Source organism: Dermacentor silvarum, chromosome 4, assembly GCF_013339745.2.
Source record: "Dermacentor silvarum isolate Dsil-2018 chromosome 4, BIME_Dsil_1.4, whole genome shotgun sequence".
Classification (NCBI taxonomy): Eukaryota; Metazoa; Arthropoda; class Arachnida; order Ixodida; family Ixodidae; genus Dermacentor; species Dermacentor silvarum.
In genome coordinates, this window is record NC_051157.2 from 101,307,739 (window position 1) to 101,370,649 (window position 62,911).

Sequence of the window (62,911 nt, forward strand, 5' to 3'; positions counted from 1 at the left end):
GGCCACACCAAAAAAATGTTCCAGAAATGTTCCGTATTTGTCGTTCGGGCTTCACAGCTTAAGTGCTTTCGCTAAATGATGCTCTAAGCCAGTTGCACGAAGACGACACCTATACTCGCAGTTATTGTAAACAGCTTGATGTGAGCTTAGATACTCCTACTCGAATCCGTAGTTCCTTGACCACTTAGTACTCAGTACTGGAACAAAGATATGTTTAATCCTAGCTAGCTTTTTGTGCCACTAGGGAATGAACGTGTGAAATCACACGCATTTTAAAGCATTTGGTGAATGCAGAAGACGTTGTATCCTTCCTACACTTAAACGTAAGGCTGTTGATAACAGCTGTCGGTGTCTGACAGTTTCCCGCTGGAAGCACTTTTGCGTCGCGAAAAATCCACGGTTAACCTTTGCAGAAAAGTGCTTTCTCAGCTTCCGTAGTTCCTGAATGTGTTCCTGGCAGCTCCACAAAATACGCCTCCCAACCGCCTAAGCAGCAAATTCTTGCGAAAAGCGACAGGAAAGCGATCGCCCGCAGAAACTAGACAGATAGGTCACGCAGGAGTTGCTGCGTAACCTAACGGCGACAAAATGTCACTTGCGTTCAGTTCTTCGCTTTTACACTGTTTGCGTGAACCCGGAATAATTTAATGGTACTTACAACACCAGGCGTCGGAGTGGTAACTCTAGGACCACAATGATTTCGTATTCATGTCTCCGACCATGATTGCAAAGAGGCGAAACATCACTGTGTTGGCGCAAGGTTGAGCTCTGCAGAGATGATCGTCACTATAAAAGAACAGCATTCATACTCACTCAACTTATACAGGGTTCTTGTCCGAACGAACGTAAGTGCTGAGGCTGCTTCGCCTATACTTAAAGTAGTGTATTCTGTTGCTCGAGTTCTAGGATAACATGAGGAAGAATCTCCGTGCAGTACCTCACTTCGATGGCAATCAATGCTAGCGCGTGGAAGAGAGCTCGTTTTTCTGACGAAACAGACCGTTACAAGTGCCTGTAGAGAGACTATACGTTATAGATAAAAGTTAGAGTTTAAAACATACGTAACGTGCACAAACATTGGTTATCGGAAGCGCTCAAGTCATCAAAAACAATGCGACGAAAACTTCAACAGTTTGTAGTCAGTGGTTAATGTCACAAGCAGAGAAACGACGGCAGGTTGCCGTTCTACCCCCTTTAGCCATGCTAGAATGCCCCTGTCTTGTTCAGTGCCAGGTCGCTACAAAACTTTTCACATCAGTGTTTTTCTTATCGGCGGCAATCAGCCAGACATGCATGGCAAAAAAAAAGTCTTTTTGCTACTACAACTGACAAACACGGCCACAAGCAGTGTGTCCTCACTACTGCCTGATTACCACATCTACCAGGTCATGCTTTTTTGTTAGCTTATTGCCCTATCTTTGCATGTGCTAGATAACATATGTATTGTGCTAGAAAGCTAGGGAGCATAAGAAATGTGTTCAAATGCATAGCCTGACGGTCTAATACATGCGGATGTCGAGTTTTAGTGAGGACGCCCTTCTTGCTGTCAATTCCCCTGGTCGACTGTACTGGTGAAAAAGGTTTAGGACACGTCAGACATCGTGTCTTAGTCCCTATGTTGGGACGCAGTTAATGTGAGACGTGCCTCAAAGCATAAAAAAAAGAAAGATGCATCATGGAATGCAGCGTAGCAACCGGATATACTACTGCCCCGCCACAAGCGAGTTTCGCTTTGGCACCTCTGCATTTGCTAAAACAACATTTGGTAAATAACATTCGCTAAATAACTGACTGCAAACTTTAGAGGTTTCTGCACACATATTTTTTGTTAATTTCGAAGCTTTCTGAAGGCCAATTCTTGTACACTTTACGTACATTCTTTTCCAGCGTTTTAGCTATAACGTATAGAACACCCACAGACACTTCTAGACGCTTGGTTCGTTGGAAAAGCTGGTCGTTAGCTGCGCCGGCGCTGACTGCCATCGAAGTCAATTACAACACGTTTATTCTCTAAAACACTTGCATAGAATCGCACCTAGCATACGTGATGAAGGCAAGGTATGTGTGTGTGATGGACAGGTCTGCACCTACTCTAACCACTGTACTTTGAAGGCAGTTTGAAGCGGTGCAGGAAGCCGTGTTGCTGAAAAGTTTCTCATTAGGGATTTGCCCTATCTTAACACTTGCTGCTAAATAACTGCTTGAGTAGACGCAAGCTTCCTCTTCCTGCAGCTAAGTCTTAGAGCTGAACGACAAAAAGCATAACGTCCAGCAAGTGCGAAACCCAGATTTTGCGTTGATTGTTTTCGTCCAAGTACAGACACGAGCAAAATAAAGCAAAATGATTCACCACCCCGGACGGCTGCGTCCATTAGCATATTGGCATGCTAACGAAAGTCACACACGCAATCGCAGCATGCAAACAACGCACAGAATGCACGCAAAGCCTACATTAGAGCCGGGCAACCGCGTCTGCGGTGCACTTCTCCACGGGAAGGAACTTAGAATTGGAGCAATATTGCAAACAATATCAGCGCGGTTTAAATCTTGAGCACTAGTGCATTCACACTGCATCGACCTCCGAACTTAAGGAGGTCCTAGGCAATACGGAGTTCTTAAACTACTGAATCAAATTGAATAAAATGAGTTTAATAAAACAGTTTATGCTTTCTTCGTATATTTCTGCAAACTTCAGCGCAGCTGAAATCGTGTATTCTTAAGTGCACATGTGACGATAAGGCTTAGAAGCAGTTACACGGCAGCATTCCGCGCCTGAAAGGATGGGATGCGATTCCTTATGCATAGGTTACGCACTCACCTCTGTATGATTAAGCAAATATTATATGTACAATCGTGCTTGTCGGTATGCATACATAAATTGTTGTTTGAAAGAAACGCGGACATGAACAGGTCATTGTAAAACTAAGATATTTACTCTCCATTGTCGTGTGAGCGTCCCTGGAAGGCAACATGAAAATTTATTTAATTTGGGTTCTCTCCTGAAATCAACTTATGCAAGCACTTAGGGCTATTATATTTTCATGCATAGGAGTGAAACATGCATAAACGAATGCATACCTCGAAGCCTTCATCTCGAAAACAAGTAAAGACTGGAATCGCCTACCCACCTCCATCGTCACTATCACAGATCATGATGTGTTCACGTCGGCTATCTGTGATCATGTGCTGAATCTTGAACCATTTTTTTCTTTTTCTATTGCCACTCCTCTCTGTAATGCCTGTACGGCCTTGAGAGTAAATAAATGAAAATGAAATGAATGAAATGAAATGAAAGCGAGAACCTCTCTCGAACAGAAGTGTATTTCTTGATTTATTGCTGTTTGCAGCTTCATAAATCGGAACGAATAACGTAACGAACTGCCATTGCTATTCACATGTCACCACACAAGGACAATCAAGCAGACTACATGGTTGAAATGAAATAATAGGCCACCAAGCTCGGTAATTGGAAACCGGTCGTACAGTGTTACACAGCAGCGTCTAAGCGGATGTTTTAACTTTGTTATTAGCACGAAGTGACGAGCTTATCAAACTCCGTACTACTGTGTTTGATGCGACATAAAACTTTTATTGAAGGATCAGGAACAATAAACTCGCAATAAATCGACAGGACACGTGAAAAAAGGGAACGCTCGTAAATGAACCGAAGGCAAGATCTTGGCACCAGAACATGCAACAGAGGGACACAGAACGTAGAAAAGAAGACAGCAAGAAAATACTCTTCCCACCCCCCCCCCCCCCCCCCCCTTTCAAAAAAGAAAACAACAGGGTATCGCACGGCGCCATTTCCGCAACCCATTTTCGTAGCACGTGATCGTAATTTCTTCCGGAAGTCACCTGATTACTTTGCCGATTCCGGAAGCGCAGGATAAATCAACAAAAAAGCAAGAAAATGAACGAGTGGTGGAATTTGGCTTGCACGAAATACGAGGTTGATGAGCCGAGAGAGAAGGCCTACGGAAAGGAGGACTCCGGAGGCGACTTCGGTGGACAGTACTACGAATGCCGCAATGCGGCTGCACTGATTATTCCTTCCTCTACCAAAAACAGGGTTTGGTACCTGAAATGTTTTTATTGCTACCTAGTTTTATTGCTACCTACAGGCAAGAAATACTGATAAAACTTCACAAAGACTTCGTGGCTACTTTTGTGACTATTAGCTACGTAAATGGTGCTTCGGTCTGGTCGTTAAGGATCACGGGTGAAATCATTTTGTTTTGATATTAGCAATGACTATGGTGATAGTTGTGCAATCCGCTTTTCGTGAAACACGGCAATTTTTCATACCATTACGCGTGGTTAAATGTCATATTATTTCTGCGTTTTCGAAATAAGCTTTCTCTTTTAAAAGGCAGTTCTAATAGGTAGTTTCAGAATAGCGTTCCGCGCCTTTAGTGCGCTGAGCGCCAGCACATTGTGGAACCGCACGATCAGGTTCCGCATTAAGTCCACGCGCGATAACACCGTCGCTGCGCGCAGTGTGCTGCATGTGCGAGTGAAAGCGTGCCAGGGTGAGCCGGCGTTCGCGGCTCAATCTCACGCACGCAAGGAAGGAAAGTGGGGAGTATGCGCCGTCTTCCGTCATGCGCAAGGCTCCGGGGGGAGGGTGGGGCGGGACCTTTCTACTCCGCGCGTCCACGCACGTCCTCTCTGTCCGCTGTATCTTGAAAGCCATCTGTGACGGGGGCTCATTGCACCGTGCGCTGTGTTTTCACGGCTTATTTCGCGCTGACGCGAGCGGCAGCATGAAGGTCAATTCGCTCGCTGTTGCCGCCGCGCTTCCTCAGCCCAGCGTTTTGACAACGAGTTTCCGCGGTCATCCAGTGAGATGTGTTCATGTTTGCTTGTGTACGCGTGACACCATGCTTGTTAATATTATTAGGATGCCTGTGTTTACGAACTGATAGGCTGATAAAACTACTATCCTTTCTTCATATTGCTGTCAACTAATTTGATATCGCAGTCGATGCTTCGCCTTTAGGGTGAAACTGCGATGGTTTTAACTAGCGAAGTTTTTCATAGTCCAGCCTTCGCTGTCTGTCCGGCGTCGCGCAAGTCACGTGACCAGGAGATGATGAGAGCCGCGCCGGTGGGATGGCAGTTTACGTGACCAGCAGAGGAGAGAGGCGCGCTGGGGCAAGATGCGACCAATGAGACGCGGCGCGCAGAAGGATGAGGCGACCAATGAGAAGCCGCTCTGGGTGTGAGGAGGAGATGCGATAAGAGAAGGTGTTTCTGCGCGGCGCGCCCTTTCGGATAACGCGCGAACCGTAGAGCTGCTGCCGACGCCGTCCGTGTTTCCCCGCGTTCGCGCCGAACGCGCATGGTGTCCGTGACTGCAGCTGATGCCTCTGGCGGCGGCTAGGCAGGTTCTAGCTAGGTTCCCGGTATAGCTATGTGCCCATCAGCTCCGCTGTCCTTTTAGCATGGCGCCTCCAGTGCAAGCTACGCTAATTCTTTTTTTCTTTTCATTTTTTACACACTCTACATTGCATTTCAGAAAACTCTTCCATACGGTAATATTCATAATGGTCACCGGAAATATGATCTGGTGAAAGTTTTATAGATTTATGCCTTAAAGAAATTGTTAATTTTTTGCAATGCATTTGTTTTTGTATTTTATACTCTTTTTTCTCTTAGTGTCTTTAATTGTCCAATTTCATTACTCTCCACACCCCATCACACGGCAATGGGAGGCAGCGCTGTCCAGCTCCGACTCGACGGACCAGCTCAACCTGGTCAACCGAGCGAGAAGGGCGGCTACGGTCGCTGGACTCCTGGACTGAGGGGACCACCCACTGCAGAGCCGAGGAACTACGTACGCTCGTGTGCCCTTTTGCATAAAGTTTATTCTCTCTCTCTCTCTCTCTCATTACTCTCCATCATATCCTAAAGGGGGCCGTTCAGATAATGAAAATCGTTACGGCACAATGTAGCACATAATTTGTTAATGCACACACGTAAAACACGAATAAAACTAAATTGCGGCTTTTTTTTAGTAACGTTATTATTCGGGGTTTAGGTTTGCTTTAAGTATTTAAATGATAATTTGTTTCTTTGTTCCATAAACATTGCGACACATTGAACCTACTTTCGTTCTTTATTTGTCGCATTATTTTCTGAAGGCACCAACGCAAAAAAAAAAAAAACACAGAAAAAAAGCAGGTGTCTTCGCTAGTGCTAAGGTGGTTGCTGCCGAGAGGAGAAGCTAAAAAAATCACTTAGAGTAAGATGAGTTGCTGAAAATGAATAAAATGACCTTTTGAAAATACCTATATAAATAATAAAATGAGAAACGAAAATAAATTAAGAAAAAGTATCAATCCTGATGAGACCATTATTTTTAGGTCGACAATCCGTTTTAATAACGGCACACTTAACACGACAGGTTTTCCGTGCCATCGAACAGGCTTGACGTTCCCCATATTATCGCGCACACGGTATTCCTGTCGAAAATGTCAACAGTTTGGCGCCTTGTCTTTTTCATGGCGGCTTACAGTAGTTTGTGCATTTTACTTCATATTTTATTTGCTTAGCACCTTGCTTTTAGATTAAACGTGTCCACGTAACTGATCGTATTACCATTCCACCGGATACGTCTTAGTTTTTCTTATATAATACCCATATTTATGCGCCAGAGTAGACGTCTTATTTAAGTTGCTCTTCCTATAAAAGGGCCACCGATGTCCTTTCGTAATTAGTTTTGTGTCAACCCGGCGTTCACCTTGTCACATTACTGTTTAACAGTATGTGGCCTTTTCTCTGTATCGCCATTAATTTTGTTTTTTATGTTGTAGCACATGATTTACTTTAATGCTTCCAAGTATCTAGAGTATTACCTAGGATGCTTCACAGAATTACACACGAGCAAATAGGTGCTGTTCCAATACCTATATTGTTTTTAATAATAATAGATTGCTTCAAGCAAACAGCATACTGATGATGTGTCTAAACATTGCACTTCATTATGGAACTGTGGCATTTACACGTGCACTCTGTGGGTGACCCTGCATTGTCACCTTGTGATAAAGAAGTGCAATATTTAAACACAATGATCAGCATGTCGTTTCTTGGAAGCAAAGTTTCTAACACGTGTCACGTACCTCTACCTTCTGTTGTGCCATAGCGTGGTATTTAGGCCTGGTTTATGTGCGCAATATTAATTGTTCGAAGTCAGCGCTCTTTCCTGTCATTCCTCTTAGTGTAGATCGTCGCGCTGCTAACCAGAGATTTTTCCGTCAGGTATTCTATAGTCAGTGTAAATGCTCTTACCGAAATGACCGGAACGCTATCGTGAAATATTGTCAGTTGCCCTACTCGGTAAAGGTTTGAAATATTCAGCATGATCAAGGGAAGCCGTAGTAATACCGTATTTGACGCTGTGACTTGATACTGGTAAATGAAATTGAAGCTGAAACTGTTTTAATACTGGCACAAAGGGTGTATGTATGTATGTATGTATGTATGTATGTATGTATGTATGTATGTATGTATGTATGTATGTATGTATGTATGTATGTATGTATGTATGTATGTATGTATGTGTGTATGTATGTATGTATGTATGTATGCATGCATGTATGTATGTATGTATGTATGTATATTAGTAGCTATGTGAACGTTGCTGCAAAAATTACCTTATATTTTCTGTACAAGATCAAGTTTAGTGCTTTAGAAAATAGCATAGTGCATATTTCAGCAACAAATAAAATAAAGGCTGTCTGAAAGCAAGATGCGAAATGCTAATTGCATAAAATTATCATTAGCTCTCATGGTTGGGACAGTGAGAAAAATGGCGTGGGAAAGGCAAGGAGGTTAAGCGGGAGAGATTCTGGTTTGCTACCCTGCAGTGGGGGGAAAAGTAAGAGGAAATTAAAGACGGAAAGAATAGCCAAGATATAAAGCAAAGGCACGAAAGAAATACATAGAGGAGGTAGGGAGCATCCGTGAAAACCGTCTCTCTAATATTCTCATCCAATAGTTGATGTAGATAAGTCTATTAGCGACATGCCTTCTCGTTGACTTCCCTTTGCATGACGCACTAAGGCCGAGTAGTTAGCAGGAGGATGAAATCTTCTCAGACGCCTTGATTATTGTGTTCGGTCAGAGAAGTTAATTAGACTACTGCAGCCACATTATGCTGAAGCGTTGCAAGAAGCTAAAACAACTTGAGCAAGAATATAACGTTTCTTTTTTCCTTTGAATATCGTGTTGACTATGTAAAAGCGAATCCTTAGAAAATTTGTTTCCTTTGTGTAAAAGTTTCTCGGCTACTGTGATTTCTCGAGTTATATATTTCAGCTACTTTTGTTTCATGTAGTTATGCGCTAGAAATAACAGCTGGCATAATTAGTTTTTTTTTGATGAGAACAATTTGCAGTGACCTTCTGAAAAATTTGTTGGGCCCTACTTGTACTACATATGATGAATAAAATTTCGAACTTTCCGTCTTTCAAGATAAAATAACAGACGCAATTATTGCTAGTGAATAAACCGCTTAGTTTAAGCTAAATCACTCACGTGTCACTTAAGCCTCCCAGAAACCTAGTTGTCTAATGAGTGGTATACTCAATGAACCATACTATCACTTTTACAGCAATGCTGTTCATAGGGATAATGCATAAGAGGACAAAAACTGCTCTAGCGTTATGCATGTTGCACTGCTGAAAAGCGGCCAATTTTTGGCAGTGAAAATTTTCATACTACTTTGAGCGTACCAAGCATCATCTCTCCAAACATGCAATTATACTATTTCTAATAATACCACAATTTCTACATTGCGCACAGGCATGTGTCATGCGGCTTTTTGCAGGTGGATGTAGACGCCTGACGTACGCGCTGAAATCTGCAAAAAAATACATTTTCACACCATCTCTATCAAACGTGAAGGGGTTTTCATACTACGCAAAGAAAGCCTCTGAGTGCAGTTTTTCTGTTTGGTCCATGAAATCGAATATGGTAACATAAGCATTACGTTACGCCGCTGTTCTTCAAATACAATAACCTTGTTCTTACCTCCGTCAATAAATATGTAGTTGCAGTTTCAACTCAAGCTGTCGTTCAGCAGTATGCGGTTTCCAGAACGCCCTGCACCCCTTCACTTTTCTCACTCTTTTTTCAGTACCTTACAGCATCCAATTCCACGTGCGGGTCATTACCACACCGGCATGCAGTACTCATGCAAAGTTTGTTTCGCAAACTATACTCATGCAGCGCGCTGTTAGCCTGCCTCATGAACCCCCTCCCCCCTCCCTCCCCTCCACACACACACACACACAAAACACATGCGCCCGCGTACTCAACCACAAAGCAGGCGCAACAATGGCTCCGTTCTATCAATAGTGGTGAAAAGAGATACGTGAGAAAGACTGCGTCCCGCAACAACCAAAAGAACTACCGTGAAACAGTCAAATTGCTTCCTATGCAACTTTATGAGCACACGTGTTTAAGTCCAGGTAGGTAGATCCACATGAAAAAAAAAAATAGATGTCGCAAGATGACCCAGTTCACCGCGACTATTTTCGAAGATTATACTGGCACTAATGTTCTAGTGCCTACACATGCATGAAAGCCCATCCTATGTATGCACTGTTGCTTGCGTGTGCAGAATATGAGCCCCTGAGTGACAGTCGTCGAACTTTATGGTTTCTTTTTCATTGATTCAAAGAATGAGCCCTCGCCTCCGCCTATTTACGATTTCACAAACGCTCCTGGGCCGTCGTTATCGGCGCCGTGTGCGAGACACTACCTCAAACGTTGGCGCTCACCTGAGCGCTACTGAATAAAGAAACGAGGTATGGTTGCAAGCTATCGCGAGATCAGTAACGTCTCTCTGCTTGTTGAGCAGACAGGTAGCGCATTTGAATTGGCTATCCACTTTCGCCGGATATTTGAAAAGTATATCACAGCAACCGAATTCATCGAACTATGCAAAGAGTACAATTTTTCATCGGAAGCAGATGAAGATATTGAGTCCAATTCTATTAATTGAGTCGAATTCTATTGATTCTATTGAACCAGATTTATATATAATATAAATGTGGTTCTATATAGATAGCATGGTCATATTGGCCAGTACATGGAGTTGTGTGATGTTTGTCTTTACTAAACAACTGGCATTAACAGAGAATTGTGAGCTAATTTTGTTTGAGCTGGAGGCTCTTGTTCGATCGATTTGCTATCCTGAATTGAATGCATAAATTATAAAACTTTATAATTGGATCAATTTCAGCGTCTGCATTTGCTTCCAATTTTTTCATGACTGCTTCAGTACGACTGCGAGTGAGTGAATATCCACATGATGGATCGAGGGGTAATCAGTGAAAACGCCACGTACGCCGGCCGCAAAATCGTACTTGCACGCCCTGACCTATGAGGGAAAATTATGAAATAGCACGCAAATTCAGCGCAATGTTAGAGTGAAAATTACGTGAAGCGAAATTGTTTGAGTTAGCGCGGTAACAGCAGTAGCGGATAACATGAGCACCGTCTTGTAGGCTGTACCCCTGGTACGGCTGTCTGCGTCATTTGGAAGAAGGCGATGCACGACGTCAATTGAGCTATAGTCCCGTTGTCTTCTTCATGTGGTCTCTCGTGTGTCTCCGCTAGTTTGTTATCCGTTTTGCATGATGCTCGTCTAGGGAAGGAGGCTTACGAGAGTTCTATGGCACAGGGAAGTAACGACACCTATCTGGATATATTACAGACTTCATGCCACTTGTCTAAATGTGGCACATCGATTCTAGGGGATTCACCAAGAATGCACACATACCCAGTTTCCCGAGTAGTGTACATATATAAAGATATATATAACTGACAACGAACGCCAAATACTGGGGAATAAGCAAAAATAGCTACGCTAAAATAATAAAAAAAATCTACCTCCTGTATGCCGTAGACATGACGGGGCGGATGCGTCGTTCTTTAACGAGAAACTGGCTTTGTAATGGTTCCTTTCGTTTTTCTTCGGCTTGCGCAGGGTTTGCCACTCACAGGCGTACCTGATTAGCATGTCTATAATTTTCTCGTTTGCCCTAATTAAAAAAATAATTGTTTACCAATTTCACGCACTCTCGAAGCCCATATGCACAAACTACCTAATAAATAGCTATTAATACAGAGAAAATATACAAAAGCTAATGATCATATAGAATAATGATTTGCAGCTCTTAAAGACACTCAACGATGTTTTATTGTCTGCTTAGTCAGAAACAATTTATTTAATCCATGATAATATCATTATACCAACAGTCGCGTGTACCCATAAGAACTTGGCGCCCTCTAACGTAGAACTATTCAAATCTCTTGACGTCCAAGTTACGTAACCGCCAACGAAATGATCGGATGGTGACTCGCCGCATTGTTTGAACCGGCCAATTAAACGCTCTCCTCATTTACAAGAGGTCCCATTTGTTTGCTTTCAAAGTAAATAGCATTGCCTAGCTTGACAAGTATCTCTAATCTAATTGGCTGACGAGAGGCGAGGAGCACGTGGAAGTGGAAAAGGTTTGATTGGGGCAAAGCTAACGCACTGAAAGTACATAACTGGATGAAGAGTGTGGAACAGGTGCATGCTGTTGGTCCGCTTATTTAGATTGCGGGGTTTGGGTGGGAATCACGGAAGGTTAATAGTGCCGATAAATGGTATCCTTATCGAACAAGACTTGGAAGAGCGATGTCGTATGCTTGGCGAAGGGGGTCAACAATGTTCTATTGCCAAACAACAAATTTTATTATACGCAAATAAATTCATACTCCCGGTGGCTCCGAGTGGCCAGTGCCGTAAGGATCGGTGCGTAGACATGCTCTATCACTTTCGCAACAAGCAGTGTTGCCTATTCCGAAAAAAAGTTCAGTTTTGTTCGACATATTAATGCTTCTCCAATGCGTACACGTCACTTTAACGTGGTGAGCTTTCGCGGTTATGAGACGTCGCATAACAGACAGGCGAAACATTTTGACCAATGGCGGAAGGCTTATGGTAAGAAAGGACTAGAATCGGAGAGAAATGTATTTCTTTTGCTGGGTCTAATAATGCATAATCAATGTGTACACGTGATATCAGATGGGAGCTTATGCGGTTTTCGTGATGTGGCGTGATAGACAGACGAAGTGGGCCAGGTGACCAGGAAACATCTTGACCAGTTGTGGAGGGCTGATTGTAGAAACGGAATAGAAACAGTTTGGTGTAGCTTTAGTTTCTGAAATCAGGCCTCTCCTGCTTTCCAGACGTCATTATCATGCGCCATTCAATGCTTGGCACACAATACGCCATCATTGGCGTCAGTGGTTAACACTAAATCCTTTGCATGATGTCTCTAGAGCTTCTAAACTGCAGAAATGTAAGTATTTTTGTGGCTTAGATATAAACTCTCGTATATTTATTTTGGGTGACAACGCGAACGCATCAAGGCAAAGCCAACGCCATTAAATATACTGACAGACTTTTGCAGCATTGCTAATTCCTCCTCTCACCTTGGTTGAAAAGTTTTCAGCCGATGAACCGGCCGGAATTTCCCTATACAATCAGAATGTATGCGGTCTAAAAAGTTGCGGTCACTGTCCTAATCAGGCCATCGACAGTATAGATTCAATACTAGTAGCGCAATGGCTATTGAATTTAAATGAACAAAATGGTGCTCACTGCTCTGAAGTGAATCGCGAGACTGACGTTGCAGAACACGAACAAGGACATCATGGACCACCGTTGTGAAACCAGGTGCGTTCTATAGCTTTGTTTATATTCCTCGATTTGATTCAATTACTGACAGCAATACGTTCTAAGCACATCAAAGTAAAGTTGCGTGTCAAGCTGACGGAGGTACTTTGTCATATTGCAGTGACAGGAATAGCAAAAGTGGGAGCTCGGTCAATTTACATGCATACATGCAACGTACTCGGTTATTTGGTACATGCGATGTACTCGATTAATGTGCATGTTATGGACGGAGATAAGAGAAACACGCAGCCCTCTTTGCACATTCCCGAGTAGTGCCAGGCCAAATTCGGCTGTAGGAGCGGTCAGGCGATGGGTAGTCAAATACACTGAATTCTTGGCAGGCAATATGCCGTGTCATGCTTAGCTCGTCAGCCCAGCTCAGGTCACCGAAAATAAGCAACATTGTGCTTGAACTTGACCGCTTGGTTCCATTCTGCAACGGAAGGTTTCAGGTGGCTGCTTTGAGCGAGCGAGACACTTACCATGTCTGCAGAAGTGGGTACATCTCCCACTTTTTCTCCAAGCTTCTTCATGCTCAGTAGCATGTCAAGACCAGCTTGAGAATATAACCCTAAATGGGAAGACATGAGCCGAAGAGTCTGGGTACGTTGTCAGCACTGACTGTATATTTAAAGCGAGTGCAACACTTGGCTCATTGTACGACCCCGCCGTTATCAGCCGTGGCAGAAAAGCCGTGGTATAAAAATGGCAAAAAAATTAGGTCATCTTCATCTAACTTTAAAAAAAGTGGCCACGGTCATGATTCAATCCTCTGCCCCACCGCCACTGCCACCGATCCATATCCGAGTGCTAACCCCTGCGCTACTGCTGCATTGCGCCACCGTTAAAATAGGTGACAGTGATGAATACCTTCGAGCCTGCGCAAGTGTTTTGGCTCTGCCTGGCCGGCAGTTCACTAAATGGCAGAGCGAGTGGTTTCAGAGCGAGCAGAGTGAGCTGCAAACGCTCGATGTGCCTTTCGCGTTGTTGGAGACCCGCAGAAGCCGTCGTCTGAGTCCATGGTCGACGATGAATAAGATACAATACCCTTCAGGTACCCGTCGGGCGACGACTACGACGTACCCCTAGAGTATGAGGTGAAGTTCTCCCACGAGACCAATGAAGAAATGTAGCGTCAACACCATGGTGGCCTCTCGGAAAAGTATTGCCATAGCTTGGCAACACGGTATCATCGTGCTGCAAAGTGGTGTCATCGAGAAAGAGCACTCAACGCGATGTGCGTGAAACACTATTTTAATGAGAACTCCGCAAATAAAACTGAGCTGAGAGATCGCAATATGACGGGTTTGTCGTCTTGCCTTGTTGCGAGCTCATGAGCAGTGAAAATACACTCGGAAACATAGCGCAGCCCCACTAATCTCAGCTACACAACTCAACGAGAAACTCAGCGACAAGTAATCCTCTCGCATTTACACATCATATTAATTGCTTAGGTGCCCCCATAGTCCTTTCCTTCCTATATTTTTATCATAAAAGAAAAGAGAACTATATACCTAGAAATACGCGTATCTCACACTAGCTTTCTAAGTTGTTTTCAGGTATTGGGCTCAATATAAACTTATGATTTCAAAGGCGGCGTACACATGCTATCAAGGTATAAGGACATTCACAAAGCTGGACAGACTCATTTACGAATAACATCATTATCCTTAATGACCACGAGAATGTCGAAAAAAGAGTGGACCATTAAATATTATGCTGTCTATTACTTATTGTTATTTACAAGCAGTGCAGTGGAAATCGAACATTCGGTTAGTCTTTTGTATAGTCTAAGTGGGAAACAAATTAATCGAAGGTGATCATCAAAACTGATATATCGTTACATACAAAATTATTAGCATGCCAGAAACAAAGTCAGCAAATACGTTCGCTGTTAGCATGTCTGTTTTCGCCATATATAAACCTATGATCATAACTTTTATATTTTCTTTTCGCTAGCGATATTCTCTGTTACGTGTGAAAGCGCAAAGAAAGTGATTTAAAACCGCAAAACATAATAATGTCAGTTACATGGCTTCGACGCTTTCTAAAAATAAAAAAAATAACTTTGAGCACTAAACCATCAGCTAGAATATTATAATCAGAAGAAACGAATACAAAACATAAATACCAAAACACAAGTCAATTGAAGATTAATAAATAGACTTTTAATCCCCCGAGCATTTACCCAGACTTACTATGCGCCTGAACTCGCTGGTCTTCGTTATGTGCTATAGACTACGTTGCATAGGTTCCTCTTTGTAGCCAACTAGCGAACGAAATACTTTTTCTTTTACTTTCATCCCTATGCTCAGCTGTCTGAGTAAAGAGATGTCGCGATCCACTTTGCGTAGGAGCACTCTCCTGGATGGCAGGCAGTGTCTTCTATGTTGACATTTCTTATTGGCTGTCTGATCACTGTCAACGTACACTAATGGACTCGTGGCTCCTCCAAAGGCAGTCCGCTAGACATAAAAGCCGAGCCGATAGCTGGGTATTATTAATTGGCTACGATATATAGTTCGGGACGCGGACCATGATCGCAAACGATGAAAGAAATTGGGCTTACGAAACCAACCTGTGAAAATGCGGAATCATATTGTTACGCGCTATTGTTATGTACCAATCACGCAGTTAAATCACGCAATTAAAGTTACATTACATATTATCCTTCGGGCAATACTTTCGTGATTTTGCGTGTTAAACGCTCGCCCCTTGTAGGTGACAATTTGTATGCCTAAACAAAGTACCTCGTTCTAATCTTCTCACACATAATGTGAGCCAAACGCAGTAACACTGTAATTAAAAATTGGTCACAGCAAATTCTTGTGAAATTTCTTGCGTTTCAAGCAAAAAGTGAAAGTCGAGTTTCGGTTAGAATAAAATGCTTTTAACAACTTTTATGATAACTTATGACAAACATATGACTTCATGATATTTCATGCGATTACGATTCCGCCCTTCCGTCCGTCCGTCCGTCCGTCCGTCCGTCCGTCCGTCCGTCCGTCCGTCCGTCCGTCCGTCCGTCCATCCATCCATCCATCCATCCATCCATCCATCCATCCATCCATCCATCCATCCATCCATCCATCCATCCATCCATCCATCCATCCATCCGTCCGTCCGTCCGTCCGTCCGTCCGTCCGTCCATCCAACCATCCGTCCATCCATCCATCCATCCATCTGGCTTGCTTGCTTGTTTATTACTCAGGACCCACTCACCCAAGTTGTCTACTATAGCTTGGGCCACTAGATATGGGCTCGAGGTTGCGATACCGTCGTGGTCATTTCATCATCGTCATTTTAGCTTCGTTATCACACTGTCATCAGGCCGTCATCATCATTGTCATCCCGCTGTCCTCATGCCATCATTGGCGACCTGTCGTCGTTATACAATTGTCCTCCTATCAGAATTTCCACGTCAGAAATGCATGACTTTAGTCATGCCGTCGCCATCGCACCACCTTCGTCGCTCTATAGACGTTATTTTCTATTTGTCATCGTACCGTTGTCACTATGTCGTACTTTTAAAGTACTGATCATTCCACCATGGCCATAGCCGAGCCCTGGCGAATGAGTGTCGTAGCATTGTCAGATTATCCCTGATGCATTTTTAGCGCTTCGGACCAACCAGGAAATATTCAGAGTAAGAAAAAATCAAAACAGCGCTGATGCTAGTCGTCAACCAGCGTCCTCCCAGAATTGAAGACCAGCTTCATCTCTGTTGTGTTCTCTTTTACTGTATGAATATTTTCTGTTTCTTCTGAAGCGCTGGAAATGCGGCAGTTATCAAAAATTTGTCGGCCTTTCCACTCCGTGATGGTGGTAAATCAGCGAAGCTGAAACGTGCGGCCCCGGTGTTTATCACTGGGTTAATCCCGACGGTTCATTAAAGTAGTTCTCAATTATGAGGTTACACACACGTTCGGCTGCGACGGAGAGAACGACGTCAGTGACGGTATGCCCACAGTCCGCCGTTGTATCGAGTTTGCTAGGCGGTGTGGTTAGAAGCATTCGCCCGCTATTGCCGCTTGCGATTCTTCGAAATTGAATTACTTCAAAATTAAATCTCTCCGTTGCGTAAGACAATGAATGGCTCACTCCCCCTTAAGCAATGACTCATACCCCCGTAAACGTGGCCTCCCCATTACGATGCCAGAAGAGAAGTGAAATTCGATGCTGGAAAGATTATCTCCCTCCCTGGGTACGAGCCATGATAGAGGTTATTCATCATCATCATCATTAGCGGCAATGCAGCCAGCTGTGGAAGCAAACAACGACGACAAATGCGGGAGCAGTGGCACGAGCGCGTGCCGAGCATGAACTGCGGGCGCCGCGTCTACTCCGTCGGGCATATAAAACCCCGCTTTAAAAGCCGCGTATGACGAAGTGACATGGGCTGAATTGATTAGCCTGGTGTTATGGCAACACGAGGGCAGTGGTTTGAATCTGCAACCCGACGAGTAATTTTTATTTTCGCACCGCTCGCGTTTTTTACAGCGTAAGCTGTTATATGCTTATTACAATAGCCGTTTCAGGTCGCGATGATGCCGCCGCCGCCCCGTAGCCGCTATCGCGTGTGAAAAAAAGTACCCGCTCTCTGCCGGGATCGAGCCCAGGCCCGCTGCGTGGGAGGCGGATACTCTACCACTGAGCCACGCAAGCGCTTGCTACCCGAGAGCGGAAAAATGTACTATAGACGTGCCCTATGAAGGCGCGCAGGCGCAGACGACTAGATGCGATTCAGACGCGGAACGCAAACAACGCGGCCCCAAGCCTCTGCCGGTATGGTGGCTCCATCTAGTTAAAGCGCCGGCAAACGCAACCTTTCAGACACTGTAAACTTTGCTGCCGCCTTAACTAGATGGCGCGAAAATACCGACGGACACTTGGGATCACGTTGGTTGTGGTAGATTGCGTGCGTTGCAATGGGAGCGAATTTGACAGCCGTAGTTGCATTGTCGGCTACTCGACTGGGCCGAGCGGCGCTAGACATCGGCGATGGAACGCGTCGGCTTATACGCGTGACGGCGTCCCAAGCAGGCCGCGTCGGGCGCTTTGGAATGGGAGCGAATGTTACAGCCGTAGTTGCATTGTCGGCCGCTTGGCTGGGCCGAGTGCGGCTCTCATCCCCTCCTAGTCACGTGACCGGCGTTACTGCGTGCTGAGCTAGTGAAGCTGGTTCTCTTTTAGCTATGCGCTATATGGAGCTACGTTGTGTACTCTTTGAAGACATCTTTTGATATTTTCGATAAGCAATCACTACTATGCCCTATACCCCTGTAAAGGGTGCACCGCCGTAGATAGATGTATGTTGAGGCAAAGCAAGCGTATGGCAAACTTTTGGGGATTTCATCGAGTTCGCTTGTACTAAGCAAGGCTCAAGCGAGAGGGCGTCTGGAAAGCAGGCTCAACGGTGCCCACGTTAAACGAGAATTAGTCACATAGTGGGTAGAATTAGCACCAATATGTAACCACATTGCACCACAGACTGCATGATCTCCAAAAAGGGGCACCTGCCATTATGGTCACTAACACCACGGCAAATAAATTGTTTACACGCCCGATAATATTTATGCTAATTATCAATACAAACCTGCCCTTAGACCTGCCGTTAGACCTAGTTTGAAATATAGAAACCTAACGTTTACAAATTCATAAGAAAATGATAAAATTGCGTCAACTTGAACCATTAATGAGTCGAAGCTAAAACGGAAGCCACGTCATGGTTTGATGTTTGAGAAAGCGACTTTTCTTAAACTTGTACAAAAATTCAAATCAATTTGCCCATTTAGACGCTTGAGTATTGCTTTACGGAAATACAGTATTTATTTGCTTCAGGAATGCTCAGTGGCAAACTACATAATAACATGCGTCTTATTTTTAAACGATATAGTGGGGTTCACAGGCAGATAAGGCCTCCACCAATAAAACGTTCTCAAAAAAGGGATGCCAAAGCTCGAAGCTAGCGTATTAGACCATAAGACACCTAGCATACAATAGAGAGGCACTTGGTAGACAACATTGTCAACCGTGTTCGACTGACAGGAAACATTGGCTCCACAGGCACTCCCTGTTCGACCAATGTTTACGATTTCACACTTTCACCATTTTAGCCAGCTGGCGCCATCTCGCGACTGGTTTTGAGCTTTACAGTAAGAACGCCGGATGCATAAACGAGAGAAAACAGGATTATGGTGTCATGTATTCAAACCAAAATAACCTGTGGGCGACTCACTATTTCTCACTTGTACAACAGCGCTAAATATAAGGATCGTTTGTAAATTGTGCGAGTGGTAGAACTACAATTAATTCAAAATGTTGGGATCATTTTTAGTTCTACTCCAAAGGATTGCTCCAAAGGAAAAAAAGTTTACCGACGATTACGATACTTCCTAATGCGAAGTTTCAGCGCTGCTCTAAATACATGTTTGCATTTCGCGATATATTTGCCGGCGCGGACAATCTGTCTCGTACGGCACGTTGCAAATGGAGCGAAGCGTGGCCCGACTGCCTCGCTAATCTAGGGATCCGGAGGGGCAGCGCGTGGGTGACGCGTGGACGCCGCAGACAGACCTCCCAGACGACGCGCACTACTCTGGAGCCATCTCGTAACCATCGTCGCCGGACTACGCTTTCCTTCTCCTCCTTTCGCCATACCATCCTTCTCCGCTTTCCTTCTTGGATATTTCATCCCTTGCCGCGCTGCGCTTTCGCTTTAAGCTTTCGCTGTGCTCGTTTGCTCGGTTACGCTGACTCTCGCCGCGGGAACGGGCGCCTAAGGGCTGTTCTCTAAAAAGCGAAGCATAGGCCTAATACGGTGTCTTACAAAATATGTTCTAAACTTGGGCATCAGAGCCGTTAACCAGCACATCTGTAGTTGTGCTGGCGCTCCTACAACCGCCACAAAGAGAGAAGGTGGCGGGAGAATTGGAGTGCTGTCCTTCGCGGACACCTCCATGAGCAGAGAAATTGCAGGATGACTCTACAGTTGTGCTTTTGTTACGCTTTACTTCGAATACTCTATGCCATAGTGGAAGGAGTGCAATGATATTGGAGGGCGGGGTTTCGCAAGGCACTAAATTTGTTTTGCGGGTCGCCAGTTGCACTGTCCGTCAACTGTAAACAGTATCATTTATTTGCAAGGCCATTCTGACATGTTCGTATAATCGCATTATGTTTGGCAAAATCGCATTTTTCTTTACACAGCTTTTTATTGGGCAGCTCTGGCCAAGCACATATGTAGATTTGCCAATTTTTCTGGTGTTTCCGCATTCACTTGATTCTGATAAATAAGCGAACAAAAGCGAGGGGGGCAGTAACATTGAGTTTGTGGTTATAAAGAATGTGGTGAGTTTTCCTCGGTATTCGGAATAGATTTAATTGTTCGGCCTGTTACACATTGATGGTAGTCCTACAATTCTGCGTGTATACAGTGGCGCCATTTCTTGCTACTGCCACAGCAGTTAAGAGCTTGAAACTAAGCGAAATGCGTCGGTTAGTTGTTTGCATTACGCTGATGGTGGTGGCGGCCATAGTCTCCATCGTGAAGTCATCGTCAGGCCAGCTGGTCATACTCAGCTTCACCATCACCCTAAGGCAAAGAAAAACAAAGCTGACCTCTAGCCGACGCTGCATCTTCCGCTTTGCAGTCAATCTAAGCCTCCATAAACCGGCTTGTAAAGCAATTTATGAACCACAAAGTTTTTTTGATCCACAAATTCTCATTTCAGCTGACGGAATCAAAGAGAGTCCCGGGCAGCTTACAGGTTTGTGGGAGGTGCAGTGAAGGGGGAGGCCGGGAATACATGGTCTCTACTCAAAAATATAGAATCTTGCCCCCACTAGAAGTTTCCTCCACGTTTGTTACAGAGAGGGGAGAAAAACAAACGAACAAGTCGAGGGATTTCTTGACCCTGTCATTGAAGTAGTCATTCCAAATCCCCCATTGCCCCAGCCGGAAATCTGTGCGAGCTGACGCGGTGTCAAATTTCCGTGAGGCATTCCTGAAACGTCCGTTTGCCCACTCTTTTGTTCTATAGCTTCGTTTGTATAAGACTGAAACCTAACGACCTACCTGATTTCAAACCCCTATATATATTTTTTTCGTCTTCTGGACCTGATAAGTCCCGCTAAGTAGCCAGAACGGGGTATGCCTGCTTATGTGTGCGTCGTAACCTTGTGTATTCCTCTCTAGAAGTTGTTTCCTTTTTATCTTCCTTCCGGCCTCTTTCGGTCTTCTCCTCACCCCAACAAATTCAGACTCTATGTTGTTCAACTTGTCTTTTCTCTACTCCTGAAGCTGCTGCACGCGAACTTCCATTCTTACGCTACAGTATTCCCCCTCTCTCCCCCTTCCCTTCGTTGCAACGGTCGCAGTAACAATCACAGTAACTTCATTTTCATAAACTGAGGAGGTTGGTGAAACAAGCGCACCAAGCTATACGTGAACAAAGTGAAGAACGTACAGTCCTTTAAGTCTGGGCTTGTCTTCGTTTAGTTCTTGATGTTCCTGGTGCCAGTGAGGCATTGACATGCAAAGCGATGTATTATCATTTGTCACTTGGATCTCTCTTTTTCTTTTTTTTTTCCAGCCTATTACTCTAAGCGTATTCTCATCTACACTTTAAGCAGTTTTCTTGCGAACCTGCGCACATGAATCCGATCTCAACGCAAAAACCAGCTAACAGCAGCTTCTCGGGACGACGTCTATAGATCACGCTATTGCTTGCATTACTTTCTCTGAAGAACCTTAAAAACTAGAACAGTATGCCCCGCATCGTAATGATTGCCCAACTAGGCGTTCGATAATAGAACATGGTCATTCAGCCAGTGTAGCAGTAATGCTCAAGTTGAGGAAAAATTTTACGAACAATAATTTCTTTGATAGAGCATGTTATAACGGCGCGTGTCAGGATGGGACACAGAAAGAATGCACAAAGGACAATCGCCGAACTTCAACTGGAAGTTCCGTAGAAGTTCGGCGATTGTCATTTGTACATTCTTTCTGTGTCCCGTCGTCACACGTGCCGTTATAACATGTTCCATCAAGCCAGCAACTAATTAGCCCCTCTTATTCTCGCAATAAATTTCTACTTTTTTCTACAGTAACCAGAACCTACAACAAACTCACGTGACATCTTGGAAAACCAGCGACGTGACCGCCAAAAATTTAGAAATCCGCACCCAGACCTTACCGGAGGAACAGGCTCGTGACTGGCGCCGACTACAAACGAACACGTACACAAATCTATACCGACAACACCATATAAGCCCCACACAATACGCGAACATCTGTCCATGGTGTGGAGAGCGGCCCACTCTTGCCCACATTACGTGGGAGTGCAATTCATGGCCCCTAAATATCAATTCCCCGAAATTAGAGCGAATACCCAGAAACAGGCAGTGGGAGACCTGGCTTGCTAGCATGGAACGGGAGAGCCAACTGGCTCTTCTCGACCAAGCCCGGCGAGCCGCTAAGGCCAGTGGAGCCCTGGACTGAGGCCCCCCCCCCACTCGCCCTTCAATCCTCTTCATGGAATAAACGTTTACTACTACAGACGTCTGCCCAATTTATTCGGGGAAATAATAGAAACTGCGTTAAAGTGGGAAGCTTCCAGAAATATATTCCGTTAGGAAGTCTGTATGCGTCCTACTTCGGTGAATGATGCGAATCACTTTGTATCAGGGACCTCATATGTCAACATGCAATGGCACCGAAAGTGGCCTATGCTGTACATTTTATTTCAAGCACAAGCAACGCCGCAGAATGAAGTACTCCACTCAAACACAAAGCTCAAAAACACATGATGCACCGAAATGTTACGTAAGTTATGTGGGCGTGGATCAAGAGTGAGTTCTGGAGCCGCACTGAAATTATAAGAATCAGCAAGAAAATATCCACAATATCACAATGTGTTTTAATCTCCTGTCGGCGCTTTTATTGAAATTGAAATTAACGCTAGAATACTTTTCGCATTCTTACATCTCTGTTTTTTTTTTCTCTTTACACTTTTCCAAAGTCTCCGAATTTATTCCCGCCATTTTGCGTTCACTCCTCCGGCTTTTCAGGGCTCAGATGAATACATACTTGCATTCAGTGACCTAAAATATCAGGCATCAATTTATCAGTCGCTCAATGAATGAAGGTGCCTTGCATTTTCATTAAAAGTGGCGTCCCCTGACTGATGATAAAGTAAGAAGCAGGCGATAGCTGTCGCCAGCTTGGCGCAATAAGGGTTTTCACTGGCTTCGGTAATTTCAAAAATATGTTCTAGTGATATAAGAAGGAGTACTTCTTCTGAATCAACACGTACCACGTAAGCGGTTATCAAAAACCAAACGCTTTCTACGGCGTGGTCGCTTATGATATCTGGTTGGTAGCAGCCACCAAAGGAAACACTCATCGAATACAACGGCCAGTAATGAGAGCTAGGATGGGCAGGGAGGCCATTTGAAGAAAGCACTGGGCACGTTGAAAGAAAAAAAGACCGCATCACTGGTTTAGGCAGTGCTATCCCTAATAAGACGCACTGCTTTGTGAGAAATCGGCTAATGGCACGGTCGTTAAGTGTGCCGCTGGCCGCCGCGCACTTTTCTGCTCGCCTCCGTAATGTTCCTGCTCTCGCCCTTTACCGTTCTCTCAATTTGCCCTTCACGTGTTGCCTCCATTTGGCACAAAGAATCGAGACACGCTGGTTGCACAAACAGAGATGCGTTAGCGATAGCGTTGAAGCTGCAAGGCTTTGACGATTAGGCCTAGATGATCGCTTCGTATACACAATGCCGCGAGTGTCACGCGTCCTCACACGTCTGAACCACGTCCACAGAGACAGATCTCATTTGAACTGCCGCTTGTTTGGTCGCTTGGCGAGCCCAACGACTGCTATACGAAAAGGATTGGCACAAACTTTTGCACACAATGGCGTTCAAGATGAAAGCGAAATTATAATAAAGGGGCTCGTTCCCGAATAATAGAGCTCGATCTGTTAGCGTCAGCTTAGTGCAGACGCATAAATCGTTTGCCCAGCATTCTTTGAGCGAGTGCAAGTGACTCCACATCTTTCGATGCGCTCCCTTGCTTAATCATGCTGAAAACGCTGGGTAGCTTCCTGTATTTCATTCGCTTCTGCGCTATGTCCCTCATTTGTCCGTTATAGGGAAAATCAAGAAGTGTAAAAATGCTTTCCTCTCTTGCGCACCGATCTGGTTGCCGGAGTTTTGGCCACAGGCGAGCTTCGCGTTTTATAGGCAGGCTGCTTACTCTGCAATGCGCCTCCGAGGGAATTGATGAGCGCGAAAGCTGCGTGCGCTATATGGGAGAGGAGAATTGCTCAAAGCGATTTTTGATCGCTCCTCATATGTCAGTACGGCTGTCACTAAAAGCTTCCACGCAGCCAGCATTCACACATGACCTGGAAGCCTACGGATCTAATATTCACCCTGTTATGTGAGAACAACAAGCAGAGAAAAGCGCCGTAGCCCTTTTATTAATCTCATCTGGACACCTTATAAAAGCTACGCCAGTGTTGAGGTGAGGCAGCCATATTCGCGGTCTTGACATGACGTGACAGGACACTAGCTCTTTGTGGCGCCTAAACTGTCAGCCCATTTGAGAGAATGTATGACTACTCATTGTCAAACAGTTTCCTACATATACAATTTTAATGGTACCCGCATGGCTTGCGTAACAAAGATCTACGTCACTACAAGTTGGTATACAAATATGCCCCAACGTAATGTTTACATGACATACGGTGTAAGCAGTCGTGAGCAAGAAGAAATGCCGAGGCACGTTCACTTCCTATTGAAATACGATGTGTCAGCGAACAAATTTAAAAATAAGTTCGAAGTCAATAGTTGAATCGAAATCCAATAAATGTTGCTCGAACACTACTGAAGAGCATACGAGGACATAGAGGGATGAAAGTACTTTGGAAAAAAAATCGACAGAGACCTTAAAGAGGTCTCCTCCATGTAAGGTTTGGTTTACCCGTAAACTTGCACACATCTGTATTGCTCATTTCACCTGCAAATTGTTTCTTCTCATTTTCAACATGATTCAAGTACAGTAGCTGGCAAAAATAACATTAATTAGTTCCACAACAGAAAGCTTCATCCTAATGCCACTAGCCGTTTGCATTTCTGTCAGGATACTTGAAGCCAGCCTCTTCAGATTTTCATTTATTATTAAAGTTTTCTGACTGTCTACTTATTACATCATTGTAGTTGCGTAACAGTACGCATTATGCGTGCATTAGGGAAGTGCTTGAAATGCAAGGGTTTGAAATTTTCACCAGTTCTTTATCTAATTAATTGTTATTGTTGCTTTAACGGAAGAGAGTCGGCCAACGCCACCGCTAAGTGAAGTCTGAAACAGAAAGAATCCTAACTTCTTCTTGCTACTTGTTTCAACTGCGCGCAAATGGTCAAGATCGAAAGTTTGCAAGCGGATAAGAAACGTCTTCAAACGCCCGCTTGCAAGTTATCAATGCAGACCACAGGTAATGCCTCTCAATAGTTCTTCTGAACAGCAGCCTGACTGCAAATTCACAATACACTGTGAAGAAATAGAAAAAAAATATAAAGACTACCAATGGCTAATCTCCCGATAAGTATATCGGTGATTATAAAATTCACGAATAGCCGCAGAGGTCGCGGAGGAAAAAAATTATATGTATGCAAGATTGTCTGATTTCGCAACCAGAAACTAGGCACCTGCTTATGGTATTATTCAGCTCACGTATGAAAATGACACTTATTGCTTCGGTTCTGTGACCCAGAATACAATTTTTAAAATAGCTTAAACGGCAAAGAATGCTAAGTAAAATCCGCTACAAAGAAAGCCCAAAAGGGGCCACAAGCGTCTGGGTCGGTTTCATCGAGGCAATGGATGCAAATCACTGCAAATAAAAAAATAAAAACTGAATTGTGAGTCTACAGGAGCCTTACATGTAATATCAACAACGCACTGTTCTTTTGATGCAGGGTCCAGTCGACATTCCTCGGGAAAATTACCTTTACCGTTACAAACGTGCAACACAACTACCACCGTGACATTCATCTTGCTGAGCTGTCTCCCTAGCAGGCGTCAAGCGTGTACACACCGGCAGCATCAATAACATGAATTTCACATTAGTGGTAACATATATCTATCGATCTGGTTTGGCTAATAGCATCACAACTATAGTTCCACTGCAGCTGTTAACAGTTCCTTTGTATACCCTGGCTTGCTGAAGGCTTTGCATCAGTGGATAACCTAGTAACTGTCTCCCACGACGGTGACGTAGTTTATGGGGCACTCAAAAGGAAAGGAAATATATGCATTAATTGCATGTCATGCAGGCAAGGACGTCCGAACGCTTAAACTTGTGGTAATGCCTGGGATTTGATCAGTGTTCCTGGTCTGGTAACAGGTCAATCAGTTGGGCTTTTTAAGCCCTGTCAGTGCTGGGTTATTGATGCATAAGCTCGAGTGCCCAATAAGTGCATGCATGGTCGGACAACCGCCACCATAGCCTAATAAGTGCAGTGCTACAAGCGTCATTAGCTGGCTCCCACTTGTCACGTTAGGTTTCGCTATGCTGTATCTAATGTTGAATAATGTGTATGTCATGAAATCTAGCTCGTAAATTGTGTCGGAAGTGAAACGCACGTATCTGCATACAGCGGCGTTGAAAGCGTCGTTACGCTTCTCTGGTACACATGGACTGAATGAAACACTGGCAGTTGCGCGCGCTATGCAACGCGCTGGTGTGCAGATTTTAAAGCGAAGATTTCTGCGAGCCATCCAGGATCTTCGTGACACGCAGGAAAGCACTACCATCTTTACTGCCATTATGAATATCCTGGCTTATGGCCTTGTTTTCTACGGAATTACGAAGTTCTAAAACAAATGATACCGAAATAGCCTCATCGCAACATAAGAGCAGAATTCGTTCATTAAAAGTTTCCTTTCTATCCCTGCTTTCCTAAGATTTCTTGTTTGGCGCATTCACTTGGTCACGATTTTGCCGAGTAAAGTGCAGTTTGCTATTGCCTATCTTGAATATCGGTCCGCGGCTGGCAGTACGCAAACCCCGGATGGCAAAGGGGGCGAATCCCAGAGACAGATAATGTGTGGTCACGTGCGTAACGTAGTGGGGGGCCTCTACGTCTTGCCGTCTTCACTGGCAGGCAGGTGATCGCTATGGTGAAAAATGCTGTCCAGATTATAACTGTCGTACACCATGATAACGAAGTGCTTGGGGCTTCCGAAATCATTTGTTTTAGATGTCACTTCGTTGTAGAGACATTCACTGTAGAAACGCTCGATTGTAATCAGTTGCATGGTATTTGTTCAACCGCTCAAGAAAGATTCGCTTTACAGATTCTACCTTGTCGGTTGGATCTGCATAATTTTTAATCTTTTTGGTTTTATTTAACTTGTGCACCCTGCTATTAGTTTAAATTTAGTTTAGTTACTTCATACAGCCCTGGGTAACCAGCCGGTCAACGCGATGACTAATCTCCCTGTCTTTCCCTCTCTTCTTCTTGGGTACACCAGTATCTTGTTCTCAAACATCAAGTGCCACGCACTCTATTGAATTTCCTTTGACATCTCATATATGCGAAGAACCGTCGCATCCAAGTATACACCTTCATAGTAGTTGTAATGGTGGTTGTGACAAGCATCATTAACGGATGTCGCAAACCACGCAAACACGTGCTATAGGACGTACTAGACTAAATGTTTGGTGTCATACGGAACTCGACGTGAATAAATGACGCTCAGCGTGGCCATACCGTCGCTTCACACCCCACATGTTTTGCTGTCAAGCTTTAAATTACATACGGAGAACGGTGCATACGCAGGTAATATACATTCATTGCACTTAGTCTGTAGACGTAGGCTCCGCCACATTGACAGACATAAAGGTTTACAACTTACTTTTCTTTTCGTTGAAGTTTCGCAGTTTATTTGGCTGATCACTAAGGGAGCCTTAAGTTTCAAGTTCCAGCATTTAGCAGCGTAATGCCCATAAAAAATTGTCAGCGTACTTCCCTGAACTTATATGGGAGGTTTCGTAGTAAAAAATTAGACGCATAACTTCTTGCTTCGCTGCAAATGACGCCGAAAGACGATAGTTTTCTGCCGCCCCTGATACGTAACACCCTCTCTTTCCCCCCTCCCACACCTCACGCTCTTCCCCTCCCCTCTCACTCCTCCCATGATGGATGCAATGGAGGTTTTGCTGAATTCAATTCAAATTTCCCATGTTCGCCCTGCTCTCGCGCCATCTGTTGGGACCTTTTATTACTTGTGGCTTAAACGTGGCTACAGAGCCACTGCTAAGTCGGATTGTTTCTAATGCGTAGCGTCTCTTCGACACCATTTCTAACGTGTTGATTTTTCATTTACTAACGTATAAACGAGACCAATTGCGCCTGCGAATTTCCTAACCTCATCATCCCACCTATTTTTCTGGCGTCCTCTACTGCGTTCATCCCTTCTCTTGGTATCCATTCTGTAACCCTAATGGTCCACCGATTATCCATCCTACGCATTACATGGCCTGCCCAGCTCCATTTCTTCCGCTTAATGTCAACTAGAATATCGTCTACCCCCGTTTGTTCTCTGATCCACACCGCTCTCTTCCTGTCTCTTAACGTTACTCCTAAGATTTTTCGTTCCATTGCTCTTTGTGCGGTCCTTAACTTGTTCTCGAGCTTCTTTGTTAACCTCCAAGTTTCTGCCCAATATGTTAGCACCGGTAGAATGCAATGATTGTACACTTTTCTTTTCAATGACAGTGGTAAGCTCCCAGTCAGGATTTGGCAATGCCTGCCGTATGCACTCCAACCTAATTTTATTATTCTGTAAATTTCTTTCTCATGATCAGGGTCCCCTGTGAGTAATTGACCTAGATAAACATATTCCTTACCATGTGTATTCTTAATTATATGAACGCTGCGGATCCTGGTTATACATGTACATATATTTTGGCCCAAATAGGCCTGAGGTTGCCTTTGCGCTGTATAATGTTGACGTGTATGACCCCATGCCACCAGTGCTAGTAGCTTGGTTGGTTTTGACCGGGCGGTTCTATAGTGACAAAGTTTTTCGCGTTTAGGTAGTCCAAGAAAGACTATCGTCTTTAAAAAAAGGTGGTGTCATGAACTAAAGCCGAGAGGAGAACCAACACTAGCGGCTGCCATTATTAACGTCTGGAAACCCTTATGAGGCTGTGCAGACCGCTAGACCTGTAGTTAAGTAGAGCGAATCATGATTAAAGCCATGTAGATAAAGAAAGAAAAAACAAAAAGAGAAAGACGAAGAAGATTGCGGACGCACGCCACGTGTTTCGACGTCTAAAGTTAAAACAATGTCAACAGAAACGCATAAAATGAACTATTCAAAGTATGGCGTGTTCCATTCGGTCGAGAATTCAGGCATTCCGTCACCTTGGTGCCTTTCACCAATGAGGGGCAGTAGTGTGCGTTACCTTCATGTGCTTGCAATAAAACGAAGGTTGTTTGTCAGGAGTGCAGCAATTGAATTTCCTAGGCTTTACGCCAGATGCGGGTGAAAAAGATAACGTAAAATTCGGAGGAGGCACACCGGCTTTAAAAATTTTATGCTTATACTTCAGTTTCCTTTCACGCCTCGCGTTTCCTAATATTTTTTTTCGCTAGGCGTTTCTATATCTTACAGCATACCCAAAGGAAAGGCGGAGAGTGACAGGCCTTATGACGTTTACCTAAAGTAGAACTTTACTGAGTATATAAATGCATTTGAAGGCATAAAAGTACGTTTATATATGACAGCAGCTTTATGACAGCAGAATATTATGTCCCGTTGCTACTGACTTATAAGCAAATGAACTCATACTTAATCTATTAGCAATGAGAACCGGCACTATAATAGTAACATTATTATTTCAGTCTTCATATTTAACACTCATCACTCGGTGAGTCTATATCCTGGCGAAAAAAAGTCGAACGCTAGGCCGAATAGCAACTAATATTTAATTGTTTCAGACGAGTTAATATATGTGCCCACATGAAGTACGTGATGAAGCAGACAGAGAAACAAAGTTTATGTTACGTTACAAAATCCATGGTCTGTACGTACACAAAGCCATTTCGCCATAATTGTTCCCGAGAACACATTCCAGCCTATCCTAATGCACGACATGTCATTTGGAAAAGTGTCTGGCCAATGGCCGAGATCTCTAACGACATAAAAACTTTTTGAATTCGATCACACAAATATATCCCTTCACGAAGAAAATCTGTTTTGCGTACACTGCTATAGTCGCATAAAAAATTCATTCGTCTGCGCCATTACTTACATTACGCACCTCATGTATTATCCGCGTTCTGCTGTAGTTGTGAAAGCAAAGCATCGCGGTGTCAAGGTGTTTTACTGGGAGTTGTAGTTGAGAGCAATTTGTCAAGGTTTCGTCCAAATATGGTGCTGGTAGTGAGTGGATGGGAATTTTTACAGCGAAGCTGTCTATGGCTAAGGTTCCATGCATTTTTCGAGTTCCGTCAACAGACCAGCGTGTACAAAAACTCAGCTTCCGAATTTGATGCAAAATTGCTTCATTCTGTGCGAAACCTTGTACGTCTAATCACTTGGATATGCATTTTCATTACATTAGTTATCAATACGCATCATTTGCAGAATAAGTACACTCTCAGGTAGATAATAAGGGTTTCTCAAATATTTGCTGCTGTGAGACCCGCGTTGGCCAAGTGTACGCTCGCATCGCCCTTTCTTTGTCGTGGTTCCAAACGCTTGCGTGGCTTGCGTGCCTAGTTTCCTTCCGCTCTTCCGAGGTGGCGGTCCCGTCGCGCGTGCATAGTTTCCTCCGGCTCCCCGAGGTGGCGGTAATCTTCCACGCGAATGTGTGTAAAACCGGAAAGGTTGCCGTTCTCCATTTTGATTTTCACTTCTGTTCTGTCGTCGTAATACCGAGGCCGCGTATAGTCCGGACTCCCGAGGAGCAACGCGTCTATGAAGACTGACGACAGAAACAAGACGAAAATGCAATGATTGCCGGCGGGTGGCAGAGCATACGAAAGAGAGGCCAGGTACAGTCCAGACTAGCGAAGAGCAACGCGCCTACGAAGAGCAACACGGGAACGGCAACGAGAATGTCAGCGGCGGCGCCGGGCGGCAAACACCACCGATGAAGATAATTCCCGAGAAGCCGCCCGCAAGCGGCAAGTCAGAGAAGACAATGCAAGTCGTGGGGCTGAGAACACTGCAAAAAGACGATGCAAAAAGACGAAGGTGCCACGCTGCTACGTTCTGTGTCCTGTGCTAAACTGCTTCGCTAGTAATCCACCTTCACAGCTGTGGAACGGCGTGGGATCTTTCTTGCAAGCGAAGCTTGTAGGGCCTCACTCGTGTCGGCGTCGGTGTTGATGTTGGCGTTGATGTTGCCGTTGATGTTAGCTTACAAAATAACCCAAGCAGTTTCGCCCTATATAAGGGCGAAGCAATGAATGCGATAGCAACACAGCAATATCATACGAAGTAAGGTGAGCGGCTTTGGTAGCAATATGAATTGTAGTAAACATGAGCTGATTAAGTAAGCAGGTGTGCTGCGGCGTAAGTAGACCGACATGAAGAGAGACTCGATGACCACGAGAAGGCGCGTGTGAAACGGTGGTGTTGATGAGAAGCGCTTCCCGTGGGCAGCGCGTGCGAAGGGACACACCTGTAGCGCGGCACTGCCGACCCGGGCAGCATTGCATGTGTAGCGTGCATTGGAAAATGTGGCCCGACTATTACTAACTAAATGAACAAGCGTGGTGTGAGCGCGCACAAACAAACATGAATATATCACACTGAATGACTGCAGATTACGACTGTCAAAACGCTGGCAGCAAGCGCATACGCCGCAGCAACGGGCGAAGGTACGTGCGGTCTATCGCTTCAACGGAAACTGAGCGGCGAATGCACGGCGCATAAAGGTCAGAGCCGTGTGGAGATAAGCGACGGTGCGAGCGAGCAACGAGCGCGGTTGTTGGCAGAGTAGAAGTGAGCATATGAAATTCGGGTGTGCGCCGCACGTAATTTTCTCCTTTTATTGCGATAGCAATTATATGGACACTTCAACCGAATTTCTGCCGTCAGCGTCGCCGTCACCGTGAGGTTCCCTATAGACAAAATCTTCGCCGCGCGCTATCACGGAGAGCGAACGCACTCATCTCCCACGCGCAAGCAAGGAAGCAGGAAGCCAGCGCCGGAGGGAGCGGGGGGGGGGGGGGGGGGGGGCGCACTTCTACTCTGCCAACAACTGCGCTCGTCGCTCGCTAGCCCGCACCGTCTCTTATCTCCACACGGCTCTGACCTTTATGCGCCGTGCATTCGCCGCTCAGTTTCCGTTGAAACGATAGACCGCACGTACCTTCGCCCGCGGCGGCGTATGCGCTCGCTGCCAGCGTTTTGACAGTCGTTGGCTGCAGTCATTCAGTGTGATCTATTCATGTTTGTTTGTGCGCGCTCACACCACGCTTGTTCATTCAGTTAGTAATAGTCGGGCCACATTTTCCAACGCACGCTACACATGCAATGCTATCCAGATCGGCAGTGCAGCACTACAGGTGTGTCCCTTCGCACGCGCTGCCCACGTTAAGCGCTTCTCATCAATACCACCGTTTCACACGCGCCTTCTCGTGGTCATCGAGTCTTTCTTCATGTCGGTCTACTTACGCCGCAGCACACCTGCTTACTTAATCAGCTCATGTTTACTACAATTCATATTGCTACCAAAGCCGCTCACCTTACTTCGTATGACATGGCTGTGTTGCTATCGCATTCATTGCTTCGCCATTAGGGCGAAACTGTGACATCTTTTTCTCCATTTCTTTCTTTCTCTCTTTCTTTCTTGTCCCTGACATGTGCCATTGAGCTTGGACCATTTCTGCACTGTCGCCCGGATCCGCCCACTTTTCAGCGTCACACCACCACCACCACCGCCGACACTTGTGGGCCATAAAGCTTCGCTTAAAAGTATACACGCGGCGCCCGCAGCTGGCGCGCGCGATAACGCCATATCCCCAGCCAATTACAGGCGTCCCCTTCCTCCGGAGGAGGGAAACGGTGTAATCGCGTGTTCGCTTGCCTCGTGGCCGCCGTTTCCCGCCAGTTCAGACCCGGCAGTCAGATGGGAGGCCGCGTTTGGTTCGTTCTGCCGAAGAACACGCTGCGTTGAAGGAACGGCAGCGCCAGCGGGCCCGCGAAGGTCTCAAACGCTCAAAAAACTAACCACCCCTCATCTAGGGTTGGACAAACTTCGCGTGCACCCCTGTTCCCGGTAGGAGAGGGGTTGAATTTTGTTTTTAAAGACGATAGTCTTTCTTGGGGAACTTAAACGCTGAAAATTTGGTCTGTCTGTCTGTCTGTCTGTCTGTCTGTCTGTCTGTCACCCGATTCAGCCACCCGGCCAAAGTTGGACCACTTGCTTACCGCCCACACTACTTAAACTGGTACGGCTGTTCATACTTGTGAACGTTATTGATCACAAAGTAAGTATTACGCATATCTGAGGCGCAACATCACTAGGTAAGTATTAGGAGGTGTGTTCCTTTAATAGAAAATACATAGATACGTAACTCTAAAGACCCTAGTTTCTTAAGCTGCGCTGAAAATGCCATGCTATGCGCACCGACGAACGACGTTCCCCGACTGCGCGCCGACGAGCGCCCTCTGCCATGGAGGAAGGAAACCCTCTGCACAAGCTCATGTTTCCCGATGTATTGTCAGATGGCGTCCATGTCTCACGCAGCGCCTCCTCAATTTTATCAATGCCAGCCAGATGCGGCCGATTCAACATAAACGAAGCGCTGTCTGAGGCAGGGCAAAACATAAATGGCCGCTTGATGAAATAATGCGGTAAAATGAAATCTGTTCAAACAAACGTTCATGCCAGGACGGAAATGGTACGAGAACAGCATCACGGGTGGCTGCGGATCAGACCAGCACTCATGTAGTACGGCCGGCAGAAGACTATCGTCTTTCGACGACATTTGCAGCGAAGCACGCAGATACGCGGCAATTTTTTGCCCTGCGCTTCTCAACCGCATGAAGCTACATTAATACACTCAACTCAGTTTATTTTTTCATGCATGCTTTGAGCGTCGTTCAATGGAGCGTCTGATGGCTGACGTAAAACTCCTAACTTAGGAAGCGATGTCAAATCACTGATAGGTTAGTATAATCTAAAACACGCTGTAGATGAGCTAAAGCGCAAAATCAGAATAAAGGCACCTAGGTTAATAAAGGCACCAGCTCATGTCTTCTTTCAGGTACGAATCACTATGACCAGCTCTGAAATACCCTCTCAAGTGCAAGACGGCATGTTCGGCAAGTCTGCGTGTACCTTTAGAGTCAACGAAGCGGTGCCACAATAGTTAATCACTTTTGTTAATATGTATGCTATCATTTCTTAGCAATGCGCCCTTTAAGGTGAGAATACAATTTATTTGTCAAGTGATACCGCATCGTATAAACTAAAACGTTACGCTTCTGAGTACTATATTTCGTATTAAATTTTGAAGGGAGGCGGTGTGTGAGCAATGGGAGTGAAATGTAAACACCCCATTGGACACACTTTTAAGTGCACAGAAAATAACACCAGTTGGTTATAACGGACACGTAGGCCTCTTCTACTGCGTCCTTCACATTTTAACGTGCTGCAGATACATAGGAAACATAGATAGGAAACATAAACGTTCTGTTGTAGGTTTATAAGTGAGATAAACATTTAGTTTTAATATATTGCCATTTAAGGTGTGAGGCCAAGTGAAAATTGTAATTTTTTTTCAAAATGTCAATTTTTTGTTTTCTGCTTTGTTAGATGAGGAATTTATTCTACATCATTTTGCTGAAAAAAGTATCTTCCTACGCAGTTTCGTTCAAAAGATACATAAAAAAATGTAAACCCACCCGGCGTCTACGAAACCGAAACTGAAAGTGCCAGTTTTCTGTGGAACAGAAAAAAAAATGCCCTGGTTTGCAGTTATTTGCTGGTTATTTAAGAATCGCACACGTAAAAAGTGTAGCAATGCCATAATAGCATTCACATTTTTATTTATCAATTAAATTAATAAACACTTCACCAGGTGGACGTGCAATCTTTGCACGTGTTGTTTACGTTATGGAGGCTGCACGCGTGCTAAAGGACAACCGGATCGTGTGATGGATGTGTTTACTCTCTGTCGCTTACTTTTTCTTACTGGCAGCCACAGAATGGGGAAGTTTAGAGCGCAAAGACGCACAAAATTAAAGTTTGTTGGCAATCAGTACAAGGCGACGGACCTGGAGACGTACAGTAAATACCTGTAATACTGAATAGCAGGCTAGAAAGAAAAAAGGCAGGCGAGGTGCAACACGAGCAAAATCAGACAAGGGCAAGGCCCAAGACAAAACTGGCTACAAATATAGGGGATTTTAGCTCTCCTGATCATCTTATGTAAGCGCTATGCTTTGAAATCTTTTTGTGATTTTCTCAGAACTCATCTTTTTACGATTTCTTCAAACGCAAACATTCATAACTTTTTTCCCTAATAAAGATTTTTTGTGAAACTTGGCACAATTCTTTCTCACGTTATTGGGTGTGCAATAAACCTCAGCAAGTAAAATCGTGCCCCAAGTTTTGATATGGAGGCCGTTTACACCAAGGCGCACCCATTGGAAGCACACATGTTTTTGGTTATTTCATCACTATGCTTCGATAATTGATCTGATCTCAATAATTTTGGTTCATTGCACAGATCAAAGCCTCTCCTATATCACTGCCAAAAATTGTGTTTTTTTATCGAGTTAAATTAGAGTTGTGACTGTTGGCGTGAGACCCACATTTACTGAAATTTTTCAAATAATAAAAATATGGCAAAAAATAATGCAAACTTTAAAACGCTCACAGGGCCTAAAAAAGTGTGCTTTATGATGTAGTCTAATAATTTGTATTGTTTATCCTTTTTTAAACGTTTTCCCCCAGCACTTGGCCTCATACCTTAAGGGAGCACGGCACAGAACGCGCGTTTGTTCTCTGCCGTTCGTTCACTCCCCGTGAAAGCGCGCGTCCCTCGCCCCCTTTCACTCGCACATACAGCGTTCGGCGGCGCGCGGCGACTATTTCATCTCCATTGACGTCATACGGAACCTCACGGCGACGGCGACGGCGACGCCGACGGCAGAAATCTGCTTTGGAGTGTCCATATAATTGCTATCGCAATAAAAGGATTATCTCATGTACAGACTCACCCGCCGTGGTGGTGTGGTGGCTTTGGTGTGCGTTTCTATGTAAGCCCGAGGGCGCGAGTTCAAATCTCGGCCGCGGCGGCCGCATTTGGATGGGGGGGAAATTTAAGAACGCCCTTGCACCGTGCATTCCGTGCACGTTGAATAACTCCAGGTGGTCAAATCTATTCCGGAGTCTCTCACTACGTCAGTGGCATCATTGTGCCTACGCCTGTTGTCAGCCTACGATTGAGAAAAAGCTGCTTTAGCCAATAAGAACACGATGCTGGCCGCCACCTGTTCGTTCTGCTTGTGTTCTACTTGCGAAACGGCGCATTACCATTGTACGTCACATTATCGGTGGGTGTTACACAAAGCAACACTGGAGGTCATAGGAAAACTCCCAGAAGTTCCGAGCATTAAGGCTCTTCATCATTGATTTATTTCTACCGAACGATTCATTCGTTCGATAATGATTCGTGCCAATGAACTTGTGGTGTCAGGTCATGCATCATGATAGCTTCAATGGCTGTCCTTTAGTAGAACCAAGTTGCATAAGTTAACCCGTCAAGTGTTGCCCACTCACGAATTGTTATCGACACAGAAGGATATCAGTACACTCTCCATCCAAACGATGTGCACCATGACGATTCTTAAAGGCACACCGCATCTCTAGCAAAAGACGATACAACACAACGTATACTCGTAGATACTGAAAGCGCTCTTCTCACCTCTTTAGGCACGCTTCTCGTTTTTCTTTAGGCATGCTTTGTAGTAATCGAAATCCTGGACAAATATAACTTCCTGGAAATTATTTAACTCTTCGGAAACTATTTAAATCTTCCTAGCTCAGAGAGAATCATCCCAGCCCAAAGTCAGTCATGCGTTACAACTGCGAAGCACGCTTTTCGACACTCGTTCAGAGCGGCCATTGGCAACAATGCAACAAGAAAGTACCTTTCATCCGCAAGAATCAGTCGTGGCCTCCCAGCCAACGCCTACGACCACACATATTCCATTGCTTACCAGAGGCAGCTCAACCGGTGCCGACCGGCGTCGACCGGCGTCGACCGGCGTCATGATTTTCACAAGACTGCTTCCCTCGTCTCAGAATCCCTTTGCTACGTTGGTAGGTGCTAGGGCCGTTTAAGTGCTCTAAATTGACGTATAACAGCGCGAACTTGGACTATTGACGGCGAAATAGACAGACGTAGACAAGCGCTTGTCTACGCCTGTCTTTTTCGCCATTCATTGTACAAGTTCGCGCTGTTATACGTCATGATTCAACACCAACTAGCCCGGTTGCATACCTTACTACTCTAAAGTGAATCGCCAGAGAAGTTAACCAGGAGCGCGTGCGGTTTGCTATCCTGCACCGAGGGAAGGCGACAAAGGGACCAAACGAGAAATAAAAAAGGGGAGAGAAAGAGAACTAGTCACGCCCACACACGTGATGATGCGCAGCAATTAGGTCTAGGAGGCGTTCAAACAGATATAGTCGTTGTTTTGTGACGTAGGCTTCAAGGTCGTAACTTTGGGATGTTGCCGCCTTTCGTCGCCAGAAAACGAACGAATTCCTTATCAACGTTCTGTTCACCAAAGACAGCCCGATCGTGATTGTGCGAGGGGAATACTTACCCTAATCACTCTGCGGGTCTATCGCTGCGGGCCAGTTTGACCGCCTTCGCAATCGTATCCTTGTAGTCCTCACACGCGCCTCTGGTAGCCCTGGATGTTGCCAGATGAGAGCAGGCGCATCAACAGAGCAGGCAGCAGTGCGAGATGTTCAGAAAAAAAAAAACGATAAAAAAAAACGACAAATGTAAGGTCCGGGGCGCAGGGGCGCAGCTCTAGTGTTGCATACCTGGTTCGACCAGGAGCACATATACGCGGTCCTGCATCGATCTCCCATTTCGGCTCATCAACTATTTATATGAGATTCGTAAAATGCCGGACGAAGAAATCATTACGCAGAGAAAGTGGAGGCCCTCCGACCGGTGCTCATACTTGCTTTTCGTAGTTTGCCTCTTGAAGGCTCAGGTTCGCTGCCATGCATAATTCATGCGCGCGGCCCTATATCTGTTCGTTCGTTCGTTTGCTCGTTCCTGTGTAGACAACTCCGGCAAGATAGAACGCCAGCATTTTGGCCGGGCTCGACTCGAGTTCTCTCCCGTTGCTTTCACTGCATGGCCTTACTTTCGATTTTCTAGAAAAAAAGAAATGTCCTGCTTCGCTTTTTCTTGAGTTCGACGACTATCCCTGCCCGTGTTGCACGTATAGTTTCTACTTCCGGATGGGAGTTTAAGCCGGATGCTCTATTTGTTCGAGTTTGCTTATATCGTACACGTGAAAGTGGGAACCAGTACACGAATTATTTGTTTGGAAAACATACATACATGGACATAGACACGAAACAAGCAAGGGGGTAGCACAAACACACGCACACACGCACACACACGCACGCACACACGACCACACACACACACACACACACACACACACACACACACACACACACACACACACACACACACACACACACACACACACACACACACACACACACACACACACACACACACACGCACGCACGCACGCACGCACGCACGCACGCACGCACGCACGCACGCACGCACGCACGCACGCACGCACGCACGCACGCACGCACGCACGCACGCACGCACGCACGCACACACGCACACACGCACACACGCACACACGCACACACGCACACACCACACACACACACACACACACACACACACACACACACACACACACACACACACACACACACACACACACACGCACGCACGCGCGCGCGCGCGCGCGCGCTTACAGGTAAAAGAAAACATATTGACATCGCTGTGTTGATAAGCTACCTTGCCATTGAAAACGTATAACGACTGAGCGTTTATTTTTAAATCTGCATGAGGCCCCCGACCAAATTTTGTTATTATCGTTATAAGACCTTATTTCAAGTATGCTGCATCGAATCTAAATCGGGTACTTGTGATTCTAGCTGTGGGCCTGTATTTGACAAGTGCTGCTTCTTGTTCATCATGGTGACTTCTGATAGTTTCACATTCATCCTGTGAGTCTGGGTACTTTGTTGCGGCTTAGTGAAATCAGGTCTATCAGTGCATTACTGCAATACCTGCGTATCAGCCAGGCCGTGTCTCTGTGCGCGTTCTTGGGCGTGCTTTCTCTTATGTGGAATGATACTCAACTCTTCACCTGTGTTGCTGCGCGGCTGGGAATATTTTAAACCGCTTTTGTTGGGTTTAACAGTCATCATCATCATCAGCCTATATTTTGTGTCCACTGCAGGACAAAGGACTCTCCCTGCGATCTCCAATTACCCCTGTCTTGCGCTAGCGTATTCCAACTTGCGCCTGCAAGTTTCCTAACTTCATCATACCATCTGGTTTTCTGCCGACCTCGACTGCGCTTCCCTTTTCTTGGTATCTATTCTGTAACCCTAATGGACCACCAGTTATCCATCCTACGCATTACATGGCCTGCCCAGCTCCATTTCTTCCGCCTAGTGTCAACTAGAATATCGGCTATACCCATTTGTTCTCTGATCCACACCGCTCTCTTCCTGTCTCTTAACGTTAGTCCTAAGATTTTTCGTTCCATCGCTCTTTCTGCGGTCCTTAACTTGTTCTCGAGCTTCTTTGTTCACCTCCAAGTTTCTGCCCCATATATTAGCACCGGTTAGTAGCTTGCGGCAAATCGAGTTGCCAGCAATCATTTGTTAAAACAAAGAAGTGCCGTAGTAAAAGAGAATGTTCGTTTATTGAAAGGGAAGTGATGGGTGAGGGGGGGGGGGAGTTCATAGCTTCTACTGAACACTTGCGGATAGCGGAAAGGGTTTGACGGAGAAATGAATAGAATAATGAGGAACGATGAGGAAATGTTACAATGAGCTACGCACATGAGTGGAAAAGCCGTAAGTTCGCACGATGTTTCTCATCAAAGGTAAACATTCGGCGGATATGTGCCTGGTTGGGGACAACTGAATTAAAGAGAAGGAAAAAAAAATGTCACAGTTTCGCCCTAAGGGCGAAGCAATGAATGCGATAGCAACACAGCAATGTCATACGAAGTAAGGTGAGCGGCTTTGGTAGCAACAACACGCAGAACTGTTGTCGACGCCATCGGCGTTTTGCGCGCGTTAGCTCAAAATGCGTGCGGCGTTGGTGACTGTTGCTGGAGCCTCTGATATAAATAGGCGCTTGGTGCCGCAGCTAAACGTCGCCTCCCTTCCCTCCCCCTCCCCCACGGCCTCTCGCGCGTCCGAAGAAGGCGCGTTTGCTCTACATATATGGTGATTGTAAAGGAGAAAAGAGACGCCTACTTCTGCAGCCCTTAAGCGAGCACGGCGCAGAACGCGCGTTTGTTCTCCGCCGTGCGTTCACTCCCCGTGAAAGACGCGCCCCTCGCGCCCTTTCACTCGCACATACAGCGTTCGGCGCGCGGCGACGATTTCATCTCCAAATGACGTCATATGGAACCTCACGGCGACGGCGACGGCGACGCCGACGGCAGAAATCTGCTTTTGAGTGTCCATATAATTGCTATCGCAATAAAAAACTCCAACCCAAATTTATTTTAAAAGAACCCGAATTTTTGAAGCTCGACCTGCTCCTTCTTGAGAAGAGAGAAAACAACCACCAGCGGCGGCTCCTTTCGGAATCCTGGCACATCCAGAAGACGCCGGGTAGCGTCAGTCGTTCGTAAGGAACACTTCCCGCCGTTTACTCTCAAGGCTCACGCAAACGATCTGCGTGCCTGCCAAAAGCGCCTGTCAATACGCCAAAAACGCATATAAGCACTGCTACGCCTCACGCCATTTGACCCGTGAAGTAGCTGGCCAGGCTCCGAAACTTCGTATTTTAAAAAATAACTTCTGGTTGGAGTTTTCTTTTTACTTCTCTTTAATTGATGTTACTCACAGTGCGTCGTTGAGATATATATGCTGGTGAATGTTGTGTGTCGATCCAACAACGACGCATTGGTCGCAGGAAAGGGACCAACAGTTCTTCGGTGCAGCTCAATGAGAAACAGGAGGACGACTTCCTCAGCGGAAATCAGGATTTCTACGCCTCGAGTCAACGTGAGTACTCAAACAGCGTTACTAAAACAATATGCTCTGCATAACCGAACAGATACTCTTCATGCAGATGCCGAGAATTATAAAATCACAATAGTATAATTCTTTCGCGACTAACTCAGGCAGTGCTTATACGCACAGTTCCGCGTTTAAATTCCTGAGAGACTGTTGCTGATTTGTTCATAACGTCGTGTAACAAATGCCCACAGTTAGTCCCGGCTGCCAAGCGCGCCTTTTGGTCTAATACTCAATCCGCGCGATTCCGTGTACGCGAGCTAGTGCGCTAACAAGGACACCGAAGTTCCTTGATCTATGTTACTGAATGCCGCCTTGTAGTCAACCTGCGTTTGTTTCCGGACAGTGAACCTCCAGTTTCCGTCTATTCTTATTTCCCGCATATTTATCTTGTCAGTTGTACTTGCCTTCTCTGCGTCCTCCTACGCTCTGTAGTGTGGAGCCTCTGTATTAAGCCTCTATACGGTTACTCATGCCTATAAGGGCCTACATGATAGACTTCGATAAAGGTGCGTGCTACCCCTGAATTGTGTACGTGCTTTACGTTCTACGAGTATGTGATCCTTCTCCTCTCCCTCCCTCTTTCTATTCCATTTACGCTCTCCCCTTGTGTGAGGTATCCTACCCGAACTGAGCCTGGTTCATCTCCCGAACTTCTGCAAATGCTCTTTTTTGGTATACTTGTCTGGCGCGTTAATCATATACCAGGTTATCTTTGCTTAATGGAGCACAACCCATAGAATATCACCTAAGGCAGATATCGCAATTCTGTCACATTCTTTTTCCCTTCCCCCAGCGTGGCTAGCCGATGTTGACTAGTTAACATTCCTGCCTTCCTTTTATCTCTCTCTCTCTATCACATTAGCTGGATTACTTAAAGAAGCGGATATTACTGGCTTGACGAATACTAGTGTGACATTAGGTAAATTGCCATCCACCCGACAATAGCACGATCTCATACAAAAGAAACCAGTGCGGGTTTCTCAGAAAGAAAAGCTTCGCAGTTAAAGAATGATTTTCCGGACCACTCAGTCAGTCAATAACTTTATTGAGGTCCTCAGGAGTTTTAAGCCGTTCGAGATTCCACGCGGGGAGCTCCTCTGGCCGAAACCGTAGGTGACGCCCAAGTCGGGACGGGAACGTGGTGACGCTCCCGCCAGTTCTTGGGCCCTCCGGACGGCCTTGAGTTGGAGTTTGAGGTCCGGACTTTTGAGGGCTTCTTCCCATTCGGGCTCACTGGAGAGAGGGCCCTTTGGTAACGCGGTGCATTGCCATAGTATGTGCGATAGTGAGAAATAAAATTCTGGGCAGTCTGAGCAGTTTGCCGGGTACAACGATTTTTAAAAAAATTCTTGTCGAGTTGGAAGCTTTCTTTCCGAGAAACCCGTTTAGGTTTCATTAGCTGCTTCGTGCTGCGTACTGTGCTTGCCACAAACTGTGAGAAATGCATCCTCAAATGATGTGGTGACATGCCATTATTATTCAAGTTAACACTTTAAAATTATTGCTGGAATGCATTATACTACACAATTTGAGGGCGTATTTTTGAGAACTTGAGCCAAGTAATGGCCGCCTCTTCATGCAGTCCAGCTGATGCGACATAATTTCATTATCTGCCGTACAGGATCTTTAATGAGTCTGTTTCCACTAAGAAAAAAATAAAACGGCAGAGTGTAATATCTTCATTTACCCCGCATCCTATATCTTCACCCAGGGTTAGCGTTCTTGCTTTCTTTCATGCTGGTCCACGTGTTCGCCACATCTTGTCAGCCAGCTTCCCGAAATTCCCTCTAGAACGAAAGGGAATACGCGATCCTCTTTCTAACGTGTTATTCGTAGAAAATTTGGCTGTATCCGCGCGCACAAAAATTAAAAAAAAAAGAGGCGCGCAGCATCTGCGACGTATAACTTGTTGAACGTATACACAGTTTCCAGCGTGAAGCGAACAGCTGAACATTCATTACCGCGCGCGTGCCTTGCCTCGCGAAATAACCTGGGCACGCTTCGCAAAGTGACGTGCTTGCACTTTGTTTTCTCCCTCTCTCTCTTTCTTTGCATCTGCCGTTTCAGCAACCTCGGCGAACGTCACTTGCAGCAAAGGTAAGCACCAGCGAGAATACCGTTATTTATTCTCCTGTTAACGGAGACGCGCCTATATTCTCCGAGGATGTACGACCCGATGTTCTTACGCGCGACGGTGCACTCTTTGAGCGAGCACAAGGTGCCCGATATGGAAATTCGGTGCGCATCTCCGTACGACACGTGCAGAAGCCGGTCCCGTCCCCAACCGAAGCACCTGATTCGTAATGTTTTTGAGAAAACTAAAAGTTATTACGAAGCGAAGTAAAGACAAAGTTACGCGTATACCCTAATCTTGAAATTTGGGAAACGTTACGGTGAAAACGTGTTTACCTTGTTCGCTCAAGCGTAAAATGGCTTTGAATAGTTTCTTTTTGTGAAGAAAAAGAAACAAAAAAAAAAAAAACGCGCGCTCGCTTTTTGTTGGTTGCTTTTTATTTTGTAGGGAGCCTCGATTGCTACACTTTTTTTTTTTAAATTTTATTGCTCGCATCGCCATTTGTTCAGCCTCGCGAACCTGTGCAAGACGTTTCAGGACGCTTTGATATAAGTTATGTCCGCAGGACCGTTAGCCGCGTTTGGGGCGCAGGCGAAGAATAGTGTAATGGGGACGAAACTTGGTGTAGCCGAGTCTTTTTAAGCGTTACCATCCTTCAACAACACGTGCCATAAAGAGCTGCGCGAAGTGGGAGTTAAGAGATGCACATGCTACTCGAAAATTAGTTTCGCAGTATTTATGAGCATCGAAGCTGAACAAGTAAAGATATAATTACTTGCAATTTGTTCTTGTTTTCTTTCTTTTTTGGGGGGGCAGACAGGTAGCTGAAAGCAAGAAGAGTGCCTTTGCTGTAAATTCGCTATCAATAGCCGGAAATTAAACTGTCTCGCGATTTTCCTTCGCATCGACTTCTTAATTGAGATCACTTTTAAATATTGGACACCCCTGTCAAACTACCTTCATCTGCTTACAAGTGATTTAATCGCAGTGCTTTTACACCGCCCAGAGCTAGATGCTGTGATTCTACTTTTCATCTTGCTACTCCTTCAATGGCCTCACTTTCTTCGAAGCAATGGCTGCCATATACTAAACGAATTCCTTCTTTCATGATTTAAAAAGCTTCCTGTAGTTTCTCCCAGCCGAAGTGTGCGTTTGACGTTAAATTTACGAAGAAAATTTAGGGGAAACATTTTGATTACGCCAGGTAAACTGGATGGAAATTCGATTTAAGCCTATTCATAGTAGCCTGCAAAGCTTGCACAACAAGGGGACATCTGCTGTGTGATTTACTATGCTAAAAAGGGGATTCCGTTGTATATATTTTCCAAGAATCCTTACTGTGTCATGCTTTCTCGCAGCTTGCTAATGAAAAGAATTAGAAACAGGGCTCTGCGGTAGCCCTGTTACTAAAAGTATTAAAGGAATCTGGCGCACGGTTTAATAAAGCGGGCTTCGGCACAGCTTTTAGCTTAACCGGTGCGCATTATTATGTGCAGAGTACGATTTATAGTGTTACGTTTTTTCAGTCTTGACCTCCTCCTCAGGCATCTTATCTCTCTCTCTCTCTCTCTCCGTTTTCCTCTCACCAGTTTCGTTTTTCTTGGCAGCACTTACCGCAATTGTCCCTCACCTTTCGGGGGGGGGGGGGGGGGGGGGGGGGATTGCAATTTCTGCTCGCAACCGAGGCGTAAAATTTTTTCTAAGATAATACTGAAAGACCGTTATAGATAACGTTTCAGTGTGACTCGCCTTGCGTCCGCTTATCGTTGATCTCGCTGCAACTGCATCGCAGACCCTTCGACGATGCCGTACCTGGCGCAAATCGTGACCGAACCGTCGGTGCGCCTGCAGCCGGCTTTCAAGCCGCAGCGGACCGAGTACTTTGCCAACGTCTCGTACGACCTGGTGTTGGTCAAGGTGTGGGGGCTGGCCCAGCACTGCGGCAGCCAAGTGCGAGTCGACGACAAGTACGGCCCAGCCAGGTAAGGAGGCGGTGGCGTCCGAAACTCGTGCCAAACTCGCGATGACGTGGCTTTCGGATGTGGCACCACGCGTAGACCGGATGTTCTCGTGGTGATCTCGACGAGTTTATTACTGTGGAATCATGGATCGTAGGCACTCTTCTCGTCGTCTTTTTCCCTGGGATCAAAGTGTAGAGTAGTGTAGGAATCGCGTTCTTTGTTGCTGTATTCTCGGCACCGGTAAGATCTTCCTCAAGTTCGGATGCGTGCACGTTTCTCTCTCTGTCTCTCTTTTAAAACCTTATCCATTTAAATAGAACCCACGTGTGTAACACTCTGTAACTTTGTCCTAATTTCGGGTACATTCTTTCAGACTTACGCTTTCAAAATCATGGATGGTTCAAACACGTGACCCGCGTGATCGTTGTCAGCGGTCCACCCGAGCTCAAACTCGAACGCGTTTTCCTGTGCCCCTCACGAGTAATTCGTCCCTTCCTTAAGCCTTAGACGTAAGCTTTCTCGCCGTGCCCCGCGGACAACGCTACAACTTGTCCTGCGGGAAGCTATGGATTATGCGTGTGGCCCAATCGTTGAAATGGATTTGGTACTGCTTCCATAATCGCAGATTATTCCGAGGATGCGGCTGCCGGAGTAGTGGGAGCTAAGCTGCGACACGGGAACGGACCTTTGCGACTTCCTTTGTCATTGCGCGGCACAATGTTCCATCGCAGAGGGTCGTTGAAGGGCGTGAAATGGCATTCAAGTGGTGACGACTGATGGCTTCAATTGCAGTTGTTTGGCTGTTAAGTTCTTTGAAAAGCAGGACTCAAGCGTTCGCTAAACGTAATTGCGCATGCTCTGTCCCTTTTCTTCCTTTCTTCTTCTTCCGAAGTTGACGATTCACTGTACGTTCTTTCTGCTTGAAGCTGCGAACAGGCGCTTCGCATCCGGATGTGGATGCACTCTCACTACACCTTGCAGGGGAATATTTTCGTGTGCCTGCGAGCGCATGCTCGTGATCATTAGTGCGTGTAAAAAATGTCACAGTTTCGCCCTAAGGGCGAAGCAATGAATGCGATAGCAACACAGCAATGTCATACGAAGTAAGGTGAGCGGCTTTGGTAGCAACAACACGCAGAACTGTTGTCGACGCCATCGGCGTTTTGCGCGCGTTAGCTCAAAATGCGTGCGGCGTTGGTGACTGTTGCTGGAGCCTCTGATATAAATAGGCACTTGGTGCCGCAGCTAAACGTCGCCTCCCTTCCCTCCCCCTCCCCCACGGCCTCTCGCGCGTCCGAAGAAGGCGCGTTTGCTCTACATATATGGTGATTGTAAAGGAGAAAAGAGACGCCTACTTCTGCAGCCCTTAAGCGAGCACGGCGCAGAACGCGCGTTTGTTCTCCGCCGTGCGTTCACTCCCCGTGAAAGACGCGCCCCTCGCGCCCTTTCACTCGCACATACAGCGTTCGGCGCGCGGCGACGATTTCATCTCCAAATGACGTCATATGGAACCTCACGGCGACGGCGACGGCGACGCCGACGGCAGAAATCTGCTTTTGAGTGTCCATATAATTGCTATCGCAATAAAAGAATGTTTTGCGCGTGTCCATGTGACGCTTATTGATATTGTGAGCACAATATTCATCCTTCATCTTCTTCACCTGTACATAATCATCATCACTGTGCGCGTCGTCTTCGTTCGGCGCGTGGCTCAGCCGAATAAAGGCGTCGAGACAACAGCTGTGCTGCTGCCTTACAAAGTGGTGGAGGCTGCTTTCGATACCCTAGACCTCTACGATGTCGAGTTCCATTGGAGCTTCGTTCGGGTCGCCGTTTGCTCCGCCTGTCCACTGCCATGACCCAAGTACCGCAACCCGGAGCCTCCGGCATCACCCCCTCTGCCCCCCAACCAGCCGCCTCCGCATGGACCGTTACCGCCCTGCAGCGTGACCCCACTATATTCTTAGGTTTCCCGCGCGACGACGTCGAGGACTGGCTCGCGATTAAGGCCCCGTGTTGCAGAAAATCCGCTGTCGGCATCGGCGCCGGCGTCCGGCGTGGGCGGCGTTGTCCGTTAGAGAAAATCAGTCAGTGTATATTTAGGTAGATGTATGTGCCACGCCTTGCTATATGACATGCGGTATATGTGAATTATGTTGCCACACCATTCAATCAGTAAAGTTGCTCATGCCTTGTCTTACATTCTTGACAAAGTTATCCGTCGGAATTTTGAGAATGACAGCCAAAAAACAAATGTCATGAAAAAAAAAAAAAACACAGCGCATGCCTGCTATGTTAATTTTTCTCAGAGTGAAATATAAAAAGTGCGAAACAATAAGAGAAACCGGAAAACGATGCAATTTTTTTTTCGCACAGATGTGCTCTACCTCCGCGATCGGCCTACGCAAAAGGCTGCGTTTCTACCAGAACGCTCCCCTTCGTGCATAGCGTTCGCCGCGAGCGTTTCCCTGTAAATATTACGGTTACGTAAGCTGCAGTTGCCGGGAAACTTGAGAAGCAGTCGAGGATCATTGGACGCTATCGCGTTCCGCTCTTAAAGGCGAAGCTTAAGCGTCCTTCAATATTTTTAACAGGTAATCTACCGGTTGAGTGCCTCGGCAGGCTGAAACTGATGATGCGTGTGCGCCGCAGGCCGGCGAACTATACTCTGGGCGTGGGTGAGAACAAGGTCGTGCTGTACGTGATGGATGGCGGCCAGCCGGACCCCTGGGTGGTCAACGCCTACACGCTGCTCATACGGCGCATGCCCCTTGCCGACGACGCCGTGGTATTCAGCCCTGCAGCTCAGCACCAAGTGTGCAGCCTGAAGCAGGTAGGTGGAGACTGTAATCCTGCAAAATGCTTCTCTAAACAGTTTCACAAAACTGCTTTCAGAGGACGCTTCCGTTTACCTGTTGTGTCTGTTTAAGATATTCTTTACGCCTGCGGAGCAAGAATAGGTTTGTGTTAATGCAGTGTGTTACATCGTCTGTCTTACATCTGTTGAGAAAGAAGTGAAGGAAAAACGCAATACAGGTATTGGCCGTTATAACTTGTCTCAGTTATTTTACTGCTCGTTGACTCTGAGGTAATCTTCCCGCTGATCTAATAATGCTTTTATTTTGTTTTATTTTACTCGTGCGCACGTATTCTGTGAGTTTGTATGTGTGTTTGATTAGAGGCCTTTAGCGGTGAATATATTATGACACCCGGTTTGGGGCGGCGTGGTGTTCTTTCTTTCTTTCTTTCTTTCTTTCTTTCTTTCTTTCTTTCTTTCTTTCTTTCTTTCTTTCTTTCTTTCTTTCTTTCTTTCTTTCGAAGAATGAAAGTAATGCAGTGAGATACGGGGAGAGGAATGCTAGTAGTGGGAATGTGACAAAGTAAGCAGTTAAACTGGATATCGCTGAATTAATCAGTCGTAGCTCCTATTTCCAACGTATGCATGCTCAATACATCAGTGGTCATAGCCATGCACACATTCTATCGTGGACATTCACTTATCGCTTATTTGCATGCCATGCAGCTGATAGCAATTTGCATTTACGTTCACTTCTCAAACGCAGAAACGTATTTCGAACCATAATAATCAGTTGTAGTTACTGTCTTGCGCTCTTACATTTCTTTGATAATTATTCGCTTTGCGGTATGTTATCCTCCTGGTTAGCTCAGATGGTCGAGTGACCACCACGGAAAGACATCGGTCCCGGGTTCGTTCCCCTAATCAGGATGAATGCTTCTTCAACTGAGAAGCTTTCTTCATGAGAAACTAGTACGAGTTTTTATTGTTCGCTTTATGATGCTGTCAAGTGCATGATTTTTTTTTCTCTTTCATGCATCTTCCTTCACCTTTCGAAGTTCCTCAGAACTGATTTGCCAGTGTGATTATTAAGTTGAAAGAAAATAACTACAATTGTAACAATGTTTCTTCTTCTTTTTTTCATTTTTGAGTGCGTGTATTCGTTTTACGCTGACGCGTATTGGTTCATCTTTCAAGGAGTGTGAAATGCAAGTCGCACCCGGGGAGCCGTGTGGTCTGTACAGCGAGACCTCTGTAGACTGGCCGAGTTACCTTGAAAAGACGGCCAGATTACCTGTCTGCAAGGACGGCAGCTCCCAAGGTACTATCAGAAACCATTCCCTTACGTTGTCGAAATCGTGTCGTGGAGAAGGAATGATACAGCAAAATTATACGAACCCTTTCGTCATTCTGCTCACTGACTGATAGCAATTAATAGCATGCTTACAAAGAAAACGCACTAAAAATAAAGGTCGAAATTAACAAGCCTAGGAACTGTTCCTAAGAACTGTTTGCCGTTGGCGGGTAGCCTTTGCTAATAATATGTTCAAGATCGCGATTGGCTTGCATCTTCTCTTACGGACAGCTATAGTCAAATGGCAAACAGCGCTTACAGTGGAAACATTTTGTGGAATTTGGCCCGTGATGAGTGCACCTCTTATCAAGCAACGATATAAGTGCTGAGTTCAAGCACTACGCTGAAAAAACTATATGATGGTTATAAATCGGTTCTATAGCCTTTGCAATTATTTGGGTGTTGAAAGAACGGCAAATAGAAAAACTAGGACGGCGACTGGATAGACGCTTTAACTCGCAGCTTCACTGATCAAATGTACGTAAAAAAAAAAAGAAAAACGATAAAAAAACTCCTTTATATGGCAAATGTTGAACTGACAATAATTAAATCTGTGGTGGTTAAATGAAAAGGTCTTATCCCAGCAGATGTTTTAGATGTTAACTTAGTAACCTCTCAGTTTTCTCTCAAGAATTGACAGAAATATCACCAGAAGTGTAAAACATTATCAAGTTCGAAGCAGGAAATGGGACGTTCTTTCCAAATCCTTGACTGCGCACTAAATGATACCACACTTATGTAAAACGGAATTTATTAGGAGAATTGAACTGGGTACATTTTGCAGAAAATTTACGAATACGTATTTTTTAATATTAGCGCAAGCATAAGAATGCCTTCATATAAACTGTAAAGCGATACATTAGGTTTACTTTATTATATGCCCTTTACGGAATTGTGAAATGTGTTCTTGGTGCAGTATTACCGACTTGTGGATTAGATGCTTCGTACATTTACTGACGTTTATCATTATTGGGAAAAATAGCTTGAATACATTAAAACATTTTCTCACAAATATCACTATAACTTGTGGGAGGAGTCTCGTGTGTGAATGTCAGCTAATTGGTACCGCCCAGTCCTGCATTTTACTTGAGCAGTCTACATTAGTCAGTCCTGTATTCTACGTGAGCATTCTAGTTTAGCATTCTACTTAAGCCAGTCCTTCATTCTACTTCAGAATTCTAGTTTAGCATTCTACTTTAGCTAGTCCTGCATTCTACCTTAGCACTATACTTTAACATCCTACTTTTGCATCCTCTTTAGCATTCTACTTTAGCCTGTCCTACAATCTACTTTAGCATTGTACTTTAACATTGTATTTAGTAGTATGTACTTTAGCGAGTCTTGCAGTCTACTTTAGCAATGTACTTTAGTTTTTTTTTCTTGGTGGCGATCTCCTTGCTGCTGCTCGGCGCGCGGGCTCAGTGGACACGAAATCACACAAGCCTAACCATTTAATTCAAAAGCAGACTTATTGATAATTCATATCGATTCAGTAGTTTCCTAAAGCGAGCATTTCTGCGTTTCATTTGCATAAGTATAACAAGTCATGTCCGCAGTTCTTGGAAGTGGGCATTTTGGTAATGTTCCATGAATCCTGCGCTGGCGTAAGGACGCAAGGACAGGGACTCGAATGCGAAGATACCAGACTGAAAGTCACGTGGCATCTTGTTTACGACTTCTTCTAGTATAGTGTCGCTTTTAGTCCTGCCATGCGTTGATGACTGCGTGACATTTCATCAGGTTAATTCGACATAGGACCAGATTACGTGAAACAAAATCCTCCAGCTCCTAGTAAATTGCTGTAAAACATGGCATATGGTAATAAACTTCGGGAAGACTGTTTACTTGTGCATCACGAATAAAATTAGCTGACGCATAGCTACGAAATTGATGGAACATTTTTCAAACAAGCCGACAAGCATAACTATTTAGGTCTCACAATAACCTCACGACTAATATGGTCAAAGCTTGTAAGTAATGTCTGCTCAAATGCTACAAACAAACTGGGCTACTTAAAACACAAGTTACGCAGTTAGTTCATCACATTACGTTTAAAGGCCAACGAATCTATAGTTAGACCTTCTCCGGAATCCGCCAGTAATGTATGAGACCCGCGCACAGCAGCCGATGTCGATGAAATTGAAAAAGTGCAAGGACTGGCGGCTCGGTTTATTTATAACCCTTTTGAACGTTGAGATTCTCCAGTCTCTAGGCTGGCATTGGCAAATCTTGAGTGTTGGTCGGAGCATAGCAATGCTACCAGATTAAAATTCTTTCATTCCCGTTATTTTTGAAAATTGGCTATTCATCCGGAGGATGTTATCTGAAGGGAGTAAACTATACCATCCCGTCATATAGACATGGTCTGAGCGTTAAACCTGTATTTGCACGGGCAAACATGTACAAATTTCATTTTTTTCCACGGATTATAGCCGATTGGAATTCCTTCCCACACAATTTACCCTTACTCAGTCTTGTTTTTGTAGCGTTAGCTACACTGGCCTAGCCAAGCCCGTTTCGCGCGGCACATCAGGAGCCGTGCTGCGCATGCGCAAGGATCAGTGATGTCACACGGCTTGCGCACCGGACCCACCGAAGCCGGCACCTCTCGCGCACTCCGCCGCCGCCGCGCGCGACTCACCGCCGCCGGTCTGCGCATTCCAGAGGAGTGACGTTGTAGCCGTGGTAGACGCACTGGCGCCGGCGCGCGCTCGCTGTGCAGTCGCCGTCTGACACTGCGCTGGAGCCGCTGCGCTTATGACTGGCGTTTGCCAGTGTGGTATAGCCATGGAGAAGGAGAGCGCAAATGCTGCTCAACAGCGCAGAAGAACGGAGAAGCTTGACTCATCGGGAAAGCTAAGAATAATCAGCTGAACCTTTGCTAACGCTACGTATATCCTGGCATAGCCGAGCTAAGCCACTGCAACTTTTTTTAAGTTGTTCCACCTAACTATGTTCCATTTATTTTATTACCTGTCATTGTTAACGCTAATAAATTGGTGTTATACTTTCCTCTTACTGTATGTATTAATGCCATTTAATACCATTTTTACTGGATATCTGTATTCTGCAAAGCTTTTTTACCCCCACCTGTTTGGACGCTGGAGATTCACAGTATTGGATAAATAATAAATAAAAAATAAGCCCTTCACTCGTTTAGCCTGGTTTCATTTCTGTGCCCTTGACATTGTGTCCTTATCCTAATGCGAAAATCATGAAAGAAGTCGTGGTTTAGCGCAGGTTCAGCTTCCTCTTATAAATGGATTCATTCTCGCTCGAGGCTATGAAGCAAAAAATTATCCTTACCACTTCAATACCAATCTACAAAAATGCTTAATAATGGTAAATAACCAGTGCACATAAATACAACTAGGAAATCACTTTAAGAACAGGGTGAAAACATTTTACACACGGAAGGTTCTGGTTTCAATTATTAGTGCTATATATATATATATATATATATATATATACGCTAGTATTCCCGTACATGCCTTACATTGGTGTTCAAGTTTCCCTTATGTATTTCCTTAATACACGTCCTTGTAGGAAGCCGAGAAAGAACTTTTTGTTTACGTTAAAAATATTTGTACATGTCATGGTTACAAAATGTTATGTATACATTTTTAGAGCAGAAACTAACTTGAAACTGACGTATCTATATTGTTCATACCTATATTTTGACGTGAATGTACTTTTGCGAACACTGCATAACTTGCTATTGACTTGTCGTCGAGGGGGCGCTATAACTACTCAGGCTTCGCGCCTTAGAGTGTTAGCCTCACCCTCTGTGTTTTTCTTTTGTAGTTGTTGTTATTGTTGTTGTTTTTTCCTGATGAACCAAGAACTTCTAAACGTCATGTACCCACTCCTGCCTCGGATACCAAAAGGCGGCCGGCAGTATTGAATAAAGAAAAAGAAATTCTCAAAAAGAAGCGAAGAAGTAAGCTGCGCTTGATATGACTTCTTTCAGGACGATGGATGGTGCCCTGCGAGAAGTGTGCCGCCAAGGAGTCCTGCTTCTGGAAGGAGGCCCGCTGGCAGCCCTATCAGTGCCGATACGTGAACCTACCGCAGAGGACACTTGCGCGGTGCATGGCGGGAAAAAAGGTAGTGTAGGCCTGGTTCAATGACGAACATCTGTAAGCAGAACTAGAGTGTACTGCACACTAGCAGAACCTTTGCTTCGGGGTGGTCGCTACCTATGACTCCAGATAGAGATTCATTTGACAGTACGTGAAAGACTGCTTCGAGCTTCAGCCATTTGAAATGTTTCATTTTCTTTGCGTCACTTGTGGTCGGCGTCGGCGACACTGGGGTGATAAGCGAGAGCGTCGTACCGCACTCTGGCCAGCGCAAGGTGCCTATATCTATAGCGTTCGAAAAAACGTTCTTCATGAAAATTCTTTTTTTTTCTGAGTACTCTGACGTAGCAAGGAGGGCTAAAACATTCTGCCTTTTTGTATTCAAAAAGAAATGCGATTGCTAATTAGACGCTGATATTTTCTTCGCGATGGCTCGTAACCCGGCTCACGCAGTTGCTGTTCATCGGGGACTCGACGAACCGGGGCATGATGCACTACGTGATGGAGCGCCTCAACGGCTCCCTGCAGCACTGGGACAAGACGCACGACCTGCGCGTCTACGCCAACCTGAACCGCGGTGAGACTGCGGTGGCGTTCGCCTACTACCCGCAGTTCTGGCTGCCCACGAGTCAGAGGCCCGTCTTCGACAAGGCGCTCTACCAGCTTATCGAGAGGTACGAAACACTTCGCGGCATTGCCACTAAACAATGTCTATGAATCGCGGTATTGTTTCTATTGTACTGTCAGCGGAGTGCACGGCATCGAAGGCCACGTGCTCCCGTTAAAACTGCGGCTTTTACTGTACACGCTGTCGCACGATAGACCGATTGCGTCATGCGCAGAGCACATGCGCAGTGGCCCTACGCTGGTACTACGACGACAAAGTTATCACCGCTTTTCCGCTAAACTTATATTTCGGGCACTAAACTTATGTTTAGGGCAACATTGAGAAGAATGCCGAGGGCAGTGTAATTGCTAGATCTTTTTCAGTGAATCTTTTCAGTAATCTTTCAGAAATATTAGGGGGAAGTTGGGGGCTAGTCGCCTTAACCCCGCATTCTCAGGTAGAATTATTTTATTCGCACCTTCTTACCTTTCGATCTCAATGGGTAAGCGGGTTAGTCATGGCAAAAGTACAACACGCCTCTTACCATAGCTGTTCTACAGCCTGCAAAGGAGAACTACTACAGAGCTGCTTTGCGGCACCGGCGGTGTAGTGAAACTCTTCGTGAAATGGGTTTGTTGTCTTTCCTGAAAACGCTCTTCGGGCTTAAATACTTTTGGAAGACTTGTCTAATGTCCGCAGCTGGCAGGGCTTAAACCTTTATTTTCGTTTATCTAATTTTTACTAGCCCGACACACTTTTCTGTCCAATGTCCCGGTTCTAATTATACTCGCCGTAAAATGGCTGTGTGCGCGCCGCTCTCGTTTATACTTCTGCTTCTTAGGAATGAAAGAGTCATTGCTGTCAATTTGGACTTCAGCGATAACCCCGTATCTGCGTGAAGATCTTAACCAAACCAGGACTGGTATTTTGTTGCGAGGCTGCTTCCCGATGTTAATGCCTTTCGGCGCGATTTTCACATTCGGGAGTTCAAAGCTCCGCCCAGAGTTGAGCGTCACTTGACCACTCACGAACGCGAAAGGTGCCGAAAGGCATTGACACCGGGAAACAGCACCACTGCGATATCGCGGCCCAGGGCCACTGAGCAGAAATATTAAGGTATTCCTTGTATTCGTGAATCACACTTTACGCTTTGTTTAGCTCTTAAATAGGTGGCGGCTACTCCTCTTTCGAAATTTTAGCGCCTCTTTAACATTTCACTTTTTTGTGTGCCTAATCTCTGCATGTTGTTTTAGGTCGAAGCCGCTCCAGAACAATTCGAACACTGTCCTCATCGTGGGCGGCGTCCACTGGCTCGCGACTCAGCACCTTTACATGCTGGTCAAGGCACTACGTGGGTAAGTGAGATCTGCATCCTTCGACATGCGCACAAGGTGCGCATGCGCGCTGAGAATTTGCCAGACCAGCATGTAGTTTTACAAGTTAGCGATGCTCGGTACGGGGAAAAAAATACGTGTGTAGATACATCAGTACTGGCTTTTATTTCTCGACTTTCTTGTAAGAGATAGCGTGTAGGTATAGCTTATGACGTGAATCGGAAGTAGCACACATGAAGCAATCTCTTTTATTTGCTGTCTTCATTTGGGTTTTAACGTAGAAGTGATGGAAAAACGCAAATTAATTACACATATTCTTCGGCCGAAGCTGCGGCTTCCCGGCCGGCTGCGTCGGCACTTACCACAGTTTCAGTTTTTTTGTGAAGCAGTTGCAGACAGTACCTATAGCTTGGAGACATTTAATAATGCTATTCTTACTTCAAAGATACATGCACAATGTTTGTCCAGACAAGTTTATATGCTTTATCGCGCCATCATTATCCTACAGAACTTACGAAATGTCTACGTTATTATTTAACAATAGCTATGAAATGTTTGAGTAAAACAGCGTTCTCCATATGGCACTACTGCACGTATGATAACCGTATAAGGACATGTATGACACCATACTTATGGTGTACCCGACAAGACGCCTGCGCACAGCTAATATTAATCGGTTCAAAAATAAACTGAATTGAATTGAATTTTTGGTTTTTGCGTGCCAAAACCACGATTTTATTACGAGGCCGGGGACTCTGGAGTAATTTTGACCACCAGGGGATCTTTCACGTGCCCCCCTTTCGCGGGACACGGGCGTTTTTGAATTTCGCGCCATCGAAATGCGGCCGCAGCGGCCGGGATTTGATCCCGCGACCTCGTGCTTAGCAGCGAAACACCATACCCACCGTGGCGAGTCAAACATAAACTGGCTTATCTAATAGCACAGAGGAGGGCTCTGTGGTGAAGCGAACTTAATAGTTTGGAAATGAGGCATAGGACGTTGTGGATTTGCTTCTGCTAGTTGCTCGTCATTTTTTTTTTCTAATAGGCACGTATGCTAGCTACTTGCTTGAGGGCATTCGATTGTAAGTGACCGATCAATTTTACTGGGCTAGTCTTCTTGCGTTTTATTTGCTTTGATCCTCACATTTGCCTCCCCTCGCTGTTTACTCATTTATGCTGTTCAGGGACCACCTTCAAGGAATCAAGCTTATTATCAAGACTCTTGGAGCCGGATTTCACCAGCCGGTTGAAGGGATACACTGCCTGAGCATGGTGAGCATTGGGGCAATTAATGTATATTGCCATTCCAAGATTTTCGTACTTGTGTAGTAGCCACTCCGTGCTTCGATAATGAAATAATTTTTTAAACGAAACTTTCCTTTCACTCCACGTAGTTAGAAATAAAATAAGGTTGCCTGGAACACTTGTCTTTTTGTATAGCATTTAATTAAAATGTTTCAACAAAGCTTCACATAACCTAGATTCCAACAAGTGCTTTGGATCTGCTGTCTTTTAGCTTCAGAGTCTATCTTGCAAATAAACCGAGGCCAGGAACACGTGCTGCCTCAAGGCTGGAAAAACTTTGCGTTGAAGCTTCGAATATTGCGACGGCTTGTTATGCCCATTCTGCTCAATAGAACATCTAAATTTGCATCTTGAATGCGACAGCGTATTGCATTCTACTGGTTGTTAAAAAAATTAACAATGAAAGAGAGCTCATAAAAATTTTTTTTCACTTTTCTCTTCACCTGCAGAAGGAACAAAAGAAGCTGATGATGCAGAACCTGTGGTTAGCTGAGTTTGCGCGCCACTACAACATTGACGTCATTGACACCTTCAACATTACGGTGGCACGCTACAAAGACTTCCTGCAAGGAAAATGCGCTTGCCATTTCCACAAGGTATGAAACGCTGTGAGGCGCTTCTTCCTTTATTTACTTTTTTTTTGTTTTTTTCTCTGTATATAATAATTTATTTATGCTAATTTTCTACTACTACTTATGTACTACTACTTATGAATAGTGGAGAGCCTTCACCAATCTAGCCACCAATGGTGTACTTTCAATTTACAGATAGTTGGGACGACCCACAGACCGTCTGAACAAAAGCATATATTTCATGTTGCGCTATATATATGCAAATATAATCAATTTTAAATAGTTTATGTTGCCTGTACGTAAAAGCTTCAACATATCCGGCGCTTGAGCGCGGCTTACAAGCGAAACACGGAAGCCTAAAGCACGAAAGCTGTGGGCTCACGTCACGCTGTGACCATTTTATGGGTCTAAATGGACTCCGAATTATTTTTGTGATGACCGTGGAACACAAAGTGGCAACGAAGTTTAAATGGTTGTGGTGAATGGAGGGTACAAATATCGCACATCGCGCTCTATCTAGACACGTGCAGTCACTCATCTTGCTACAGAGCAATGACTGCACCCCAAGGCCAAATGATCCTGGTCATCGTCAAAAATGCATAGACGCATTTACGACTAGGTCAATACCACGGAACAAACTGTCTTTAGAGGATATGCACGCCGTACGCGTACATGCGAACACGCAGTGGCTATCACATGACGCGAGGCATCATCCACGCTATCCGTGAATCAACCACTGTCCGCCATGCAACTCTGGTCGATCTTGCGGCCAATAAATCCTGTTATCTGCTTCACGCTCTAACCATCTATAAAAAAAGTAGATTAGAAACTAGCACAATCTGACACTCTTCCGTGGTGTACTTTTACAAGTTCATAAAAGGCAAGCTGCACATGTTTTACCATGGAAGCCAACCGAGCATGACGCGCAATATTAAGATTGAACAAGAGACAGTCGGGACTACACCTCCTGTTGGTCATGGTTTACCTTAATAATGCTTTAAAAAAGTGAAGTGGCAAGGACCGCGGAATCACGACGTACGTATTTTTAGGGCCTTAGGTGGCCGCTTTGCTTTTACATACGGCCGTCAACGTTAAACGGTGCAGTGCCTCACGGTCGCATTGGTACCCACGGCCTGCAAGAAAAGACTCTTCGCAAAGCCGCTTGAAAAAAATTTTTACTTTTCTGGGGCAGAATGGACGCGCTTGTAACTACGGAAAAAGTGGTCTCGCGAGAAGCACAATCGACGCTGGTAGGAGAGTTAGCAAGACAAAAAGCATGAGCAGCTCCAATGCTCCTGTTCTCTTTCTGAAGAACACCATACAAAGACGTTCGCTTCCCTCGCTCTTGAGATTCAGCTTTAGCGAGAACTGGCACTGGTAGTTTCTTCTACGTCGCTGGAAGCAACTTAGTTTAACGAGCTATGTGATAAGCAACAAAGGTAAGGATGTTGTCATCAGGGGAGTTAAAAACGCAGTTCGAGATTCTAAAATTGGGAGAAGGGCAGCTACATGACATTTGCTTCTTTTCTTTCTTTTTTTTACACAATCGAACGGTGCAAGAAAAATTACTTGAACTTGAGTTGAACGGGCAATACGAGCTACCGTGTGACCGATATGTCTCTCTGTAAACAAAACATTCTGCTTGCGTCGCAGGTGGTCCCAGTGCAAGCGCCCAAGAACCGGCCGCCGGGCAAACCCCCGCCGTCGCCTTCGTTCCACGTAGAAGGCGACATCAACGCCATCTACAGCGAGATCCTGCTCAACCGCATATGCGCCAAGCACGCCGAGGATAGCTGATAGGCACTCTCGCCACGAAGGCTTTTGTGCTCTCGGGATTGTTGGACGCTGAATCCCGTTTGCTGGAGAAGCAAGGGTGCACCTACTGTTGGCACGCCGCGTTCTGTAACCGACTCTCAGCCCCCTTCCACACTTCTTTGACGGTTTCTTGTCTGCTGCCAAAGTGTTCGCGATGACGCCACACCAGCAGAGCAAAACGAGGCTTTCAAAAAAGCTCAACAGCCAGCGCAGGTTGCCGTCGACGATGTTTATTGATCATTTTAGCGTTCGCAAAACACACGCATCTGGAAGGCGGTATGGTTGCACCACTTGGCCACAAAATATTAGTGACCTAATTCACGAGGATTTGGATTCGTAAAACTTGTTTCGGGTTGGGTTGCTGTTCTAACTAAAAACATGCTCGTTATCGTCATTGGCCGGCTGTCTGCTTCTACAAACCAGACCAGCTTACGAATCGCTTCGTAAAAATCACCCCGGAGCCGAACGCGTATTCTTTGCGCGTATTCGGAAAGTGACAGGTTCGCTCGATTTCTTGCTTGCTTGCCATCTTCGGCGCTTGTTCAAATCAACGCAGTGCTTCGTTGCCTAATGCGAGCAAATTGGAGGTATCTGCACCACAGTGAGGGAATGGCTGCAGTTGGTTGGCTTGGTTCAACGCTATGAACACTAAGAAAGTCTGAGCTACGCAAAGTGTGCAAAAGCTTGCACCAAACTGGAACAGCCAGTTTCAAGCATGCCGGAAGAAGAGAAACAGAATGAAAAGCACAACATAATAGCCCGTGGCTTACAGTTACACGCACATAGAAAAGCGGGCAAAGTAAACGAGCTGGCAAGATCAAGACAAAACGGGTTGGCTGAACGACTGACACTTCGAAGTTTACTTTCTGCAGGCGCCGAAGAACTTCCCGAAAACAACTGAAAATAAGGAGTGCATCGGTGCAAGAAGCGAATGCTTCTCTAGGAGTAAGTGGGAAAACGTATGGAATCTGCAATACATTTCGAACGCAAGAATTCACTCGTGGACTAGGTGGTTCATGGTTACAAAAGAAAGCAGTGCAATAGAAGAAGAGAAAGATAGGAAGGACCCTTCGCCATCTTCTAGCGCTGCTTTTCTTTGACTATTTCGACAATTACCGCCCCTTTTTTTCTGTCGTGACAATGCATCCAACCAATGAAGTGGTGTCAAGCCCCCACCTGTTTGACTAGACGCCTCTATTTGTTCCGGTGGTGTGGCGATGCTCGGGCTGTGATCTTCAGCCCAGTCCAATACGTAAGCCAAAGTATCTGCTTTCATAAAGCTACTCGCCTTTTTTTCCACTCACCGCACCATTATCGAGGCTTAGGGCAAGAAAATAACTGTGCCCGACGTCGCTAGCGCTGCACTTACCACCTGAATATTAGTGGTGTAACAAACTGTAGAACGTACCGCGCATTTGCGATTATTGTAATATAAGGACCTTCATCGTGTTTTCTGCATTGAAGTTCTCGAATGTGACGTGAGGCAATGTTATCAAAGCTTTCGAAAGCCAATGATGGCAGTCTTACAAGATGCCTCTTCCTACGCGTAAATCACGTGGGGCATGTTCGTTCATGTTGGTAAATGTTTTGCAGGGTTGCTTGAAGAGCACGCCTCGGTGCACTGTAATGCTTTAAAACTCAATCCTGGTGACGACCATAGAAGAAAGTGTATAACAGTGTTCACACTGCCTAGAATATTTCAGATTTGATGCATAGCTTAAAAGTTTTTTTTTTCGTTCAAAAATGTCATGGATATGTATGATATGAGCATACCCGGTAGAACGTGCCAGAAAACTCAGCAGCAATATAACAGGATGACACCAGTATAGGTGGTCGTTTGCCATCCTTTTGTCTACGTGACGTGTTATTGCATGCTGTGTTTGTGGACAAGGAAATAATTGAGCGACAAATATGTTTGTGGACCAGAAAATAATTGATCGACAAATGGACTGCGGCGGACTTTGGCATGAGCGGCAACCCCGCAATGCACGCGGTTGAAGCTGAAGATGGTTCTGACAATGGAATTTTAGCAGAATGATATCATTGCAAAGCTATATAGTCCGAGAAGTACGGGTGTCTTCGCAATCAAAAGCTTTCGAGTGGGTGGTAGTGAGTGTGACCTCGCATTCGTGTTAGCGCGTTATGGTGACGCTGCGACGGTCCATACGTTTGGCGTAGACTGTGTAGAACATAGCAAGCGAGTTCTACGGAAATCCGTTTGTGGATGACGTTAATTGAAGGGGTAAGATTGCCATGCACACGAGAGTGGCAAGAAGCTACAAAGGAAACCCATACGGGTCTCGTATAAAGCTCCGCAGTTGGAGAAAAAAAATCGTCCTGGTCCTGGCACCGAACCCTTGACCAACGCCCTAACTGAGCGGTTGCTCAACAATATGAGCTAAGGAAGACGATAGCAGATGACGATGCTAGGTAGAATTAAACGACCGCTTGAAGCGCAGGGATATTGAATATGGCATAGTAGTCCTGGGCGGGAAGGTCAAATATGACAAATGACTTCTGCGTAAATTCACAAGGTTATTTCAGAGAAACCCGCATGGGCTTCCTTTGTTGGGAGAGAGAGAGAGAGAGAAGGTAGAAGACAATTTTTGTAATTTTGCTGTACAGAACGTTCCTGACTTCCCTGGCGTGCGGAGGGCCTCAGCGCCCTTATTCAGAAAAAAGCTTTCACTATAGAATTGTTTAAAAGAAGAAATTACAGCTAATCGTGTTGCTTGACATAATATTAATGAAAGGGGCCAACCTATGGCAAAGAGCAGTTACGAGCGAAATATTTGTAAATACGGAACCCAGATGTCCGAGCACTGCGGAAAGCAATCGTTATGAGAAACCGCGCAGCAAGTTCCGATTGTCGTTTAACAGCTTACACTGAACAATCTTGCAAATGATAATCATCGTCAATCATTTTCTTTAGTATCTGCATGACGAAACAAGGTAGGCGAAGTAGGTACATTCCGTGAAAATACTTGTAAATTACCCGTATGTGATGGTTGCATTTTGTTCGAAACATGTTTTTCTCCTGACCTGTTCTCATCAACTCATTCTAGGAATTGTATATGGATAGAGTACACATACGTGAATCAGCAAAGGAAGACTTTTAGTCGAGCTCTGCAGTGTCGTTTGTGTGATTAACATTTTTACCCAATAATCGTTTACTGTTCTTGTGCTGAATATAACGAGGCAGATAGAATGTAGTCGCTTAGAATAATTACATCAGCCAACTGAAACACTGTTGATAACACGCGCGCATGACTTTAGCTTTTCAACTGTCGCTCATACTTTCGAATTTCAGTGTCACTCCTTTGACGCGACAAAGATGTGTGACAAGTCATCGCAGAGGTGAGCTATAAAAACGGCAATCAAAACTCAGTGGTCCACTTCGACGCAATTGTCACAGTAAGTGGTCGCATTAGATTTTAGCGAGTATTTTAAGGCTAATGAGCGAGCACTCATTTGCAGTGGTAATCCTGTTTTACCGAGTTGAGTAACGTATTGTAGCTGATACCTTTGCGATGACCTTATGCTGCGCGTGTTGCTACAAAGGAAGAATATGTGAGATTGACCCACAATTACAAAAACGTGTTGAACACAGCGAGAAAGGTAGCTGACCGCACGCTGCTGTTGGAAGCCAAGCACCGTCCTGCCACCCTTACCGGAGAAATCAAAGCTGATGATTTGAGAAGCACTTGAATGCTTGTATAATAGAAGTGTATGTATCAATGACAGTTTTTTTAATCATAGGAGGTGGATACATGATAGGTTGATGCATATTTCATGTAATCGAAACGTTTCAGAAATGGTATGTGCGCTGCTATAATGGCATGTGGTGGAGCCTAGCTGAAAGGACATCTATTTTCTCTACGGACATGAATCC

The 62,911-nt window shown here is 45.2% G+C and overlaps 1 protein-coding gene across 1 annotated transcript; it reads left to right on the forward strand.

Annotated features, from left to right (window-relative positions):
• Positions 1-20,258: 20,258 nt before the first annotated feature.
• Positions 20,259-59,870, forward strand: LOC119448793 (cadherin-like and PC-esterase domain-containing protein 1). The gene is made up of 12 exons (XM_049666505.1): positions 20,259-20,338; positions 41,009-41,100; positions 43,183-43,212; positions 44,982-45,171; positions 47,803-47,983; positions 49,145-49,268; positions 53,272-53,408; positions 53,837-54,057; positions 55,244-55,345; positions 56,512-56,599; positions 57,082-57,228; positions 58,858-59,870. The coding sequence occupies exons 1-12, from the start codon at positions 20,259-20,261 to the stop codon at positions 58,999-59,001; spliced, it is 1,536 nt and encodes a 511-aa protein (XP_049522462.1). The 3' UTR covers positions 59,002-59,870.
• Positions 59,871-62,911: the final 3,041 nt, after the last annotated feature.

Excerpts from the sequence above, each read along its gene's own strand:
- LOC119448793 (XM_049666505.1), top strand. The coding sequence starts at position 20,259 with ATGGTGGTGGCGGCCATAGTCTCCATCGTGAAGTCATCGTCAGGCCAG. Across the intron at positions 20,339-41,008 it reads AGCTTCACCATCACCCTAAG|GAAAGGGACCAACAGTTCTT; the intron begins GCAAAGAAAAAC and ends CATTGGTCGCAG. Across the intron at positions 49,269-53,271 it reads CAAGGACGGCAGCTCCCAAG|GACGATGGATGGTGCCCTGC; the intron begins GTACTATCAGAA and ends GACTTCTTTCAG.